A 52,728-nucleotide genomic window follows, 5' to 3' on the forward strand; every position below is an offset into this window, starting at 1 on the left:
TCTCGTCTGCAGGGACCCTATTCCCAAGCAAGACGACATGCTGAGGTGCCGGGGTCAGCACTGCAGCCTATGACCTGGGGGCACGAGTCTCCCCATCACAGCCTCTTTCCTCTCCGCCAGGTGCCGCGTACTTCTCTGGCTGCCGGCACTCAGCCGGCTGGGGTGTTTACCAGATGGTGGGACCCGAACCCTCGTTCGCGAAGCTCCGTGTCCTCAGTGGTTCTCTCCGGGTCCCACGGTTTTTACGGCCCTTTACCACCACGCGGGAGGCTGTCGTGCGGCCCCCGAGGCCCTGGGTCCCTGACGCGGGGCTCTGTCCCACCCCACGTTTCCCTGGCAATGAGGACTGACCCCCTGGCTGGCACACTAGCCCCTTCACCAGCCGCTGGTCCCACAGCAGGAGAACGCCAGCGGCCCCGGGCAGTCTCTGCTCCACGTGCAGGAACAGTCCACGTTCCCTGGACGCCTGGGGACCGGGACCTCCAGTCCTGTGGATCCTGCGTGGCCAGGACGGAAGGAAAAGATCCTCTGCTAGATTATTAGACGTCACAGTGAGTGGCCGTGCTGCCTCTACCCCGTGGTTCCCAGACACGTCACGCGTTGGTCCCTGTTGTGAGACTGTACTCCGTCCTGCCGGACGCATCTCAGCATCACTGGGCCCCCAGGAGGCCAGGCCACCTGTGTCGGGTGAGGGGCGTGGGACAAGCCCAGAGAAGTTCGTGGACACGAGGCCACTGCCACACGTCCTCGCTCTGAAATGAATCCCCTGATTAGAAGTGCCGTTTGTAGAATGCAAGTGTCAGTCCATCCGGGCTGCTGTAACAAGATGCCAGCGACTGCGTGGCTTACAGAGAACAGGAACTGATGTCTCGCAGTTCAAGGCTGGAAGTCCCACATCAAGGTGCTGGCAGGGGACAACCTGCCTCCTGGTTCACGACTTCCTGTTGTGTCTTCTTGTTGTGCCCTCAAGTGGTGGGCGGAGCCGGGGGCCCTGCGGGAGCTCTCTTATGAGGGCACTAATCCCACTCCTGGGGGCTCCGCCCTCCAGACCTAATCAGCTCTCTAATGCATCACCTTGGGGGTGAGATTTCAACATCTGGATGTGGGGGACACAGATGTTCAGTCCTCCTCACCAGGATAGCAAGTGAGGCACCCTGCAAATCTGCGATGGCAGCGCGCGGGGGAGCTGTCCAGGTGGGAAACACACAATCCTGGGGCACAACCAGCCCGGACCCCTCCCCGACGGGAAGGCCCGTGGCACGCCCCCTGCTTCCAGGAAGCTAGGCGGCCCCTGGGGATGGAGCCACGTCAGTGGCTCAGACCCTCTCTCTGCTGATGAGATGGGCACCTGGGGGTGAGGGCCGCTGGAGGGGTGTGGCAGGGGCCGGCCGAGTGTGGAGGCTGCGGCCACCGTGCATGCCGCCCTGAGCCCGCTGTGCGAGGGTGACGAGGGGACCGACACCGCAGAAGGGGCCATTCTGCTGACCTGATCTTCGAGCGTCTCCTGGGCATGGGATGCTTCTGGGGGCGTTTCCACAGAACACAGGTGTCGTCAGACTCTGCCCGTTTCACGTGGTTCCTTAGGACACCTCTCGCCGACCCTCCGCGCCGCCTGCCACCCCACTCGTGAGCCCCACCTCGTGAACCAGGGCAGTTGTGCCCCGGGCTGTCCTTGTGACCTGTCTGGTAATGGCTTCACCACTGTCCTCCAGGGCCTCCCTCCCTGGGGGGCTGCAGCGCTGTGAGGGCGGCTGCCCGCTCAGACCCCACGTCAGTTGGGCACCGCGTGAGGCCACAAACACACCCTGAGGGCGGAGGCTGAGCAGCGGCCTCAGCGTCTCGGGAGGCGCAGCCGTCTCGGGAGGTGCAGCGTCTCGGGAGGCGCAGCCGTCTCAGGCAAACACTCTCGCCTTCTGGATCTGGGGGCCTGGGCTCACGTCCACTCTCTTCAGTTAAGGATGGGCACACTGCGAGGCATGCTCAAGTTTCCATTTGTGTGGAGGGACGGTCAGCGAGGGCAGCGCGGCAGTCACCCCAGGGCCCGCGGTCTCATCTCCCGGGCCCAGCAGCTCACCAGGAGCCTCTCCCACGGAGAGCTATGAGCTGAAGGGAGCACGACCTCGCTCCAGACATCTCGGGGTCTTCCCTGTGATTCTCCTGTTAGAGCCGCCAGAGGTTCCCCACAGAACTCCACCTTCTGCGGGCCCCTCAGCAGCGCTAACCCCAAAGGAGTCATAAGCCCCAGATGGCAGGACAGCCTGGACCATGCCTGGCCCCGTGCGAGAGCTCTCTTTCCCGCTCTGAGCCCCACCCAAACCTGGAAGCCCACGTGTCACTCAGTAAATACGTCGGGGAAACATATCCAAACAGGGTACGTGCTGCCTCCAAAATCCAAAATGACTCACCACGGGACTTCCCAGGCGGTCCAGTGGTTAGGACTCTGCGCTTCCTCTTCAGGGGCATGGGTTCCATCCCTGGTCGGGGAACTAAGATCCTGAAGCCGCCAGGCGCGGCTGGCCAAGCACGGCGCTCCATTTTTCGACGTGAGCGGCACACATGATAGCGTCTCGTCTTTCACTTTGCAGGGAGGGCTGACCACCACACTCCAGATCACCAGACCCTGGAAACATCACCACCTGTACTTGCATGAGGCTCACCTCCCACCCTCTGACACACGTCTTACCAAGGCAGCTGGTGTCCTTACCGCTTCCTAATACTGGATCCAGTTAGGGTTATACAGTCAGCGCAGGGGCACAGGGCAATGTATCAACTGTGGCACGTCAGTGTGACCCAGTTCCCCGGGAGCCACGCCGGGACAGGTGCAGGGGGTGGGGGGGACGGTGCCATGAGGAGACCAGCAGGGTTCACTGATACCCCTGCCAAGTGAAAGCAGACGGCTTCTGATTTTCTAGGCTAGTCGGGATTGAGGGGAAAGCAAACCAGAACACCAGACAGGTCACTAGCCGCGTGCTGGGTGCAAAGGGTGCAGTGGTTTGCTCCATGAAGACACAACATCTGGAAAAGCTGCAGATGTCGCCACCGGATTAAAATTATCACAATATCCCGTGGTTCTTCACTCCCAACCTGCAGATGCAGAGGGGGAATAAACACACCGAATGGGATGTGTGTTAGTTTGTGGTGAGCAGGGGCTTCAAATAACCCACGTTTATTCTCTCACGGCTCTGGTGGGCAGAAGCCTAACAGGGCTTCTGTTCCTTCCGCAGCCTCTGAGGGAAAGATCCATCCCCTTGTCCTTTCCAGCTTCTCGAGGCACCTGCATCCTTTGGCTCAAGGCCCTTTTTCCATCCTCAAGGCACCGCCTAACCCCTGGTCCCTTTAACTCTGATCCCCCCTCCTCCCTTTTTTTTTAATTTTTTTGCGGTACGCGGGCCTCTCACTGTTGTGGCCTCTCCCGTTGCGGAGCACAGGCTCCGGACGCGCAGGCTCAGCGGCCATGGCTCACGGGCCCAGCCGCTCCGCGGCATGTGGGATCCTCCCGGACCGGGGCACGAACCCGCGTGCCCTGCATCGGCAGGCGGACTCCCAACCACTGCGCCGCCAGGGAAGCCCCCGTCCTCCCTTTTGTAAGGACCCTTGTGATTGCTATGGATCACCTGGGTAACCCAGAAGCATCTCCGCATTTTAAGATCCTTGCATTAATCACCACTGCAAAGTCCCTTTTACCACGTAAGGTCCCATATCCTCAGGTTCCACGGTTTCAGAGATTGGGACATGGACCCCTTTGGGGGACCATTATTCAAAGAATCACCACCCCTGTGTTTTTCAAGACTTTCACGGTGACATTCCTTTCCTTCCCCTCCGGGATATACTGTGGGTTTGTGTCACAGTTTTGGCGAGGTTGGAGTGCAGCCTCGGATGTTCTGCTCGGCCCTTTCTACCCGCGGAATAATAAAAAATGTATTTGGTCTCTGTCTCCGTTCCCGGCCCAGAGCTCCTAAAACCCTTGGAATTTTCTGAGTGATAGGAGTGTGTCTTTTATTCTTCCTAAGGAGCCATTTTTGATAATACCTGGATTTATGCTAATGAGATGATTTGGGTTGAGGCCCCTAGATGGCTTCAGGATGGGGCCGGTCACCAGAAAGGCCCAGCCAGTGGCAGAAGGTTGGAACGCTCAGCCCCACCCACTGACCTCCTGGGAAGGGGGAGGGGTGCTTCAGATTAAGCTCTATGAAAACTCTCCAACAACAAGATGCGATGGACTTCTGGGTCGGGAACACATCCAGGTGCCGGGAGGGTGGCGCACCCCAGTTCCATGGGGATGGGAACTCCTGTGCCCAAGACGCTTCTGGACCGCAGCCTTTGGACCTCTGCATCTGGCTTTTCTCCTGTATCCTTTACAATAAACTGGTAAGTGTACACAAGCATTTCCCTGAGGTTTGTGAGCCGTTCTACGAATTGTTGAACCTGAGGAGGGCATCGTGGGACCCCCAACTTACAGCCTTTGAGTCAGAAGCACAGGTGACAGCGTGGACTTGCGACTGGTACGGTAAGGGGCAGCCCTGTGGGACTGAGCCCTCAACCTGTGGGATCTGTGCTATTTCCAGGCAGTTAGTTTCAGAATTGAGTTGAACTGTAGGACACCCAGTGGGTATCCACTGAGAACTGGAAGGGTGCTTAGTGTGGGAAAACCCCACACCTGGGGTCCAGAGCGTTGTGAGAAGAAATGAGTTTCCCCTAAACTAGTTTCTTAGCTCTTATCCCATAGGTCAGGGAGCCAATATGGAAATCACTCCTGTACCACGTCTGTCTAAGTCCAATACATCCGGAGCAGGGAAGTGACCGGGACAGTCCACGGCCCGCTGGCCTCACTATGAGATGGACTTGGGTCAAACTTTTTCTATCACTTGACTTCCCTAAGCCTCCCCTCTGACATGGTGGCACTTGGAGGCCCAAGGGGCTAGTTCAGAGCCAGTATGTGGCCACTCCCAGAGGCTGTTCTCCTTCCCCAGCTCACGTGGTTCGTGGCCACGGTCCTCTGGGACAGGCCTGGAGAAAGGTTTGAGGCAGACACGTGTGACCTCACAGCAGCATTCTTCCTCAGAGGGACCCGGCCTCCCTTCCAATCACGGAGCTTGGGGTCTATGGCCCGACGCACGCGGGGGAGCTGGGGGAGGGTCCTGAATCCCCAGCCTGGTTCTGCTTCAACCAACAACGAAGCGAACCCTCAGTGCTTCTCCCAGCAGCTCAGCCGCAATGGCAAATCCCAGTTCTGCCTGTGTGCACCCACGGGAGCACCCACGGGGCCCCACCCAGTGTCGCATTCCACCCTCCCTGGCCTCAGCCCTTTGGTCTCATCCTTTCATGGACAGAATGATTCCGGAGTGCCTGCCGATGTGAATTAGGCAGCTCTGGTAACTCACCTGGTGTCCCGTTAGCTCCTCCTGGACCGCATCTGCAGTGGTCCCCTGGGGTGTGCTGGGACGGCAGTGACAGTGGTGAGGCAGGGAAGTAGGTGACTGTCCACCCCAGGGACGTTATTGAGGGATGGTCAGGAGGCCAGGCCCGTTTCTCCAGAAAGGCAGCTGCATCTTACTCACCTGTGGCAATGACCTGCGTAACTGAGGTCACTGCAGGCATGGAGTCTCAGCACCCCGTGTCCCCTTCATGGGAGCCCGCGCTTTCACCAGTCCCGAGGTCCATTTGGAAGGTCTCTTTCCTGGGGACACTCCTGTAACCAGCACTGCTTCCAGGATCAGTCAGGAAGCTGTCTTCAACCCAGACAGTTTGAATGCATAAACGTTACAAAAGGTGCTACTTATGGAGGTGTGGGCGCGCCTCGGGAAGCAAAGGGGAGGTGGAGAGAGGCACTGGAGCCTCTCAAAGTCAGGAAACCGTCACCACCTTTCGAGCCGAAAGGATAAGGGTAGCAGCTAACGTTTCCAGAGCCCACGAGGAGCTGGGCCCATGGAGGAGGGCTGCCCAGGGGCTGTTGTCATGGAGGGGCATGGCTGCTGCCGGAGACCTGGCACTCATGCTGGGCAGAAGCTCAGAGAGATTACCTAAACTACCAAAGAATTCCCCTAGGGCTGAACCCGCCAGAAGCCGGCTGGTGTGGGAGCCTGCATTGGTGCCGTCCACAGGGGCCAGCCTCCCAGGGCACAGAGCAGGGTAGAGGCTCCAGTGAGGGGTGAAAGGGAGGCCAGGAAATGAGACACCCAGGCGGTCAGCTGGCTGGGGGCTGCCACCTTGGAGAAGGGCCTGGAGCCAGGGACTGCTGCTGGGGCCCACGGGACACACAGCTGCCCTCTGGGGGCTCAGCAACAGACGGGTCCGGCTGAAGCTGACTGCTGCCCCAGGACAACCGCAAACGACCCCCCACTACTGCGGAGATGTCAAGTTGTAGGGATAATAAAGGCCGGGCAGGGGCAAGAGCAGGGATGTGTCCCCGCTGCGATGGCCCTTGCTGCCCGCCACACCTCCTCGCCCCCAAACAAGACGGACCAGAAGCCGGGAGAGGGAGGTAAAGGCCTGTTCCAGAGGCAGATCCATCGCGCTTCTCCTCAGCCCAGGTTCTAGAGCAGGTGAGCTGACCCCCCCCCCCCCCCCCCCGCCCAACTCAGGTCCAGTGAGTCACAGGTGTGGCCAGCAGTGAGGGATTAGGGAGGGAAGCGGGGTTGAAATTGGGTATGAGATGGGTATTTTAAACTAACCGGGCTGTTTTGACGCCTGGATGTTGTGGACCCTGCCTGAGCCTGAGATGTAATTATGGGAGGGAAAGGGGGGATTGGACAGAGCACAGGGATTGACAGAGACAGCTCATTACACCCTAATGACTGAGATGCCTCAAAAGAACTGATACAGGTGGATGTTTGGGATGGATGGATGGACAGGAAGATGACTGGGTGGATGCAGGATCACCAGGGATGTCGCCTGAGAGCTCTGGGAGGTTCAGAAACCTGGATCACGTCCTCCAGTGGATTACTTTGCTACCCCGTCTGCTCCCCCCTACCCTCTGCTCATGCCTGACTCAGTGACCTGTCGATGGGCTGAGAAGTCAGGAGGGGGGCAGCTTTCTCCTGGGCCAGGTTGGGGGCAGAGGTGAGGCACAGATAAGAAAGAGGTGCAGGTATACTCTGGGGCATGGTCTGGGCTCTCCTGGGGAAGCTCACCTGGGGACTCCAGGGGACTCTAGGATGCCCCCAGGGCCCTTCTGGGTGGGAGTCATGAAGGCAGGTGGCAGGATCCCGTGGCCCAATAAGCAGATAGAAAGGTAAATATTTGGGGTGCCAGGTGGGCATGTCGGTGGGAGGTGCGGGGCTGGCTGGCTGCCCCGGGACGTCTGCGCAGAGGCGGGAGAGACACAGGCGAGACCGTCGGTGTGCTGCGGGTGCAGCAAGGAGGCCAGTGTGTCTGGAGCTGAGGGGGGGGGGGGACAGGGAAGGGCACAGAGACCTCGCCGCCATTGTAGGGATTTCGATTTTTACTTTGAGTGGGAGCCTCTGGAGGGTTCAATCCGCTGGATTCTGACTGCATCAACTGCTGTGTGGACGGCACACAGGGCAAAGACGGAAGGAGCAGGGGACAGCGAGGGGGCCGCTGCGATAGAGCAGGACAGCAGTACAGGGGGGATGCTGGAGGGAGGGCTGGGCGCGGGGGTCTGCGGCGAGGCTGGAGGATCTCGGTTCTTTCGCTCAGGCCAAGGCGGGCACCGCCCCGAGGGCTCACTCAGCCAAGCCCTGCAGGGTAAACTGAGGGCTTTAAAGTTTCCAAATGAGGGCTCCTGAGCGAAAGATTTGGTCTATTTGGGAAGTTGTGAGGACTGAGAAAGTTGGGCGTCCCAAGTCATCCTCAGGCCACAGAGTGGCCAACCCTGCGCTCTGGCTCTGCGCAGAGGAGCGCCAGCCTGGAACCAGGTGTCTGCATGGAGAGGCCCCTTTCCTGCGGCGCTCAGGCGCCCTCAGCATCCCGGAGGAAGGGCTCTCAGCATCGGGGGGCGCCGTCAGCATTCCGCGGCGCTTCTAGAGGCAGCGCCGCCTGGTTCCCGCAACCAGCGCGCCACCTGGCGGCGTCGCTCCGCCATAGCGCCCCGCGCGGGCCTCCCCTCTTTCCCTGCCGCTAACGCGCTTCTCCGCGGAAACCCCTAACCCGCGGCCCTCGGAGCGCAGAACTGTGAGCAAACGCAGCCCTCTGAACACAGCTGACGCCGGTGGAATCTGGGTTCCCGCCCCGCGGGGAGGGGAGGGTCGCAGGATCCGGGGGTGGAGACCCGGGGCGCCCGGCGTCCACCCGCGCTGGGCCAGAGGGGTGGGAGAGGGCGGCGAGGGTCCGCGGGGGCGGGGGGCGCTCACGCGGGGAGAGCTGGGAGGCTGCGCCCAGTTCTCCGGGAAGGGGCGGGGCGTCGCGGGGGCGGGGCCGGGGGCCGCACTTGCCAAGACACCGGCAGCCCAGGCGTTCGGTCCCGCCCAACCCGGGCGCAGCAGCAGTCCTGGGGCTGCAGGTGACCAGAGAGGAGCGGGGTGAACGGGGGCTAAACTGTGTGTGGGGGGGTCCTAGGAGAAATGGGGGAGCACGGGGGATTTAAGCAGGCGCGACCCGGTCGGGTTTGCGCGCGGGAGGGCTGCTCTGTGCACTTAGCGGAGAATGGTTGGGAGAGTTGAGGCGGGGGCTGTCCTGGACGCCCCCACGAGTCCTGGAGGCCTCGGCGGTCGGTGGAGGGAGGGAGGAAAGGAGGGTGCCCGGGGCTGGGTAGCAGCTGGACGGAGAAGGATAGAGGGCACCGGGGGCACCTCAGCTCTGGCACTTCGATGGAACCCGAGGGGCAGAGAGAGGCCTGGGGGGTGGTGACCAGGGTTTGGGAGCGGCCAGCACGGGCCTGTGGTGAATCCTCGGGCCGGCCGCCCACCCCAGCCCGCCGGTGGGTGGAGGCAGGGCTGGAGGAGCGCCAGGGGGCACCCGGAGAGCTAGAGGTGCGGGTGGGGACCCGGCAACGGTCTCGTGTGCCGGGGGAGGGGCCGGGGTGGTGTCCTCAAGGCAGCTCCGGTGCCCACACCCAGCCTGCCTTGTGCCCCTTCCTCCTCTTCTGCCCGCCGGGAGCCCGGGCAGCCCGGGGCTGAGGCCTGGTGGTGTGGGGACACACCAGCGCCCCGGGCTCCCCCATCTGCTCGATTCTCTCCGGAGCCATCACCAGAGCCGCTCCCTCTGGGGTCTCTGGACCCGCCTGCGCCTCCGCGTGCCCCAGGCCCTGTCTCGGGTGGTCCCAGGTGCGGTGGGAATCCCTCGTGGGGGGGGGGAACTGCCCGCAGCTTCTCGCGAGGTCGGGTCCTCCGAGAGGGGGCGGGGGGAGGGGGGCGTGGCGCGGTGGCCTGGACGGCGGGGGCGGGGACGGCGCGGATCGCTGCCCCCTATCTGCGCAGGAGCGAGCGGGCTGGGGAACCAGGGAGGCCAGACGAGAGTTCAGGGACCCAGGGCCCCGGTGAGTTTGGAGAGAAAGAGGGATGGCCAGGTAGGTGAGCGGGGTCAGGTCAGGGGCGGCAGAGGGGGTGACCCGGCCTCAGTGGCCGCAGGGCTAGGGCAGCGCACCCCGGGTGCCCAACGCCGCCGCCGCCTCCATCGTTTTCCTTGGCCCCTCCCGGAGTCCCTCCCGGCCTCGGCCGCTCCCAGGATAAAGTGTTCATGTTGGTTAAAAAAAATGTTTAATCTTGTTTCCTGTGTGATTTTCAAACTTACATGAGTAGCAACGTGCTAAAAAGCATGCTGTTTCTTTCTTCATGTAACGCACTTTTATCGCGGTATCCTGTACACGCAGTACCCGCCCAAATCTTAAGTGGACAGTTAGATAGTCTTTTCTTGTGTAGACATCCCTGTAAACAACCGCGTTCTCCGTGCCCCCACTGGACACCCCTGTGCCACTCAGCGCGCTCCCAAGGGGACCACTTCTCTGGCCTTCACACCACACCAGCTTTGCCTTTTGTTGAACTTCCTCTGAGTGGACTCAGGGTACATCCTCTTCTGCATCCAACTTCTTTTTTTTTTTCACTCAATAACATGTCCATGAGATTCATCCACGATGCACGGGGAACGGTAGTTGGTTTTTTCATGGTTCAGCCGCTGATGGCCCATCTACTGACGTTTGGATTTCTCCAGTTCGGGGTTATTAGGAATAAAGCCACTCTGATGGTTCTTGCACGTTCTTTTGGTGGATACAAACATACGCTTATTGTGCTTTTTCTTTTTTTAACTTAACTCACTCATTTTTACTGCAAATCTCTCCATTTTTATTCTTTCACTCATGAAAATTTTCATGAGAAAGTTTACAATGCAAGTTTCACTAATACGACCATGGAAAGAGGTCAGAACACAAAATCCTGGGTCTCCAGAAGCTCACAGCCTAATAGGCAAAACAGACTGGAGAGAAACAAGTGTCCTGACCTCCCAGGGACTGGAAATGCAAACAGTATTCCACTTAAAAATGCAATCTGGTTCTCATAAGGTTTAGGAAATAGACTTTCGAACGGCACGCCCTCCAATATTCTAGGTATGCAGTGCGAGGTGCATACAGCTTGAGACAGCGTATGCCTGATCGTCTGAGTCATTTCGATGAGTTCCTCATATTTGAAACCAAAGTATATCTATTTTCCTTAAACTCCGTAATTTCCTTATCAACCGTCCTCCCATGTTTTGGAAAAAACTGGCAGGCCTTCCGCTTGCTTAAAACTGATTTGTCAGTTAGACGGAGACTTTCCTGTGCTTTGATCACAGTTCGATGTAGAATCTCATGTTTGCATTGAAAGACCACTTACAGTGGATGCTTCCTTCACACTTCCTAACCACAGCCATTCTGTCACTTATTCTTTCGTGAGCTTGCGATTCTCACAGCTGGAGTCCCTTATGCTTCTACCTTACCTGCCACGTTGGTGTATTTCTCTAGCCCCCAATTTTAAGAGCTCCCCATAAACGGAGGAATCTTTCCTCAAATGTCGACTCACTTTGCTGCTTGCTCTTCGTCTCTTTTCCCTTTGAGACGTGATCTTTACCTGGATATGGGTTCCAATAAGGTGCTAAAGTAATTTCCAAGCTTCCTGTGTTTTAAAAGGTAACTCTACCCTAACTCTTCTTCTTACCACATCTTTATTTTGTTGTATGGATTGGCCAAAACGTTCGTTCGGGTTTTTCCATTACATGTTACAGAGAAAACCGAACGAACGTTTTGGCCAACCCAATAGTTCTAATTTCCTGTTGACGGATCATAGGTTCGATTTGAAAATTTTCCCTTTCATAGCTTACTATTTGTTTTTAATATTTATTTATTTATTTGGCTGCACCAGGTCTTAGTCTCGTCACGCGGGATCTTCCTTGCAGCATGCGGGATCTTTAGTTGCAGCATGCGGGATATAGTTCCCTGACCAGGGATCGAACCCGGGTCCCCTGCATTGGGAGCATCCTTTTGCTGTTATTATGTTTTATTCATTTATTTTTTGTTGACGTATAATTCAGTATAATTTACAACGACAGGCGCAGATCTCTGTTGAAAAATGCCTGTAGAATATTGGCTATAACACAATGTCTGTGACGCCTCTTTTCAGTCTCTTTTCTTTTTAAGAACTTTGAACTGAGATATAATTCACAGGCCATAAAATTCACCCATTTAAAGTGTGTAATTCAGTGGTTTTCAGTATATTCAGAGTTGTGCGAGCATCACCCATCACCAAGACCTAATTCCAGAACATTTCCCCTCTGCACCTATGAAGCATTGCTCATTGGCCATTTTGTGTCTTCACTGGAAAAATGTCTATTCAGATCCTCCGCTCATGTTTTAATTAGGTTTCTTGTCATTTTATTATTGCCGAGTTGTAAGAGTTCTTTATATATTCTGGTTATTAGACTTACCAGATATAAGATTTGCAGATATCTTCTCTCATTTTTTGGGTTGTGTTTTAACTTTCTTGATAGCGTCCTTTGAAGCACAGAAGTCTTAAATTTTTTGAAAAGTTAAATTTATCTATTTTTTCTTTTGTGGCTTGTGCTTTTGGTGTCCTATTTAAGAAAACTCTGGCTAATAATCTAAGGTCATGGATATGTATCTCTATGTTTTCTTCTTAGAGATTTATAGCTCTAGCTCTTACATTTAGGTCTTTGATGCATTCTGAGTTAATTTTTGTGTACGGTGTACGGTAAGGGTCCAACCTCATTCATTTGCATGTAGATATCCAAACTTCCCAGCACCATTTGTTGAAAAGACTGTCCTTTCCCCCAGTTAAAGGGTCTGGACACCTTTGTTGAAAAGACTGTCCTTTCCCCCAGTTAAAGGGTCTGGACAACTTTGACCATATATGTGAGGGTTTGTTTCTCGGCTCTCTGTACTCTTCCATTGGTGTATATATCGGTCCTATGCCAGTACCATACTGTTTTAATTACTGTAGCTTTGTGGTAAGTTTCAAAATCAGGAAGTGTGGGTCCTCCAACTTTATTCTTTTTCAAGACTCTTTTGGCTATTTGGGGCCCCTTGCAATTCCATATAAATTTGAGAATTGGCTTTTCTACTTCTACGGGAAAAGGCTGTTGGACTATTCACAGAGATTGTGCTGAATCTGTAGATCCCTTTGGGCAGTGTTGACATCTTAACAATGTTGAGTCTTCCTGTCCATGAACACGGGATGCCTTCCCATTTATTTCGTTTTTCTTTAATTTCTTTCAGCAGTGCTTTGTAGTTTTCAGCAGACATGGCTTTCACCAAGTAGGTTAGGTTTATTCCTAAGTATTTAATTCTCTTAGATGTTATCTTAGATGGAACTGCTTTCTTAACTTCCTTTTATCTCCTGAATTATCTGTGGTCTTAGGTACTTTCCACTACCTAACATTTTAAGTATATATATTTGCTTATCTTCTGTCTCCTTTACAAGAATAAACTTCCATAAGGGCTAGAGTTTGGATTTGTTTATTGCCATGCTATCTTAACAGTGTCAGGCACATAGTTCAGTACGTAACTGTTGAGTGCATTAATAATGACAACCATTTACATATATCGGCATTCACTTCATTTACTGTAGCTTTTTTCTTGTGCCACGACAAAGAATGCTGCACTGGATAGCTGTGAACATATATCTCCTGCACTGGAGGTTTTACTTTTGTGGCAGAAATTCTCCATCAGGGGATTGATGTCCACTTGTCTTTTTAATCGTATCTGCAGTTTTCAGACTGCTTTCCAAGGTGGTGTAATGATTCTCATTTCTGCCATCAGCATACAAGGGTCCCTGATCCCTTATACTCCCAGGACCACTAGGCCCGTTTTCAGTGTCTGGCAGCCTGAGGGTGGAGCTCTGTGTCAGTGGTGCTTTAATCGGCATTTCCCTGATGGCTCGCGACTTTGAACGTCTCCTCCTGTTTCTCAACAGATTGTCAATGAATTGCTCTTCTGTGAATTGCTTATTTATATCCTCTGTCCATCTTTCTACTGGTTCCTAAAAATCTTTTTCTTGTCAATTTCCAACAGCCTTCGGTCTATTATAGGTATTCATCGTTTGTCTGTCGTCTGCTTTACAAATATGTATTCTTCCAAATTTATCATTTTTATATTGTTTGTTTATGGCTTCTTTTTCCACACAAAATTTAATATTCCTACAAAGTCAAATATACCTACCTTTCTCGTATAGCTTTAGGGTACCTGGATTGAGGTAAGATGTTCTTCTTGACCCTGGATTACATGTGTGCTGATTACATATGTGTTTTTTCCAGTCCTTTTGGCTTCTGCATTTATTACTTAATCAGTCTGGCTCTAACGGTGACACGCTATGTAAATTTCTCTTACAGATGGCTATCTATTGTGCCGGCACGTGGTTAGTAGATAACCCATCCTTTCCCACTGAATTTACCTTCCTCTTCTGTCGTGAATGAAATTCTGCTGGAAGATGGTGACTATTTCTAGCATGTCTATTCTGGTGCGTGGGTCTATTTATTTATTCCTAGATCAATACCGTATTTAATCGGATTAGTAGCTTTAGAGGTTGGCCTCACATTTGGGATGGCAGATCCTCCCTTGCTCTTTTTCAGTCTTTTCTTGCCTGTTACTGGGCATTTATTCTTACATACAACTTTTAAGATTATTTTAGCCATTGAGAGGACCTTCTTGGGCTCTGCATGTACTCCTTTCTTTTGTTCAGGTCTTGCTTTATATAGCTCTATAAGATCTTATAGCTTTCTTCATATAGAGACTGTGTCCTCCTTAGTGGACTTCTTAAGGCTGTGTGTTTGTTTGTTTTGTCACTGTAGGGAATGGAATAGATTCCTCATTTCTAGAGGCTCATTATCGGAATAGACAGAATGATGGATTATTCTACATTCTTCTCTTCCTGACTATTCACCAGATTATTTTTTTCACTCCAGTAGTTTTTACTAGAGCCTCTTAGATTGTCCGGTGTTCAGGGATATCTTCCTCAACAACAGGGGGCTTTTCGCTCTTCTTTTTCATTGCTTATGCTAATCCTCCCACCTCCATCTATATTCATAAGCGGGATGGCTATCTTTTTGTACCATCTGTCCTCAGCTGCGGGGGAGGGGTCCCGCCTTTCCTTGTGGAATGGAATAGAGTCAGCGCTCAGACTGTCTGTTCTCTGAAGGCGGGAAGGTTCTCTCAGAGGTCTGCTCTTCCTGCAGCCCCGCTCGGCCCCCGGCTGTCACCGCCCGGCCTGGGTTCCTGCAGGACCAACCAGCTGCCCCCACCAGCTCCCGGGCGGCCCTCCCCGCTCATCACAGGAGGCCTTGGTGACCGGTTCCTGCCCACCTGGAGCCAGGGGTCCTTTAGCTGATGGCTCCTCTCAGCCTGGGGTGTAACTGTGAGACCCCAACTTGTAGGTCTGGGGGCCGAGGAGGGGGAGCCCAGAGCCTGCCCCCCACCCCGGGGCGGGGCATGGAGGAGACAGGCCAGCCCCTCTGCTGGGCGTGTCACCCGTGCTGTCACCCGTCAGGGTCACAGAGACTTCCTGGCTGGCCCACCTGTAAGTGGAGGTGGTGTGCGCTGCTCTCAGGGATAAGGCAAGGCCAGGCCTCCAGGGACCAGCACAGGGTAGTGTTCAGTCCTGGAGGTGTCCCTCCCTCCCGCCTGGGGCCAGTGCTGACTTTCTGCACCCCAGGCCCCAGGGCCCCTCCTACCGAGTCTGGGCTCCCTCTTCCGACACCTGCACTCTGCACGGATGCCCTTCACTGCCCTTCCCAACCCCGAAAAGGAAATGGGGCTGAGCGCAACCCTGCCACCTCGTCCCGGCGGCCTCCGTCCTCTCCTCCCCCGCTCCCTGTGGATCAACACCTTCCCGCTTCCTCTGGCCCGTGCTCTTCCCCAGGTGTGGCGAGGGGCAGGTAGCAGACTGGGGATGGGGGTGGGTCTCATGTACTTGACACCCTGGCAGGCAGAGCTGAGCTTGGACCGGTTTCAGGGCCCTGGGCTCAGGTTCTCCGGCCCTGAGGAGTTCCGCAGGAACACAGCGGCCACCAGCTTAGCAGAGAGCTTCCCGGCCGCCTCGTGACTGCCTCGCCCTCTCCTGCCCGCGGTGACCCCAGGGCCCCTCGGGGCGGCAGGACACTACCTGTCCGCGCGCCGGCCCCCTGCCCCCTCCCCGCAGGCTAGTCTAGGGCCTGCCCCTGCAAAGCAGAGCCCCGTCTCCACGAGCACCTGCTACTAAAACGGAGAAGTGGGTTGGCTTTGAGACTACGGTCTTGGCTGGGGATCTGGTCACTCGGAAGGGACAGAGGGACCATCTCCCCAGGTCCCTCCACTGCGTGCGGAGGTGTCTCAAAGTCCGATTCTGCCACCTTCTCCCAAATTGGAAAAGAGCAGACGTTTAAAACCTTCTCGGGCTTCCCTGGTGGCGCAGTGGTTAAGAATCCGCCTGCCAATTCAGGGGACACGGGTTCGAGCCCTGGTCCGGGAAGATCCCACATGCCGCGGAGCAACTAGGCCCGTGCGCCACAACTACTGAGCCTGCGCTCTAGAGCCCGCGAGCCACAACTACTGAGCCCACATGCTGCAAATACCGAAGCCCGTGCACCTAGAGCCCGTGCTCCACAACAAGAGAAGCCCCGACAACGAGAAGCCCACGCGCCGCAACGAAGAGTAGCCCCCGCTCGCCGCAACTAGAGAAAGCCCACGCGCCGCGACGAAGACCCAACGCAGCCAAAAATAAATAAATAAATAACTTTAAATAAATAAATAAATAAATAAAACCTTCTCATCTGTCTCCACTTCCCGGCCAGGCTTCCACACCTTGCCCCTGGAACGGGGTCTCCCAGCTCCCCTCGATGCTCAGTGGCTCCTGGCCCCGCAGCCCCAGGCCGCCCCTCCTCTGCCCGCCAGCGCCTGCGCAGTGGTTCCAGGCCCCTTCCCCGGGCCGTGGCTGTGCTGCCACATTCTCCTTGGCCTGCAGGCTCGGCATCATCCACAAATCAGCAAGCTTCCCCAAGGAGGAAAGTGGCCGAGAACGACAGCTCATCTCAAGGCGATTCCCTCTGGTCAGGGTCTCCAGCCCCTCAGGTCCTGGCTCCCTCGGTTGCTCGCCGATGCCTTCAAACAGCTGTTTGCTTGTTTGTTTTTTAATGTTTATTTATTTATTTCGGCTGCGCCAGCTCTTAGTTGCAGCATGTGGGATCTTCACTGCGGCATGCGGGATCTCGTTCCCTGACCGGGGTCGAACCCGGTCCCCCTGCATTGGGAGCATGAAGTCTTAACCCCCGGACCACCAGGGAAGTACCCAGCTGTGTATTTTTAAAAATCAATTAATTAATTAATTTATTTTTGGCTGCGTTGGCTCTCCTCTGCTGCGCGGGCTTTCTCTAGTTGTGGCGAGCGGGGGCTGCTCTTCGATGCGGTGTGCGGGCTTCTCATCGCGGTGGCTTCTCTCTGTTGAGGAGCACGGGCTCTAGGTGCACGGGCTCAGTAGTTGTGGCGCACGGGCTTAGCTGCTCCGCGGCATGTGGGATCTTCCCGGACCGGGGCTCGAACCCGTGTCCGCTGAATTGGCAGGCTGATTCTTAACCACTGCGTCACCAGGGAAGTCCCCCCAGCTATGTATTTTTAAATATGGCTTTTAGAGTTGCTTTTGGTACAAGGTTTTGTCTGATGTTTGCTATCTGTCATATCTGGAAGCGCGATTAAACATTAAGTGGTCTTATAAACTATAATGAGTGCTATGGACTTGCTTGGTACGTGGTGAAAATAATCTACTTGATTTACTTGACGTAAGAAATTATCAAAATTGCGTGTGTGTGTGTGGCCGCGCCGTGTGGCATACAGGATCTTAGTTCCCCGACCAGGGATCGAACCATGCCCCGCCCCCAACATTGAGAGCACGGAGTCTTAACCACTGGACCGCCAGGGAAGTCCCTGTGTGTTTTAAATTTTATGACAGTGATAAGAGAAATCAAGTTGCATTTATTTTAGTAAGAACCATATTAAGAAACGAAACGTATCAAGATAGAGTATTTATTTGTCTTTCCTCTTCCTGCTCACGAAACTTCACCTGAGAGGGCACAAGAAACTTAAGCCCGTGTGATTCCCCGGGCGAGTGGTTTCTGCATGGGAATCTTACACCTAACTCAGCCCTAGTCCCATTCCAGAACAGTCTGAAAGCCACTCATGTACCACAAAGGGAAGCAGCGTGCTAGCCACATGCAAAGTCTCGTTCTGATACCTGGGACTTTCCTGCCTCAGGGAGGCTGAAACCACCTATCTTTACTTGGAAGAATTCTGGTTTCTGCTTATTTGATTTGGGTCCAGTTTGAGACCGTAAGATCTTGCTGCGTTTTAATACTTTCCTGTTTGAGCCATGGAACTAGGAGAAACGAGTCTGCACAGCGTTATGTGTTTGGGGCGCAACAAACAGACAGGGCCGTGGGCGCTGCCAGGGGACAGAGCAGACGCCGGGCGCCGGCCAGTGCGCACGTGGGACTCCGAGGTAGGTTGTGTGTAACGAGGTCTATAAATGCTGATGTAATGCAGTTCAAAAAAATATGCTGATTTTTATTAAAATCTTACAACTGTACAAAGAGCAACATGTACGTGATTTAAGATACACAAAGGAAGTAAATGTCGAGAGTTAAAAAAAATAATGTAAATCTGAGACGTGAAGCAAAAAATTCCATTCTGTGCATCAAAATAAAAAGGCATTTTGCTTAATAAAAAGGGGCATTTCAATATATTAAGAGGTCTTCGGTTAGGGCTATCACAGAAGATTTTTTTGTGCCACGATTCATTAAAGACCAGATTCAGTCTCACTGACTACAGAGGGACCATGGCGTTACCTCGGCAGCCCCGCAGGCTGCCACACGCATGTGCACGTGGCACCACGTTGGAGGGTTGTACGCTGAATCCACTCTTATTAGCTGTTCAACAAATCACCCGTGGATGTCACCGTTCACCTTCCAACGGGGAGACCTCACCTCCAGCCACTGTCTTCCTCCAGTGACCCTCAGTGCCTGGAGTTCTAGTGGCAGTTTTCACTGTCGCACTTCAGATGCAGGAGGAGAATCCAAGTGGCCACGAGGAAGGCCACCAGGCTGTCCAAGTGCCGCCCTCTCAAGCGTCCTGACCTGTCGGGAGCCTGATTTCTTCTGCTGCTTCCTGAGGTAACACTTGGAGATCCACGGGCAGGTCTCAGCCCTGGGAAGGATGGCTGATAAGACGGCAGCACCTGGCCAACCACCACCCCGTTGGGAGAACTTCGAGAGGGTCACCTCTGCTACCACAGTGGCAGTGGTCACCATTGTCACCAGCGGTGGGTGGCACAGGGCATTTGCAAGAATTAACATCTGACAGAAAACTGCCAAACGAGTCTGTCGCAATAGGAAGGGAGGGGAAGGGATGCCGCCCACCGTCCCTCCATGTTCACAATGCCTCCGCTCACATCTAACTCATGTCTAACGTCTAACAGTGATGCTCCAAGTTCGAGGTCAAAGGCTCTGGAGGAACTTGCAGATGTCGATGTGCTCTTTGCCTTCCGTCCTAGCATGTGCTCCTGGCCCTGAGGTGTGTGGGCTGACGGAAAGGACGATACCCAGATTCTCAAAAGCTCAGCCCCAGCGGGGTTCTCCAGGTCTCTGGCACATGCTTCATCCTGGAGGAGGGCTAATGGAGCCTATCTCCAATGTCACCATCCCTAGAGAGAAGGGACCTCATCAGTGGTTTCCAGGTGGTCATGCTTGGTGGGGGGATGGGTACCACATTTTTACCTAAAAAAATAAATATCACCAAAATGGACTTTTCTTTCATAGATATAGTGATTACTAATATTCCAAGAACAGTTTGGAGAAAGCCAATCTGAACATGTTATGCTACATAGATGGCTGGGCTGCAATTAACACAGCATTCAACCCAAAGTAGCTTAAGAGACAGTGACGGCTTGTTGTCTGTTTAACTTAAGAATGTGGTGTTTATTCTGGGTCCAGTTCAGCAGCAAAGCCGGGGATCTGGACTGGCTTTTCTGCCCAGGTCCTGGTCTTCTCCTCTTGCTCATATCATGGCTGCTGGAGCTCCAAGCATCACACCTCAGCCAGCAAAGGCAGTGAGCAGATGGCAGGGTCTTACCTCACCTCATCTCTTAAATGGGAGGAACAGCATTCCCAGAAGCACCCTTCTCCACACCCTGGCTGACAGCAGAAGTCACCTCACTTGGGCAAAAACTGGGCCTGTGCCCACACCCAGCTTTGCGTCTGGCACATCTTCCCTGAGATCAAGAGCGCTGCACTGATGGCTGAAAGCACCTGGTTCTGTTGGAAGGAACAGGGCGGGAGGCTTTGGAGTGGGTGCCCTCAGGATTGCCGTGGTGGAAAGAAGGCTGAGGCGGTGCTGCAGACGTGAGCAAAGACGTTCCTTGTTCCCTGGGGGATCCCTGAGAAAGGGTCACCCCGAGTCGGGAGGGGGTGACTCCTGCAGCCCTTCCTCACCGGCCTTGTCCGTCACGGGAGCTGCAGGGTTATGGGGGTGTGTGGGGGGGGGGGAGTATAAGAACCTGGACCCGGAGCAGAGATGGACTCTGCCCTCCAGCCTGAGGGCGCGAGAGAGGACACCCACAGCACAGGAGCCCAATGCTCACAGAACGTGGCCAGGACGTGAATGGGGGAGGGGGCAAGGGAAGCACGAATGGGGGGAGGGGAGCAAAGGGGGGAGGGGCATACCTAGGGTCGGGGGCATGCATGGAGGAGGGGGAGAGAATGGGGGCATGAAGCTGGCGGGGTGTGTGGGGCGTGGCCACTGCCCTGCCCACCCTTGGGTTCCACTTGAGGGCTGACTTCTGCGTGGGGTGCAGGCCGACACTGTGCCCTTCAAGAGGGATGCTCAGGGGCTATGGGGACACAGCCTGGCAGCCCCTCCCACCTGCCCTCAGGTTTAGGGATGCAGGGGCCAATGACTGTCCTGCCACAGCCCAGCACCCGCTGCTCCCATGCCAGGCCCCAGCAGGACCTGGGCCCCCCATCCCCTGGCCTGGAGCCTGACCCTTCAGCTGCGGGGCTCAGCTGGGCCGAATGATGAAACATGGACAAGTGCGGCCCAGGCTTTAGGACTGCCCCCCTGCCATTCGCGGATAATTAGGATAATCACCTCAGCCCTGAGGCTGAGCCCAGAGGACAGGGACAGTGGCCAGGGGTCCTCCCGCCTCCGCCGGGCCACCCGCCTCCCCGCTCTGAGCGGGACCCTGCCCCAGCTGCCTGGCCCAGACCAGCCCCACAGGACTCTCCCGGCTGTGGCAGGGCCCAGGCCTGCAGGCGATCCCTGTCGTGTCCTGGGCCGGGCAGCTCCAACAGGCCTGGGCAGCCATGCAGCAGACACACAAGTGGGAAGCCGGCCCCTCAGGAAGGCCCAGCTCCTGGCTGCAGCTGACCTTGGTGTCTGGTCAGCAAGGCCGGACAGACAATCGGGATGGAAAGAACGGGCCCTGCGCCTGACTCTGGGAAGGTGCAGGGGCTGGGCCCGTCACCCCTGTGTCAGCGCTGAGGTTTCTTTCTCCCGCTAGCAGCAAACGCACGGGAAACTAGGGACTAAATGCAAAAATCCAAAGGCAAAGGGACAGCCGGGGTTCCACGTTCTCGACCACAGAGGACACGGCCGCTAGGCTGGCAGATGCTAAGGTTATGTGAGTTCAACCAGAGAACCCCGGCGAAATCCTGGCGAGGAGGAGGCCAGAGGAACGTGGGCCAGGCCGCCGAGTCCAGTGGCTTCAAAGGGCAGCAAGGCCCTAGGGCTGGGGACCGGATGGGAGGGGGATGGGAGGCCTGCTTTTATCTTTTCTCTGCATCCCCTGGCTCCACTCCCACCCCCCAGGGGGTCTGCAGCTCTACCTCAAGCCCCAGGCACCACCTCGGCGCCCCGCCCAGCCCTGGAGCCACGTGTCCCCAGGATGTGCTGGCCGCTCCGCTCCCTCGCCTCTTTCTGCACGGGGACCCTGCCCCCTCCTGACTATTCCCTACAGAAAACAGCAAATCTTGCCATTGTTAATACAGCTTCCTCGTTTAAAAAATTCGGGCCAAGGGTGGAAATGAGGTCTCCCCATCCCCAGTTCCCGCGTGCAGGGGCCACCCCGCGACCAGACAGTGCAGAGGAGGGAGAGGGGGCTGCGGGTTCTCTGAGAACACTGAGGAGCTGGTGCTGTGCCCCCCAGGGAGCCACCGAGTGGTGCCCACGGCTGCTCGGCATCTGGCGTCCCTCAGTGGTGCCCTTGGATGGACCGAGGCCGAGCCGTTTCCAGCTCTGCTTTAGGTGCAAAGCAGCGATGAAAATCTCGACTAGGCCTGGTGCACATGCGCGAGTATTCCTGCAGGACAGATCCTGGGAAGCAGACAGGCTGGCTGGACGAGGGCTCTTGTAAGGTGATGGGCACTGTTGCCCCACCTCCAACCTCAGACTCACACCCTAGCTCCCGTCTCCCCACCACTCCCGTCCCGTCCCTCTTTGAAACCTCCAAAGTTTGAAGGTCACGTGCATTTGCATTTCTCTGCTCATGGGTGAAGTTAAGCATCTTTCAGCTAACAGCCATGTGGGTTTCCTTCTGCATGCATCTGGGCTGCTTGCCCAACTTCCAGTGAGACGCTCGGCCCCCATCCTTACTAATTCACAGGCCCGCTCTGCTGGGGAGTTGGCCCTTCCGTTGAGGTATGAGTTAGCAACAAGCTTTTCCCAGTTTGCAGCACATCCTAGGACTTAAAAGGTCATATCTATGCAAAATGTTGCAATTTGTAATTTACTTAAATTTATCAAAGAATTTTTTATGACCTCTGCTTCTATCGCGCTGGGAAAAGCTTTCCTCATGGTGAGACTATTAAACTGTCTCCAGTCTCCTCTGTTTTCTTCAAATGCTTTTGTGGGTTTGTTGTTGGCATTTATATTTCTGGTCCATGTGGAATTTATTTTGGAGTGAGATAGGAGTCCGATGTCATGTTTCCTTCCGATGGCTGCTCAGCTGTCCCAACACCCTTTATTAAAGAACGCCCTTTTCCTCGCAGATTTTAAATGCCAAATAATCGTATGCTAAATGATCACACGGACCTCTGATCTGTGTGTTCAGTCAACCACCTATAACAGAATGTTCTGGTCGGTTCTGTGACAGACTCTACCCTCTGGCAGGACTGGCGCCTTCTTTTTTAGAATTATACAGGCTACTGTTTCGGGGTTTTTTTTTGTTTGTTTGTTTTTTGTGATACGCGGGCTTCTCACTGTTGTGGCCTCTCCCGTTGCGGAGCACAGGCTCCAGACGCGCAGGCTCAGCGGCCATGGCTCACGGGCCCAGCCGCTCCGCGGCATGTGGGATCTTCCTGGACCAGGGCACGAACCCGCGTCCCCCTGCATCGGCAGGCAGACGCTCAACCACTGCGCCACCAGGGAAGCCCAGGCTCTTGTTTTTGGTTTCTTTCTTTACTTTTTAAAATTGTGGGGACTTCCCTGTACCTTTAAAAATGTTTGCAATGGTAAATTTTAGGACTTCCGTGGTGGTGCAGTGGTTAAGATCCGCCCGCCAATGCAGGGGACACGGGTTCGATCCCTGGTCCGGGAAGATCCCACATGCCGTAGAGCAACTAAGCTCGCAAGCTGCAACTACTGAAGCCCGCACGCCTAAATCCTATGCTCCGCAACAAGAGAAGCCATGCCAACGAGAAGCCCGTGTGCAGCAAACGAAAGCCCAGTGCAGCCAAAAATAAATAAATAAAAATAATCTATAAAATTGTGGTAAAACACATAAAAAACATAAAATTTACCTTTTTTCAAGAAATGTGAGCTTTCTTTTTTTAATGTTTATTTATTTATGTTTGGTTGCGTTGGATCTTTGTCGCTGCGTGCAGGCTTTCTCTAGTTGTGGCGAGCGGGGGCTACTCTTTGTCGTGGTGTGTGGGCTTCTCTCATTGTGGTGGCTTCTCTTGTTGTGGAGCACGGGCTCTAGGCACGTGGTCTTCAGTTGTGGCACGCGGGCTTCAGTGGTTGTGGCACGCGGGCTTAGTTGCTCCGCACATGTGGGATCTTCCCGGACCAGGGCTTGAAACTGTGTCCCCTGAATTGGCGGACGGATTCTCAACCACTGCGCCACCACGGAAGTCCTAAAATTTACCATTGCAAACATTTTTAAAGGTACAGTTCAGTGGCACTAAGTACATTCATGTCATCATACAACCATCATCACCATCCACTTCCTGAACTATTTTTTTTAATAAATTTATTTATTTATTTATTTATGCCTGCGTTGGCTCTTTGTTGCTGCGTGCAGGCTTTCTCTAGTTGTGGCGAGCAGGGGCTACTTTTTGTTGTCATGCGCGGGCTTCCTACTGCAGAGGCTTCTCTTGTTGTGGAGCATGGGCTCTAGGCGCGTGGGCTTCAGTAGCTGTGGCACGCAGGCTCAGTGGTTGTGGCTCATGGGCTCTAGAGCAGACTCAGTAGTTGTGGCGCACGGGCTTAGCTGCTCCGTGGCATGTGGGATCTTCCCAGACCAGGGCTCGAACCCGTGTCCCCTGCATGGGCGGGCGGATTCTTAACCACCGCGCCACCAGGGAAGCCCCCTGAACTTTTTCTCATCTTCCTAAATCTGAAACTGTCTCCATTAAACACTCACTCCCCATCCCCTAGCCCCTGGCAACCAACATCCTTTCTGTCTCTAAGAATTGCATTACTCTAGGGACCTCGTAGAAGTGGAATCATAAAGAATTTGCTGTTTTGAGACTGGCTTAATTCACTTGGCACAATGTCCTAAAGGCTCATCCATGTTCTTTCCTTTTTAAGGCTGAATAATATTCCATTGTAAGGATGGACCACATTTCGCTTATCCATTTATCCACTGAAGGACATTCGGGGTGCAGCCGCCTTTTGGCTATCGTAAAAAACGTTGCTATGAACACAGGTGTACAAATATCTATTCGAGTCCCTGCTTTCAATTCTTTTGGGCATATATTCAGAAGTGGAATGGCTGGATTGTATGGCAGTTCTATTTTTAATTTTTTGAGGAACTGCCGTACTGTTTGCCATAGAGGCTGCACCATTTTACATTCCCCGCAACGATGCATAGGGTTCAGTTCTCCACAGACATTCTCACCAACACTGATTATTATTATTTTTTTGATAGTAGTCATGCTAACAGGTGTGGAGTGGCGCCTCGCTGCGGTTTGGATCGGCATCTCTTTAGTGACTAACGATGCTGAGCATCTTTCCATGTGCTTGTTGATCACTTGGTTATCTTCTTTGGAGACATGTCTGTTCAGGTGCTTGCAGGCTAATTATTCTTGTACCTTTCTTTTCCTCATGGATTTCAGGATAGGTTCACATAGTTATTAAAAAAAAAAAAACATCCTGTAGCTACTCTTACAAGTTGCATTCAATGCAACCTTGGGGAGACTGTGGCCTCACCCCTCCTTGGGTTTCCTTTCCAGTCCTCACTGTGGATTCCTGGCTAGTCTACCTTGTTCTTTCTACCCCCTCCCTCTGGCTCCAAGTATCACCCACACCTGAGGAGGCCTCCAGCTGCCCCTAGCTCTGTCCCGAACAGCTCACCTGAGTGTCCCCAGGTCTCTCCATCGTTCCGCATCAAAATCTCAACAGCTGACCCCTGCACACCTGCTCTCCTGGCCTGTTCACCTGTTTCCCAGTGACAGTAGGGGGTCCAGGTGACCACTGGGTGCCGTCTTTGCCTCCTCTCTCTTCCTTAACTTGGAGGAAGTCAGCGTCCTGGCAGGAGAAAGGTGCAAAGAGAGAAAAGGACTTTTATAAAAGGTCCATTTACCAAGGTGCAGGCAAGGGGTAGGCGAAACCAACAGGGTGGTGAAGACCCGGGTGGGGGCTGGCCTCAGAGCCCTAAGAGGGTAGAAAGGGCCTCAGGGTAGGGACTGGGGCCTCAGGGAGAGGACCTCAGGGAGAGGACCTCAGGGAGAGGAGAGGTCTGTGCCCAGCCGGGAGGGAGCTGGGGAAATTCCCCAACCTCTGGGCTGGCTTCCAAACTCACCCGGAAGCCAGGGGAGAGTGGGGGATGGGGCCACCGATGCGGCCCAGAGCGCAGGCCACAGGGAGGGAGGAAGGTGGGTCTGGGGGACAAACCGGGAAGGCCCAGCCCACTTCTCTGCCCCCACCTCTTCCATTCCAGGACTAGGTTTGGACGCCTGACCATTCCCCACCGCCCACTCCTGTTCTTCTTCCTTCCATGCCCTTTGGCACCTGGAGCTCTCTGAAAGCCTCATCTGAGCAGGTCTCAGCCAGCAGCAAACGCTCCTTGGGCGCCACGTTGTCCTTGGGACGAAGTCCAAGCTCCTTGATCACCTGGCTAGAGGTCCCTCCCCTGGCCTGCCCCTCCCCCCCCACCCCAAACCCTAGCAGTCCGCGCTCCCAACTCAGGTTCTTCCGGTGCCTCCCGCACTGGTGGCGCCGCCCACCGTCCGGCACACTCCCTGCACCCTCATAGCTCTTCCCTCTGCAGGTGGGTTTCCACCTGCGTAGTGGGTATGGGGCTCCCCTCTGTACTCGAGGGTGCTGGACCCCCTCCGCACTCCAACCCCCAGGCCTGGCTCTGTCGGGGGCTGGTGACCATGGGGCGGTGCTCCCGGTGTAGGGCAGGGGTCCCGTGAACGCTCAGAGGCGCCAGCCGCCCAGGCCACAAAGCCCAGACTCCCCGGCACACGCCTCCTCAACCCCAGCTCCCAGGACTTCCCTGGCTTCGCCGCGCACCTCCTCCCTCGGTCAAGGCCAGTCCCCACCCGTAAAGCAGGAATGCCTGCAGGGCAAACCCCCACCTAGGCGTCTCCCACAGCGCCCCCGCCCGCAGCGTTAAGCCCTTTCCCCCTCTCGCTCTCGGGACACCGGATACCTCTATTGTAGCGCTCAGCGCGGAGCGAGCAGCGCGTGAGAACTCACTCCGGGACCCACGCCCCGCCCTCGGGCAGGGCCCGGCCCGCAGTCAGCAGAGGGTAGGACTGCGTCGACGCCCACGACCCACCTCACCCAGCCCGGCCGAAATCCCGGGGTTGGGGCGCGTGGAGCACGAGAGGGCGGGCGCGGGCCTCTGGGGCTCACCACACCTCCTTCGCCCTCCACCCCTCACTTGGGCGGGCGGGGCCAAAGGTTAGGGCCCAGGGGTGCGGTTCGAGTTTCGGGCTCCCGGAGCTCGGTTAAGCGTTAACCGCGGGCTCAGAGCCAAGACGCGGGGCTGCCGCGGCCACCGGGTTGCGCCCGGCACGCAGAGGCGGGTCCCCGAGCCGAGGCGGTACGAAGACCGTGAGGGGAGGGGTCTGGGGACAGACCTGTGGGGGCGAGTGGGGGAGGGGGCTGGGCCCGGTCGGAGGGGGTCGGGGGGGGGGGGGGGGCGCGGGGGCGGGGCCCGCTGAGCCGCCGGGGGCGGGAGCCGCGCTCACCTGGCGCTCCGGGCCCGCCCTAACCTGGATTTCCGGGGGGCGGGGCGGGGGCGGGGCCTGGCATGGGCGGGGCGGGGCGCCCGCAGACGTCAGGGACCCGCCGCGCGAGGCCGGGCCGCCGCTCTGCCCGTGGGCTCGCCGGGCTGCCGCGAGCGTGCGGGCCGCGCCGGGCATGTCCTAGGCGGCGGCCCCGCCCAGCGCTCGGCCGGCCGGGCGGGAGGGCCGGGGCCGAGCCGGGGCCGAGTCGGGACCGAGCCGCAGGTAAGACGCGCCGCTCTGCGCCCGCGGCGGCCGGGCCTCCCTGCTCCCGCACCTGTGTGCCGACGGGGCCGCGCGGGCAGCGGGCAGCGGGCAGGGGGCGGGCGAGCGGAGCCCGGTGGGCCGGACAAAGGCGCGGGGGTGGGGGCTGCCGGCGCACCTGGCCAGGTCGGTCTTCGCCCCCGCGGAGGCGGCCCAGGTCTGCGTCAGGCCGGGAGGGACCGCCGGGCGCGCGTCTACGCGGCCTGGAGAGGGGGGCGCTGCCCCGGGCGCCGGGGTCCCCGCCGAGGCACCGGCTGGGCCCTGGCCGCCCCTGGCGAGCGCTGATTCAGGAGAAGGCGTCGCTCCCTCCCCCTGCGGGCCCGGCGCTCCCGCCTGGCCTCCTCCCGGCCTGGTCTCCCCTCCCACGGTCCCTCCCTCCGTCTTCCTCCAGCTCCCTCTCTCCTCATTTCCCTTTGCCGCCGCCGCCTCTCCGCTGTCCCGGCCTCCGTTCAGTCTGCGCTTTCCAGCCGCCCGCCGCCGCTCTCTGCCCCTCCCGGCCCCTGCCCCTGGGCGACTCCACCTCCTACCCTCCCCTCCAGGCGGGTGGCCCTTCTGGGGGGACAAGTTTGGGGTGTTTAGTATTCTCCCTCCTAGCAACGATGGCCAGCCTAGCCCTGAACCGGCCGCAGGCTGCTTGGGAGCGTCCACGACTCCAGGCCTGGGCCTTTTCGAGATGGGCTGGCAGCGGCAGGGGCGGCCTGGCTCCGCCACAGCCGCATAACCCGGCTCTGGGGGTTTGGCCTCCCTTTGCCATAAGCAGAGGCTGTGGCCTCCTCTGGGTGGGGTTCCCTTGCCAACTGCCCGTCACGACCTGGTGGCAGGTGATGGCAGGGTGTGGGAGCTGGGCTGGGCTGGGGGCTGGGTGGGGACTCTCCTAGCGAGAGCTCTGTCATCTCCTCCGGCTGTGCTGCTGACGCCTCCGTAGGCTGCAGGGGCTCGGGAGTCCCCGCCCCTTCGGCTTCCAGAGCTTTGCCCCTCTGGCTGGACCCTGAGCAAGGGCAGGGGTCCCAGGATGAGGGGCTCTGGCCGGCTGGGGCAGTGTTCTGGGTGGATTTTTCGACATCTTCCCACCTGCTTACCCGAGGTGACATGAGGGCTTGCCATGGGTTACACGGTCGCTTGGGCCTTCACCGATGGGTGGGGCCTGGTGTTGAGACCTGGCTCGTAGGAGCCTCGGGCTGAGGCTCTGGATGTGGGCGTTGCAGGGACAGGGCCTGGGGATACTCCCTAGGTCCTCTGCTCCCGCCAGGTGCCGGCACCCTCTTTTCTCTCCCTCGTTATGTCTCACGTCTTAACTAGCCTCCTGCTTGACCTGCCGTCTGTCCTGCACGCTGTGAGTCAGGTCATGGACGCAGGACCCCCAGGGCTGGCCTCACGGGTGTGTGACACATGTTCTCGCATGGGCCCCGCACTCAGACCCTGCACTGGGGTTGGCATTCTGCTCTCGCTGGTTTGAAATCCTTCATAATTTTGGAACAGGCCTACTGCATCTGCATTCTGCACTTAGGGATGCAGCATGTCTGGGTCCTCCGGGGCCTCCCCCTTCGCTCCCGGACAAGCCACAGAACTCCCGGGAGCACGCAGCCCAGCGTCTTGGCCCTGCCTGTTCCCTCTGCCTGGAGCACGGCCCCCAGATGTTCACATGCCTGCTTCCGCCCGCTCCCAGTTGGGCCTTCCCTGACCGCCCTCCGTAGATGGACCCCTCGCGGCTGCGCTGCTGTCCCCACCCCTACTTCTGTCTGTGTCACTCGCACCTTCTCACAAGCGGTTTCCCTTCTTGCTGCCCACCTCCCTGGCTGGAGGGAAGCCCCGTGATGCAGGGACAGTGTGTGTCTGTCTCTCAGGGCCCAGGACACCACCTGGCTCATGGCAGTGCTCAGGACACGTTTTACCCACTGTGTGTGTGTGTGTGTGTGTGTGTGTGTGTGTGTGTGTGTGCGCACGCGCGCGCGTGTGAGCTTCCACAGGAGAGCGGCCAGGGCACTTGTAAGCGGTGCTCCGGGTGTGTGTGTAAGCTGTGTGCACATGTGTGGGGCGCATGTGTGTCTGCACGTTCTGGTACCTGTGCCCCTGTGACATGGCTCTGGGCAATTGGCATCTGTGTGAGAGCACGTGCACACTGGCTGCGTGGGGCCTCAGGCTGCCCCAGGGCCTGGTCTCGGGTGACATCGGCCCTTGTCGTCACTCAGGCTGTCCCCACTGTGCCCCTCAGGCACCTTGATACTCCCCTGTCCGTCCTGACCATATCAGCCCCCAGGATCTCAGGCACCAAAGCACCACCTCCCTCCTGGGCACTGGGGGGACTGCCTGCTGCCCTGACCACCCGGTACTGTCCTGGCCTGGGGGCGTCTGCAGGGCGGTCACAGTGGCTGCCAAGGGACGTTCAACCCCCTCTCAGTGGCAGGCGTATTGATGGCTCAGGGCTCTCGTCTCCAGCCATCTCCTCCTCGCCCCCTGCCTGGGCCCACCCCAGAGTCTCCAGCAGCGGAGGCAGAGGCTCTGGTTCAGAGTCTGTGTCCTGGGTGTGGGCCTAGCCCGTGGGGACCCTGAAGGGCCACGCTGAGTCCCACCTGGGAGCAGCTCCTGCAGGTCACGGGGACACACGTGGGTCCACACGCAGGCAGTGTGGCTAGCGCCCCATGCACCCAATCTCTGGCACCCAGAGAGAGAGAAGAGGCTATGTGTGGACCTAGAGTGTAAGGGAGGACCCGGCGACCTTAGCCTGGGAAGGGTCCACAGGGGACGGGCACACTCGGTGAGGGGCTGGCCTGGAGCCCAGCATTGCTGGAAGCAGCCACCGCGGTGGTGCCGTGAAGGTGCTCGAACCTCATCGGGGCAGGATCTGTGCCGGTCTTTGGGGTGTCCAGGGGCCCGGGCCCAGGCAGGGGAGCCCTGCTCTGATGACCCCTCACCCCCCAGGGCTGGACAGGCCTCGCCAGTGCCAAGATGAGCGCCACCTCCTGGTTCCTGGTGAGCGGCAGCGGCACTCGTCACCGGCTCCCGCGAGAGCTCATCTTCGTGGGGCGAGATGAGTGTGAGCTCGTGCTGCAGGTGAGCGCGGGCACGGGGCTGGGGCGGGGCCCCTGGGGACCCACAGCGGGGCTCGGGGGCCTCGGGCGGGTGTGTGCGCTCGTGGGTGAGGGTCCCTGCCTCTGCGTATCGGACCGCTTCTGATGGGAAGGTGCTACCGGATTCTGAAGGTGTCGGGGCCCACCTTGGGAAGGAGCCTGAAAGCAGACCCGTCCGCATCCTTGTCCGGGGGCCCCAACAGGGCCGTGAATCGGTGACCACCCGGTACTGTCCTGGCCTGGGGGCGTCAGCTCTGACCATCAGAGCTGTCCAGTGGAAGGCTAGTGCCCTGGGCTGGGGGCTGGGGGCCTTTCTCAGGCTCGAGAAGCTGGCAGGGCCCTAAGAGCCGGGACACCAGGCACTCGGCCATTTCTCTCTGGCCCTGAGTTTGAGTTGAGCCAACCTTGGCTTCCATGGGGTGCACGGGTCCGGCTCCTAGGAATGAGGAGGGGAGGGGGCGGGGGACTTGACCCTGTAGGGCCCACAGGGGTTCCCCACCCTCGTGGGGTGATGGAGTCGGGTTCCCTGCAGCCCTGACCCCTCCCCAGCGTGGCACCTGGGTCCCTGTCCCCAAGCCCTCCAAGCTCCATGCTCCCACTGTGGGACTCTCAGGAGGTGTCCTAGGTGGGCTGCACTGCCCGGTCCAGCCAAGCGGCCCACTTGGGTGCAGGGTGAGACCCCTCCCCTGTTCCATGCGCAGCCCTGGCTGCTGCCGCCCACTCACTCCCTGGGATGCGTGGGGTTTGGGCTGCAGCCGGGGGTCCCAACCATGTGCATGTCCACTTGGGCAGCAAATGCAAGGCCTGTCCATGTCCAGACACCCTGACTTCCCCCAGACGTCCTCTCATTTGCCTGACTCCAGACGCAGCAGGACCCACCCTTGCTTGTTCGGTCTTTTCAGTATCTTTGATCTAGAGCAGTCTCCCTTTTTGTCTTTGCTTCTGGCCTTTGGAAGTCGGTGGGTCTGTGCAGGGCTGGGTGAATGTTTCCTGTAAAGGGCTGGGTATACATTTGAGGCCTTGCCGGCCACACGCCTCCATCACAGCCACTCAGCTTTGCTATTGTTGGGGAGACAAACGGGCGAGCCAGTCAAACTTTGTGTCTGTTGATATGTCAATTTCATATCCTTTTCACCTGTCGTGAAAGAGTCTTTTTTTTTTTTTTGACCACGTAAGGTGTAAAGACTGTTCTCAGGCCACGTAAAGCAAGCAGAGGCCGTAGGTTGCCCCCCCTCCGCCGGCCTCCTGGGGTGGCTGATGCGGGGGTCTTGATGTGGCCGGTGGCTCCGTGATGGGGTCACGTGACATGACCTCTGTCGTCTGTCCGTTGGTGAGAGAGCCACAGGGGTCACCACATTTGGCCCTGACCCCTGGCGGGGAGTTGTGTGTTCCCTGCTGTGACTGTGCGGCTTGTCGATGGCCCTGCCCTTCCGCCGGGGTGGCTGGGAGGGCCTCGGCGCTTGATGGGAGGCTTGATGGGAGCCTGTGAGCTCTGGGGGCCCAGCGTGCTTGCTCCTCCCCCGCCTGCCAGCTCTGTGCCCTGCACCAGGCCCTCACCCTGCCTGCTTCTCTTCCCAGGGGGTGGGCAGGGTGCGCAGTGTGAGTTTGGGGTCCAGTTCCTAGTTTCTGGGCCGATCAGTGTGGAGCCCTGAGCAGGGTGGAGGGAGGGGGGGATCCTCAGCCCTCCATGCTGGGCTGGCCCTGGCCTGGGTGCACCTGCGTTTCTGCCTCAGGCTGTTCTGGGCAGCGTGGCCGTGTCTCCACCACACGGGGAAACTGAGGCTCAGGGAGGTCACGTAGCTGTAGAGTAGGTGTGGGAATGCCGCCCCCTCCCAACACCTCCCCCCTCCAGCCCACCTGCCCCTTGCTCAGGACGCCCATCCTCTTGCTGTGCTGTCCTGCCAGCCCCCTTCACCCCGTACTCTTCTGTGGAGCCCCTGCTAGGGAGTTCCTCACCTGTACACCACGGCCTCAGTCCCCACGCCACCGCCCGGTTGGCCACTGCACACGCCGTCCCCCCCAGCCCCCCACAGCTTCTCCCTAGGATGGCAGCTCCAGGCTCCCGGGCCTCTTGGCGCCTGCCTGGCGGCCCCTGCAGCTTTCCCACTTGGCCTGGGCTCTGGGTGTACGTGACCCCTCCCTGGAGGTCCTGTCCATACCCACAGCCTCGGTTTCCACCTCTGCTCACGTGATGCAAATGGTGTCTGTCACCGTGCTGTCCCCAGTCTCGTGCGTCATCAGCTCCTGGGCATCTCAGAGGCAGCCCGAGCCTGGTGCTGAACAAACCCCCTTCTCCGACCCCGCCAGGTGTTCAGGGGCAAACCCCGACCTTCCCTCTCCCTCCCTCATGCCTCAGGCATCCCCGGGTGCAGGGATAGGTACCCCTGGCCACTAGGCCTCCTGGGGGCCACAGCCTCTCCCCACCTGCCTGGCTTTCCGAGATCGTCCACGCCCGCCCCATCCCCACCCTCTCCCTGCCCCGTGCTCCCGGAGCACCCTGGCCTGCCCTCTGTGTGTCCTTGCGTCCATTCCCACATTTGTCACTCGATGGTCACCGGCCCCACGCTGGAGCCTGGGGTCTCCATTCCAGGGCTGGGCCGCCCACAAACACATAAGCAGGAGCCAGGTGACCCCCCGGGAGCCAAACCCAAAGGTGGCACCGGGTTTGGGACGGGGGGGGGGGGGGGGGGGGGCTCGGGGGCCGACTGGTTGTGCTGAGAGCTGGGGAGTGGGAGGGGCGGTGTTGGCAGGGGGGCTGGCGGAGGCGGGGACCTCTGCCCGGCGGGGAGGGTGAGGCAGTGCGGCGCGAGGAGACGCGGCTGGGGAACAGGGGCCGTCCAGGAGGCTGCACCACAACCCAGGCAGGAGCGCCCACGTGTGGATCTCGGAGGTGGGGGGCGCTGTGTCCCAGAGGCAGAGTCGCCAGCCTGGCCTCGTGCCGCCACGCTCTCCCACCGAGCCGCCCACTCGCCAGGGGTCCTGGCCCCCAGGGCGAGACTGGCACAAGCTGGGCCAGTGAGGACGTGAGCAGGGACATGGGCCCAGGTCTGCCTGCTGTGGCTCCTGCCCCTGCGTCCCTGGGCGCTGGCGCAGGGCGTGTGTGTGTGTGCGTGTGTGGATGTGCGCGGGCGAGCACCTGTGCGTCGGCGCACGTCTGTGCACACGTGTGCACACGCAAACACGTATGCGCACAGGTGCCTGTGTGCGCATGTGTGTGGATGTACATGTCTGTGTGTGTGTGAGAGAGAGCCTGTGTGTGTTTGTGGCAAGGTGTCTTCTCTGCCTTCGCCTGGCTTGCCACGTGGGAGGGGTGACAGCTGGGAGTCATCTGCACACATCCTTACCCGGAAACCACGGCCTGAGAGACCCAGCTCGGGATCCCCCTGCACACACACAGGTCGTGGGCGCTGTGGCCCCGCTGGGGTGGCGCTGGGTGTGAGCTGGCAGGAGGGTGTGCCCAGAGCCTGGGGTTTGGGCCGCTGCCAGATGCTGGGCGGAGCGTTCACTCCTGGAGGGCGTCAGACCCAAATTTTGGAAGCACATCTTTATTCCGCTTTAAAGTGACTACAGACAATCAGGTCCTTTTCCAAAACTCCGTGTTTGGAGCCTCTTAAAGCTATTTTACGCGTCTGCGCCCCATCCGCTCCACTTGCCACGTGGCCTGCTTTGTGTCCTTCTAAGTCTTGAGTCCTGCCTGGGCCAAGGGGCCACCTCCCACTCTGGCGTGGGCTTCCAGCCTCTGGGCACCTGGGCTTGGGCCGGGAGGGAGGGAGGGAGGGAGGGCGGGCTCTGGCTGCGGGACCCTTCCTGCCTGTGCCCAGGGCTCCTGGCTCTCGGCAGTCTGGGGAGGGGGTGGGGCAGCCCAGGCTCTGGGTACAAGCGTCGGGGAGCCTGGGGCTGAGCTGGGGCGGGGGGGGGGCGAGGTGGGGGGGGTCTTGCTGGGAAAGGGAAGGTGGGCACCAGGAGAGCATGGCCCAGGAGAGGGCATGGCACCTGCAGGGGCAAAGTGTCTGGCCAGCAGGCAGGCCGGGGCAGAGCGGCGAGAGGGAGGGCTGGGGAGGGCTGCGGGGATGCAGGCGGGGGGGCAGATTGAGGGGTGCCGCTGCCTGGGGCTGAGGGGGTGTGGCCAGAGCAGCGGGGTGGGGGCTTGGTCGGTGGCCTTCCCCAGGGAGGCTGAAGGGCCAGGCGGGCAGGGAGGAGGAATTGGGTTTGGCCAGGCTGGGCTTGAGTTGGAGGTCTGAAACTTGGAGAGGGTGGGAAGGTGTTCAGGCCGGAAAGGTCAGCCCAGAAGCCCCTCTAGGGGCTACACCTTGGCCAAGGTAGTGGCCAAGTCTGAGGCACAGAGCGCCCTCCTGCGGTCGGCCACCACGTCTGCCTCAGGCCGAGCAGAGCCCCCGTCCCGCCACATCCCGGTGTGCAGCTGCCGGGAGCCCAATACCCGGCCACGTGGAGGGCAGAGTCCGGCCCCAGTGGCGTCCAGGTGTTGGGCAGGGCTGAGGTGAGCAGGTGGCTGGGCACGGAGGGGGCGCAGGAGGACGGGAGCCCCCAGCCCCTCAGTGAGCCCCAGGCCTCCCAGCTGCCAGGCTGGACTCTAAGGAATGCCTGACCCACGGGGCCACCCAGAGGGGCAGCTCCCTGGCCTGAGGTGGGGCGAGCCCAAGCACGCAGGCCCCTGGGACAGCTGCTGATCCTTGTCTAGGCCGCCCGGGGCCCGGGGCCTGGGGCCTGGGGAAGCTCTGCCAGCACCTGCAGCCGGGAGACCGAGGCCCAGAGGAGGCCGTGTGGGCCCCCCCAGCGTGCCCTGCCCCCACCCCGCCTGGGCCAAGACAGTGGGAAGAGCTGGCTCGGGGACCAGCGGGAGAGTCCAGTGGAGGAGGTGATGCCCACGTCCGGAGCACAGGCTGCGGCCAGGGTGGCCCGGAGCTGTCTAGCTGTGGGTGCCGACTTTGAGGAATTCGGGACGGGGAAAGAGATGAGGCCGGGGGCGCGGGGCAGGGGGTCTCAAGGTCAGACTCACCTCGCCAGAGACCCGTTGCTTTGGGAGGCAGGTGAGTTGGCACTGGAGCCCCGCCAGGATCAGCCCTGGGGACTTCCCGGGGAGGGAGGCCCGTGCTTCCCCTGGCTCACGGGGTGGTGCTGGGGCAGACGGCTCCGGGCTGGCCCCGCAGACTCTGCGCCCCCCTTGAAGCCTCCCCTGCACCCCTGCTCCCTTCTGGAGGACCCAGGGTCCGTGGCAGCATGAGGTGTGGGCCTGCAAGCCCCTGCCGGGCCCCTGCTCCTGCAGTATCATTGTGCATTAAGCCAGCCACCTCAGGCCTCTGAGCCCAGGAGAGGCTGGAGCCCTCACAGGCCTGCCTGCTGCAGTCCCCTTGCCAAGTCCTGCCCTGGCACCTCGGCCAGAGCTCATGTCCACCCCACCCCACCCTGCTGTGCGCTCCTGTCTCTGGGTGAGGGAGGCCCAGGCCTGGGAGCTCCAGTCCTCGGGGGAGGGTATTGGGCCCCACCCCCAGGAAACTGGCCGTTTCTGGATGGTGCGGGGTGCTGGGTAGGTGGAGAGAATCAGAGAGAAAGTGGCTCTGTGGAGGCGGCCGCTGGCTGGGGGAGGGTCTGGGCACCCACCTGTGAGAACTGAGAAGGTGGTGGAGGGTGGTGATGCAGGGACTCAGGTGCTGGGTCACCCTCCCAAGGGCCGGGCCATCCTGTCCCAGGCGGTGGGGAGCCAGTGTGTGGGTCTCGTCGTTCCCGTGACGTGCTCTGGAAGTGGGGGTCCCGGGTGTCTCGTGGTTGCCCTGCCGGGCAGGTACTGTCATCTGCCCAGGGCTGGGCCCCAGCACCCCACGGTTGGCCGGTCCTGCCGCAGGCCTGGGCTCCTCAGGTGGTGGGGGAGGGATGCAGCTGCCACCCAGACACATGGGGCCTCTAGCAGTGAGGTGTGGGCAGTGGGCTGGGCGGTGGCGACGCGCTCTGTGTCAAGACTGCCCGCCCCTGGCTGGGCAGAGCGGCTCGTGCTGGCGGTGCCTGACGCAGCAGGGTGTGACCCTGTGGCCTGTCCCTGCCTCTGTCGCTGGAGTGGAGGGGCTGTGGCCCTCCAGCAGGACTGTGTGAGGGAGCTGGGTGACTGTCCTTGGGGAGGGCTCCTGGGTCGGCTGGTGGCCAGGGCAGAGCTGGAAGTGCTCGGGGCAGAGCTACCTGCATGTGTTCACGTGCGTGTGGCATCTGGGTGGCAGGGTGTGCTCAGGGTGTGAGCCCTGTGCGTGCGAGCAGAAGGCAGTGGGGTCTGAGGCACGTCACGCGTGTGTGCGCGTGTCCGTCACTCCGAGAGGTGTGCGCTGTGGGCCAGGCTGGTGGGGGGAGGGCTCCCCCAGCATCCACAGCCCTTTGATCCTGCCGCCCCCGTCCAGCCTGGCCTGCCCTTGGGAGTGAACAGCGTGTCCCAGATCTTCCGAGCATTCCCAGCCCCTCCCACGCTGACCCAGGAGCAGTGGCTGGGATGGCAGGGGGGGCACTGGCCTCCTGGTGCTGTGGAGGGCTGGTCTCAACTGGAGGGGCCCGCGAGGCAGGCTGGGGCAGGCCTGGGTGGGCCTTCTGGGGCACACACGCTTGAGGTGTGGAGGCGCGGGTGGGACCTCATGGGCTGCGCGGCCAGGGGCCTGGTGGTGGTATTGTGGTCGGGTGGGGGAGGGTTGGAGCCTCCTGCGGGGTGCCGCTACCTCCTGGGCCGCCTGGCCCGGTCGGCCACCCGAGGGTTTGTGTGTCCCCCCCAGTCCCGCAGTGTGGACAAGCAGCACGCTGTCATCAACTACGACCGAGACAGGGACGAGCACTGGGTCAAGGACCTGGGCAGCCTCAACGGGGTGAGTGCAGGGCCTTTGTGCTGGCCCCACCCCTCTTCCCAGCCCAGTTCCACCCACGCCCTGGCTCCACCCCTATTGTGGCCCTCCCCCTGCCCCTCTCCAGGACCCGCCCCCTGTGCTGGCCCCACCCCTCCATGACCCCTCCCATGGTGCTGGCGCCACCCCCTCATGGCCACACCCCTCTGCATTGGTTCCCCACTCCAGCTGGGCCCCCCATGGCTCCACCCCCTCCATGGCCCTCCCCCTGTGACGACCCCACCCCCGTTCATGACCCCTCCCTCAGTGCTGGCACTGCCCCAGCTCCATCCTCACCCTGGGTCTGCCCCCTCCTTACTGCCCCACGCCTCTGCTTTGTCCCCACCTGGCTCCCACCAGGACCTCCTGCTCTGATGGCCTCCTTGGCTGGGTAGGGCCTCTGGGAGGGCCTCTGGGAGGTGGGGCTGCCTGCTGGGTGAGGAGGGAAGTGGGCCCTCTGGTGGGCAGGGGAGGCAATGGGACCTCCTGCAGGCTGGGAGATGGGGCTCCTGTGACGGATGGGGCTGTGCTGGGGTACCCTGTCCTAAGGGGTATATGTGAGCTCTTCTGTGAGTTGGGGGCAGCAGGGACAAGGAGGTGACCAAGAGGAAGTTCCTGGCTGCAGGAGCAGAGAGGGGTTCAGGTGGAGGCAGGGCGGGAGGGACAGGGCGGGGCTCTCTCCAGGGTCCAACACCTGTCTGGGTGCCTTGTTCTTTCTGTGTTTGGTCTCCTGGCCTGGGAGGCTGTTTCAGTAAGAAAACAAACAACCAGCCTCCACCCCGTTATACCAGCTGAGGAGGGCCCTTCCCCCTCTCTCCCAGCCTGTGAAGTCTGACGCCCTGCATCCTGAGCTGGGGTCCCACAGCAGCCTCAGGCTGGCTCTGCCTCGGCCATGTGAGCACACCAGCAAGTGCTGGGTGCCACCCCCCCGGTCCCCCTCAGAGTGCCCCCAGCCGAGGGTCTCAGGCTCTGCTGGGGTCTCTGCCCCCTCAGCCCCTCCTCCCTCGGCACCCCGTCTGACCGACCTTGCCCCGGGGCCACCCTGTGGGTGTGCCTCGCCGCTCCTGGGCGCTTTGGGGGCTGGGGCCAGCACGAAGCTCTGTGTGGATGAGAGAAGGGGCCGTCTCACGGGGGTGTCCGTGGGTTCTGTGCTTGAGGGGCTGTGTCAGGGTCCCTGGGTGCTGGGTGGGGTCTGGCGCCTCGGCCCCCTCGGCCGTCTGTCCTGCGGTCCCGTTGGGGTGTGAGGCTGGTGCACCCGTGCCGGGCCCACAGCAGCACAGGAGGGCCCGGTGCTCCGCTTCTGGGGCCTCCAGAGTCGCCGGCCCGCCTGCCCCGGCTCATCTCCGCCCCCCGCCTCCTCCGCAGACGTTCGTGAACGACGTGCGCATCCCGGACCAGAAATACGTCACGCTGAAGCTCAACGATGTCATCCGATTCGGCTACGATATCCTTCCGGGGCGCCCACCCCTCCTGGCCTCCCCCTCTGTCCCCAGGGCCTCAGTCGCCCTGTTATGCTGGAAGTGGGTGGGGGCCTCAGGGGGTTAGAGACAGGAGGGTGAAGCCCGGGCTAGGCTCCGCCCTGAACTCCAGCCCCTGCCGCTGCCTGCCCTCCAGCCAAGGCCCCAGCCAGGGACACCTTCTGCCCACCCTCGGGGCTGAGCTCACACAGAGCCCGAGGAATGGGAAAACTTTCCCGGGACCCGGAGTCCTGGTGTTTCTGGGGGCCGCCCAGGCATGGCTTTCTGTGCTCGGGACGTGGGTGAGTGGGGGCCATGCCTCCGCCCTGGGCAGCCGGGGACCCGTACGTGTGGCAGGAATGCATCCTCTCCTCCGTCCGCATTCACCTGGGCACAGCCGCTGGCGGGTGTGGACCCAGCGGCTGGCTCAGGCCCTCCCCACCCCAGAAGCCTCAGGAGGCCGGGGGCTGAGGGGTGGTCTGGGACGGGAGCTGGAGCTGGATGCATGTGGCCTGGCCTCTGGGGCCCTGCTGGGCTCCTGGGCTGAAAGTGGGGTGGAGAGCATCCCCGCAGACCTAGGGCACGTGTGTGCGGTGGCCTGGAGCAGCCTCTGTCCTGTCCCCTGACCGGGGACAACATGGCCTGCGGGCTGTCCCTGCAGTGTGGACGCATGGCCAGTGCACACGCGTCGGGGGGAGTTTGCAGGCGTCTGCACCAGCGCTCCCCCCAGCCCGCCTTCCCTCTTCATCCACCACGCCTGGGTCCGAGGGCCCCGCCGCCCTCCTGCATCCTGCTCTCCTTAACGCGCTGTCACATTCCAACATGTACGTGCTGGAGCGGGTGCAGCACCGCGTCCCTGAGGAGGCGCTCAGGGTCAGTGACGGTGCTTGGCCTGGGGCCCCTGCATCCCTGTGTCCCCACAGCCCTCCGCTCCCACTGCCCATCTCCCCCAGGCCTCTGGGCCGCTGTGCGTCAGCCTGGCTTGGCCTGCCCTGCCGGATGATAGTCCTGCGCCCCGCCCCGCCCCGCCCCTGGCTGATGCGTTCACAGACGGCGGGTGTGGCTGGAGCCCCAGAGGTGGCTGCTTTGCCCAGCAGGAGGGAGGGCCCGGGCCCACCCAGCATCTTGGGTACCGGGAGGACCCTGATCTGGCTACCATGGGTGGAGGTGGCCAGGAGCAGGCCGGAGGCTAGCAGGGAGGCAGCCTTCGGGGACAGCCTCGTGGGAGGTCCTGGATGAGGGGCACCCTCGAGCACCCTTCCTTCAGCTGGGGCTCGAAGGTCCCAGTGTCGGTCACGGCAGGTGGAGCCTCTCCTTTCCCCTTGCTCAGTTGTGCAGGTGTCATGGAGCAGACTCGGGGGACCCTGCCCAGAGCCTCACCCAGGAGCCCCACGGCGGGGGGTTGGGGGGGAGGCTTAGTCCCTTTTTCCAGAGTAACCATGGGCAGCACAGGGAGCGTGGGTGGCCTGCCTAGAGTCACACAGCCAGTGAGGGGCAGGGCCGATGACCGCCGAGCTCAGCCAGGTGGGGCCCGGCACGCACACGCGCACGCGCGGACAGGCTGCGGCTCCCCACCTCCCGCTGCTCCCGAGGGCTGTCCCACCCCCTCTCTGGAGGGCCTGTGGGCGGCAGTCTCCCCTCTGACGGTTGCCGTCCACTCCCTCCTGGAAGCTTGTGGACCTGAGGATGCCCCCGGCCTTGGGTGCGGCCCCCCCCCGCTTCGAGCCTCGTGACACGGGCAGGTCTTAGGCTGTCTGCTCCGCGAGGGTCGTGAGGGGGACCTCATGCCACTGTGGGGCAGAGGAGAGGCCACGCAGCTGCCCTGGGCGGGGGCGTCCTCCCGAGGGCACCCCTCACCCCGGCCGCTGCCCACAGCACGAGAAGTATACCAGCCAGCTGCAGGTGAGCGTCAAGAGCCCGGTGCCCAAGACGGGCGAGGCTGTGCCGGAGCAGGCGCCTTACTGCGAGGCCGTGAACCCCAGGCCAGAGAGGGGGGACCGGAGACCGGGGCCAGGTAGGATGGTGTGCAGAGGGGTGCGGGAGGGGCAGGGGTGTGCACACAGGCCTTGGTCCACCTCACCCAGGAGCTGACCTTTCGCCCCTGCCCCCTGACGTACACACGTTCCCCTCCCCGCACAGCCCCCCAGCATGTGTGCCTGCACCCCTGCACCCCTGTAGCCACACTCACCGTGCACTCCTGCACCCCTGTGGAGACAGCCTCCTGCCCCACGAGGTTCAGTCAGAGTGCAGAGGCTCTCAGCCCCAGGTCACCTATCAGTGACCCGAACCATTTACAGCCCCTGGGGGAGAGGCCAGCCCTGGGTGGGGCTCGCTGCTGTCCTCCCGCCCCTCTGTCGGGCAGGCCCTAGGGGCAGAGGGCCCAGGTCGGGCTTAAGGGATTGCCTGCCCCAGGACCGCAGTGCTGAGGGCAGTGCGACCCCAGGGACGAGGCTCCCCGGAGCAGCCGCCCCATGGGGAGGTTGTCACTGCCGTTGTCACCCACCAGGGTTGCAGAAGTGGGCCTCAGGGTGGCTGGCCAAGGTTCTGGGCAGCTGCAGATCCGAGCTGGGAGGTGGTGCTGGGGCCCCCTGCAGACCCCAGCATCTTCCCCAGCTCCGGGTCTCCGCCTCCGTCTGTGTTGGGGCCACAGGGACCCAGGGTCCAACTCTTCCTCTGCAGAGGCAGCGGCCTACCGCACACCCCTGTACGGGCAGCCCTCCTGGTGGGGTGAGGACGATGGTAGCAGCCTGCCCGAGGAGCGGCGCCAGGAGGAGCCCGACACGGGTAAGTCCTGGAGGGCAGCCTGCTCTGGAGGTGCCCTCGGCGGGGCCGTGGGCAGGGAGACACGGCGCCCGTGGTCCTCGCGGAGGTGGGTGGGGCGAGGGTGCCCCCGTGAGCACGTACCTGGCCTGAGCACGTGTTCCCCCACAGAGCGGCCCAAGGAGCTGGCTCAGCGGGACAGAGACCTCGTGGGGACGACGGCCGCCTTCCGGGCCCCCGCGGAGCCGCAGGGCTACTCGTTCCGGCGGGAGCCCAGCTACTTCGAGATCCCCAGCAAGGAGGTCCCCCCGTCGCGGGCCACAGAGGTGCCGGCACACGAGGCGCCCACCAGGGATGCGGAGGCGGGCGGGGGCGGGGTGGCCCCCGTGGTGCAGAGCCACGCCTGCTTCACCATCGAGTTTGACGACTGCAGCCCCGGCAAGGTCAAGATCAAGGACCACGTCACCAAGTTCTCCCTGCGCCAGCGCCGGCCCCCTGGCAAGGAGCCCACAGCCATCGAAGTGGTCTCTGCGGAGACCAAGGTGGCCGACTGGCTGGTGCAGAGCGACCCCAGCCTGCTGCACCGGGCCGGCCCCGCCGATGACCGGCACAGCACCAAGAGCGACCTGCCGGTGCACACGCGCACCCTGAAGGGTGAGTGCACGGCCGCCTGCCCTCGCCCCGGTGGCCTCGTCTCCCGGGTCCGTTTACGTTGCCCGAGAGCCGCCTGCCCTGTCGGGGGCCGTCCGGCGTGGTCCTGTTGCTTCTCTGGGCCATGTGGGCTGGGTCCACGGTGGGGCAGTGTGTCCCCGACCACACGACGGCGGTGGTTTTGTGTCGACCCCCGGGCGTTTCCTTTCCCTCGGCCTCATGCGTCGGGCCCCCGCCTCCTCCAGGCCACAAGCACGAGGACGGCACACAGAGCGACTCGGAGGACCCCATGGCCCAGGCGGCCGGGGCAGCTGGGGTCCCCTCGGAGGCCGGCGGGGAGCAGGTGCGGCTACAGAGGCAGCTCAGGCGGGACCCCCAGGAGCTGCTGCACAGCCAGCAGGCGTTCGTCATCGAGTTCTTCGACGAGGACACGCCCCGCAAGAAGCGTTCCCAGTCCTTCACGCACACGCCGCCCGGGGACCCCAGGCCCGACAGGCGCCGCGGCCCCGGGTCGGCCGACAGGGACCGCCCGGCCGCCCCCACCCCGGCCTCGGCCCGGGGGGCGGGCGGCAGCTCGGGGCCGCAGCGGGCCGGCTCGCTCAAGCGGGAGAAGGCAGAGGAGCGGCTGGGCGGCCCCTCGCCTGCCGCCCGGGCCCCGGCTCGCCCTTTCGGCAGCGTGGGACGCCGCTCCCGCCTGGCTCAGGACTTCATGGCCCAGTGCCTGCGGGACGGCTCCCCGGCTGCCCGGTCAGGCCCCGAGAAGACGCCCCCGACGCCGTCCGCCCCCCCGCTACCCCGCGGGGCCAGCCCCGCGGCCCCCTCGCCACCGCCGCCACCCCCCGCTGACCCCCAAGTGACAAAGGCACGCAAGCAGGAGGAGGACGACAGCCTCAGTGACGCGGGGACCTACACCATCGACACGGAGGTGCAGGACCGGGAGGTGGAGGAGGCCCGCCGGATGATCGACCAGGTGGGCGTGCTGCAGCCGGAGCCCGGGAGGCCGGCCTTGGGCGCAGGCTCTGACCTGCTGCCCGGCTGTCCCTCCCGGCAGGTCTTTGGGGTACGGGAGTCCCCTGAACTCTCCAGAGCGTCCTCAGCCACCTTCCGTCCAGTTATCAGAGGGGACAGAGACGAGCCTGGTGACGGAGTGGCCCAGCGGCTGGCCTTGCTGCAGGAGTTTGCCTCCCGGCCAGTGGGCGGGGGCGGAACCCCCCCGGTGGAGCTCCAGGTGTGTGGGACCGAGCCCAGACACGTCCCTGGGGAGGGACTGGGCGGGCAGAGGACAGCATCTGGGCCGGGGCCCCGGTCACTGCGTCCTGTTTGCACTCGAAGGCTCTGGTCCTGCCTGAGCGGTGCGCTCCGGGCCCTGGCGCCCACCTGTGCAGAGGGTCACGAGTGCCTGCGTATATGTGCCCACGGGCGGGGCTTGGCTGAGTCTCGGGGGGGCGGGGACCGCTGACCTCCAAGCCACTGAGCCGGGCTGAGACGTGGGTAGTTACGCAAGCCAGGTGAGGCCACGGGGGTCCTCTGGCTGCTTCTGTTGGGGGGCAGGTGTTGGGGCGGGCTGCCTCGCCCCCTCCTGCCCCCAGCACCTCCCCGTGGGGCTCCTGTCTCTCCCTGCTGCGGACACGCTCCTGCCCTCCTCTCCGTAGGGCCTCCCAGTACCGGGCTCCCCCGGGGGTCAGAAGTGGGTGTCCCGCTGGGCCAGTCTGGCCGACAGCTACTCGGACCCGGGCCTGTCAGGTAAGTGGTTCCGGTGCCGCAGCAGGGAGGGGGTAGCCTGAGGCCACCAACTAGGCAGACGCGAGCGCACGTCACTGTGCCCGGGGGAGGGCCAGCTCCTCGTGTGGGCCCGCGGGCGGCACTCACTCGAACCAGCCCCCTTGTCTTCCAGACGACGGCCCCGGGCGCAGAGCCAGAGAGCTGGAGGGGGCCCTGCCTGTGCGCCAGCGACGGCTGCTCCCACAGCTGCCCAGCGACAGGGCGGACAGCCCCGCCGGCCCCGAGGCCACCAGGAGGAGCGGGCCGGGGCCACCGGAGCTGGGCAGCGAGCAGGCCGGCCTCCTCTTAGGACAGGAAGACCTGGAGCCCGACAGCCTCAGTGACGCCAGTGGGTCGGACGGAGGCCGGGGCCCTGAGCCAGGCGGGGGCCTGCAGGAAGAAAGACGCGGGAGCCCCCAGGAGGGACCGGAGTGGACGAGGGGCCGGCGCTCACCGAGGGCCCCTGGGGAGCCGGCCTCCACCTCTTCCTTCGCTGGGGACCAGAACGGGGAGGCGGCCTTCCCCAGGAAAGCGACTGTGGCTCCAGGGCAGGTGGAGGGCCCGGGGCGGGCAGCGCAGCCCAGCCCCCCGACACGGGACAGCGTGTACGTCAGCACCAGTGGGAGGATGGTCATCCAGCTGCGGACAGGGCAGTCCCCGGAGCCTGAGGGCCCCGCCCCAGCCCCCACCAAGGAGGCCCCGGCGTTCGTCCGGCAGGAGAGCTTCACCAAGGAGCCGGCCAGCGGCCCCACAGCTCCTGGCCAGCTGCCGTACATTAGCACCCACCCCCTCCTGCAGGACCTGGCCGCGGCCCGGGCCTCACGCATGGACCTGCACCCTCAGGACACCCACCTGATCCTGAAGGAGACAGAGACGGCGCTGGCCGCCCTGGAGGCCAGACTGCTCTCCAAGTCCGTGGAGGAGCCGGAGGGTGAGCTGGGCGGCGTCCCTGGGCTGCCAGAGGACTCCCTGTCCGGGGACTCCGACGTGGACACGGCCAGCACCGTCAGTCTCCTCAGCGGCAAGAACGGGCCCAGCCCGCAGCCCTCGGGGCTGCAGAAGGAGAAGCTGCCGTCCCCGCCGGCTGCGCAGGACGTGGGGGGTGTCGGCCTGAGCAGCGCCCGCGAGCGCCTCTCGGAGAAGCAGTGTCGCCCACCGGGCCCCGCGGACGCAGGCCGCGGGGAGCCGGCAAGGCGCCTGGCCACACGGCGCGGCCACGGGCCCCGAGGGTCCCTGGACTGGCCCGATGAGGAACGAGGCTCCAGCCTTGCCCACCTGCCCGGTGTGGACACGGTCACTTCTGACCACGAGACCTCCGGGGCCGTGGGGGCAGGGCGGCGGGGGCCTCGCCGGAAACCCACGGCCCCACCGCCATCCCCTGCTGCCCGGGAAGAACAGAGCCGCGGCTCAGCCGGCCTCCAGAAGGTGCAGCAGGCGCTGACCCGCTCCAACAGCTTGTCCGCCCCACGGCCCACGCGGGCCTCCCGGCTGAGGCGGGCCCGGCTGGGGGATGCCTCGGACACAGAGGCCGCAGATGGCGAACGGGGGCCCCCGGCCAATCCCGAGCCAGCGGGGCAGCCGGCTGCCGAGCAGGCCAAGAAGCTGTCACGCCTGGACATCCTGGCGATGCCCCGGAAGCGGGCCGGCTCCTTCACAGGGCCCAGCGACTCGGAGGCGGCCCCCACCCGCGCCGGCTTCTCCGGCCGCAGCGTCGAGCTGTACTGCGCCGGCCGCAAGCCCGCCGTGGCCGAGGCTCGGGCCACGGCCAGGAAGGCCGCCAGCGCCACCACGCCCCCCCGCCAGCCCTTCAGCAGGGCCCGCCCGGGCAGCGCCCGGTACTCCTCACCCAGTGAGTGTGGGGAGCGGGAGGGTGGCCCTGGGTCCGGTCGGCACGCGCAGTGCGTCTGCAGGTCTCTGTGCATCGGCCTTGCACCAGCTACGGGGCCCCCAGTGCTGGCCCTGGAGGAGCCCCTTTTCCCGTCGCCGGGTGTTTCTCCCCTTGACACACACACATACACGTGCACCCGGCTGTGCACGGGTGGCGGGCCTCCTGCAGCCCCCAGGCGGTCCTGGTGTGAACGCAGAAAACCCCGACCATCTCCAGCCTGGAGGGACTGCCCCTGACTCGCAAGCAGGCCTGGGTGACTGCAGACAGGGGGCTGGGCCTGCCCGTCCCTGGAGTTGCGGACCCCGTGTGTGCATAAGGGAGGGACGGCTGCCGTGGCACCGGAGCCGGCTCCTGCCGGGGTGGATGTGGGCATCCCTGCAGCCAGGCTCGCCTTGGGTGGGGACTGACCCGTCCTCTGAATGAATTGGTTTGAGGTGTCAGCGCTGCTGGTCCAGCCCCGTGCTGCTGCTTCCATACCTGCCCCAACCCCCGACCCCCGACCCCTCCCGCACCCACGGCCTTGGAGTTCGGGCCCCTCCCTGCCTGCCAGGTCTTCAGGGGGCCAAGGTGGCATCTGCCCCATGGCCAAGGGGTGAGGGCCACACCTGCTTGGTGGGAACCTGCTGCCCCACCCTTCCTTGTACTGTGCACGTTTGCGGCCGCCACAGGGGCTCAGCGCAGGGGTGGGCGAGCAGGTGCAGGGAGGGGCTGCGGCGGCTGAGCTGGGTTCTGACCACGGGCTGTGCGGCCACACGTACGGTCCAGGCCAGGGCCGTGGCTGATCCACGTGCAGTGGTTCACCCCCACCCGGCGTGTCTGCGGGCACCAATTCCCAGATCCCTCACCCTAACCCTAACCAAGGGCGCTGGTTCTGCCTGATGGGCACAGACCCCTCCCCCAGAAAGTGGCCCCTGCCACTGCCAACCAGCCACCGCCCAAGGGCCCACGGGCACGCCAGGCTACCCGTCTGTGCACGTGCTCCTGGGCTGGCAGTGACCTTGCAGTCCCCGGAGCCCAGCAGCTGCTGGCTCTTCAGCCAAAGGGCGTCTGAGTGCGGGGGTGCCAGCCGCAGCACGGCTCATCCTGCAGCACCGGGCCCTTGCCTGGAGGGGCCTCAGGGCTGCCGCAGGTGCTGACGGCCGCTCTGTTCTGTTCTTGCTTTTGGAACCAATTCACTCACCCGAGACGTGCGTCGCCGGCAGCAGGGCTCGGATTGCACATCCACATCCGAGGAGGAGTATGGCTCCCACCACGGCTCCCCCAAACACGCCCGCCCCCACGCCTCAACAGCCACGCAGACCCCACGGGCTGGCAGCTCTGGCCGGGCCCGACCCCGGGCCCCTGGCCTCCGGGACACAGACGACGAGGAAGAAGAGCCCGACCCTTATGGTTTCATTGTGCAGACAGCCGAGATCGCCGAGATTGCCAGGTGACGGCAAAGCTGCTGATCCACAGGGTGCCTCCCCTTGGGACTGGGCTGGGGGTTAGTTCCTAAAAGGGCTTGAGAAATGCTTGTCAGGGGGGTGGATAGATGGGTGGATGGAGGGATGATTGTCGGGTGGATAGATAGATGATGGACGGTTGGGTGGATGGATGATGGACGGTTGGGTGCGTGATGAATGGATAGATGGGCGGGCAGTTGCGTGGGTAGTGGGTGGCTGGCTGGATGGATGCAGATCTGCCCAGACGGGTGGGGGAACCTCTGGTACAGGAAGGTCTTCACCAAGATTTTTATTGAAGATGAGTTCCTTCGTGCAGTCATTCAGTGGAAGGATCGCCTCCAGGTCAGGCGCTGAAAAGGATGGTGCAGAGGTGGCAGGGAAAGAGAGTGGTCTTTCGCTGAGTAGTGGTCGGTGCTGTGATGGCTTGGCTCTGCAGGGCTTGTGGAGAGGGCAGGAGGTGAACGGCTGGGGCTGGTGACTGGTGAGTTTTGGTGCCAAGGATGCTGAGCTTGAGCCGGTGAGGCACCTGGAGGGAGGTGAGCGGGGGCAGTGGCTCCTAGGACAGTGGCCCACGTGGGGGATGGAGGTGTGGGCGTCACCAGCATGAAGATGGTGACCGAGGCTGTGGGCGGTGTGAGGGCGTGGAGAGCATGAAGAGAAGAGGGCTGGGGCAGGGCTCTCGGGACACCTGGAGGGTCTTTGGAGGGAAGCTGCCTGTGCAGTGATGCTTGGGAGGGGGCCGAGGGGCCGGCCAAGGAGACAGGGTGTGGGGTTCTGGAGGGGGCGCCGCACCTGGCTGAGGGGAAGGGGGCGGAGGTGGAAGGAGACAGGAAGGGGAAGTGGGGGCCCCAGGAGGCTTCCCGAGTGCGCGAGCTTGAACACACCAGCCTGCAGGGTGCGGAGGACAGAGGGAGCGGAGGGCGGGGCTGGCTGGGGGCAGGGGCACAGGTCACCAGCAGTTCAAAGGGGGTCCTTCTGTGTTTTTGATGTCGGAAGGGTGGGACCAAGTCGGGGACCCCTATCTTGATGGGGTCTGGGGCAGCCCTTGGTGGGAGGCAGAGGCCAGCCAGGGAAATTTCTCCAGCTGTGCCCAGCACCTGTCGGGAGGGGCTGTAGTTGCCGCCAAGAGTGGACGGGTACGAGGGCCGGCTGGGGGGCGCCCTGCGCAGAGCTGGGACAGCTGTGTGCGGAGACCTGGTCCTTGGTCCTTGGTCCTTGGTCCTTGGTGGGTCCTGGGGTCCTGTCCCTGGAGTGACAGCAGGCGTCGAGGGCTGAGGGAGCCAGAGGCCGGAGCCCGTCCCCCTGCCCCGAGCCTGGCCAAGGGCTGGAGTAGCGCAGAGCGCGCCGGCCGTGGGGCTGAGGTGCTCCGAGGGCGGGCGACGGAGGCTTTCGGCTCCGGCTCTGGGGCTCCTCGGGCAGTCTGCGGCAGGGAGCTGCTCCCCAGCTGGCCTGTGTCCTTTCCTGGGTGGCCCGGGAGCCTCTCAGGGAAGTGTGTGCTACCATCGGCAGGGCGGAGGGGACGGAGGTCTGGGCTGTCTCTGGGGCTGCAGGCTTGGCCTCCCTGCCCTGTGGAGAGTCCCTGGCCTCTGGGCCTGCTTGGCCCTGACCCTTGTCAGTGACTCTGCCTCCGTCTCCCTGCCTGTGGAGCGGGGCTCATGTGGCCCTGGTGGCCGGGAGCCTGTGGGTGTATCTGCCCATCCCTCCTCCCAGGGCCCCGCCCCAGCCCCCCCATCTTCAGGGGGTTGGGCACTGAGGCGCCCAGTGGGAGTCCCCCTGGCACTGCTGCTGGTGGCTGGTTGGGTGTAGTTTGGGCCAGGCTGGAGGCTGTGTACCCCTGGCCCTGCTCCTGACCCAGTGGCTGCCTCCTGGGAGGGACTCCCACCCCACCTGGGCGGGGGGGGAGGGGGGTTTCTGCCTGTGGCGGGGGTGACGTCGTGTCCCGTCTGGCTCCTGTCCCCACACTTCCCTGCACTGAGACCGGGCCCAGGAGGACCCCGCAGGACCTGTCTTCCCTCCTGCCGCTGCAGGCTGAGCCAGACGCTGGTGAAGGACGTGGCCACCCTGGCCCGCGAGATCCACGATGTGGCCGGAGACGGCGACTCGCCGGGCCGCCCGGGGCCTGCCCACAGCCCCTCTCGCGCCAGGGCGCCCGGCACCCCCGCCTCCACCATCTCCGCCCGCGAGGAGGTGAGCCTGCCCTCGGCAGCCCCTCGCACGCCCAGGTGGGGGGCCGTGGCTGTGAGCCCTCCCCGGGGCCGCGCCCCGTGCCCAGCACCGCCCCCCACCAGCCACCCTGAGAGTGCGGGCCCGGCACCTGCTCCACGAGGGCGGGGTGCCCAGGGACCCTGAGCGGACGGGCGGCGTCTGCTCTGTCCACTGCCCACCCCATGGGCCACGCCCCTGCCCCCCCCCCCCCCCCCCGCAGCTGGTGCAGCGCATCCCCGAGGCCAGCCTCAGTTTCCAGAAGGTGCCGCCCAGCTCCCTGCGCTCTCAGGACCTGGACCAGAACATGAACGACCGCTGCGAGGACGCCCTGGCCGGCAAGACGCGGCCTCGGAACCGCGAGGAGGCAGGCGCCCCTCCCCTCGGAGAGCTCGCTCTGGGCTCTGGGCCGTGTCAGGGCGTGGAGGGCTCAGGGCTTCCTGGGGCGTCCAGGCGCCGGGCTGATGCCAGGTCCTCGCAGGTGATCTTCGATAACCTGATGCTGAACCCCGTGTCGCAGCTGTCCCAGGCCATCCGCGAGAACACGGAGCACCTCGCTGAGAAGATGAAGTGAGTCGGCCCGCGTGCCGCTGGCCAGTGAGAGCCCCTGGGACGGGCCGGGGAGCCACCGCTGCCTAGCGGACACCCAGCCTGAGGCCCTGACACGGGTACAGGCGTGTGCCTGTGTGCCGGGACTGTGCCACGTGTGCACGCACACGCGCGCGCGTGCGGTTTGGCAACCAGACCCTGGGCCTGGGAGGGCCAGAGCCCCCAGGATGACCCGCCCCTCCCTCCCTGCACCCTCCTTCCTCCCAGCCTTCCCCACATTACGCGCAGAGACAGGACGCTGGGAGCGGCCTGCCCAGGTCCTGCTCCAGGCCTCAGTTTCCCCGTGTGCGCAGGAGGGGCTGGCATGGACCTCCCCGTGGCTGGTGCCACGCCTGGGTCTCTTGGTCAGTGTCCTCTGTCTGTTCCCACCCCCGCCCCTCGGGGTGCAGGATCCTCTTTCAGAGCACGGGGCGAGCCTGGGAAGACCTGGAGGCCAGGATCAACGCGGAGAACGAGGTGCCCATCCTGAAGACGTCCAACAAGGTGAGGGGCCCCTCTGCGCCCCCGGCCCGCTTGGCTGCAGGGAGACCGGGGGGAGCTGCTGGAGCCCGGGACCCCAGGGAGAGGCGAGCGCTGGGGTCCTGCTTCAGCGGCCTCTTTCCCGCCCGCCCCCAGGAAATCAGCTCCATCCTGAAGGAACTGAGGCGGGTACAGAAGCAGCTGGAAGGTAGGTGTGGCCCAGACCCGGGGGCGCTGCACTGGCGCCTCTGGCCGTGCGGGGTGCTGGGAGGACTGTCGGGGGCTTGGTGGAGCCTGGCCCACACCCACAGCTAACCGGCCGGGAGGCCCCCGGCTGGGCACGGGAGGCAGGGCAGGACCCTCCGGCCGGCCTGACCCTCCCCACCCCCCCAGTCATCAACGCCATCGTGGACCCCAGTGGGAACCTGGACCTGCTGACCGGAAACCGGGGTTCTGCGGGCTCAGCCCAGCTCGGGAGAGGCTGGCCGGCCTCCCAGAGTCCGTCCTCACCCCCGTCGGCCCTGCCGGCGAGGAGTTTTCCGCAGCAGGCAAACTGCGGGACCCCCGGCCTCCCGGACCCCTCCTTCCTCCCCGACACGGAGCAGTTCCTGATCTAGGTGTTGGGGCTGGGCAGCCTCCCCACACCCTGGGCCTGGACAGTTCACCACAAAGACCCCCACACGTGCCATAACCCCGTGGGTGCCCAGGCCCCCTCCTCAGCTCCCAGCGCCCCCCCCCGCCCCGCTGGCCTCCTGGCCCAGCTCCCGCTGTGGCCGATGCCAAGGGCCAGTGTCCGGGCGTGTGCCCGCCGCCTCTCCATCGCTGTTGTTTTGTCGTTAGCCTTCAAGGGAGGAGTAGTTTGTACCGTTGCAGCAGCCGCCCCGGCCCGGAGGGTCCCGCTCTGCCTCGCGGGCTGGGGGACACGTGCGTACCCGCCCTGTTCCTGTGTGCCGGCTGGGACCAGGTTGGGGGAGAGGACTGGGCCATGCGGTCTTTCAGTGCCAAACACAGAGCAGGGCGGTGGGGAGACGCCTCGTGACGCCCCGGGACTTGAGGCGGCCGAGTGTGGGCTGGGCGGGGCGGTGGCAGCTCCCAGCCGCCCCAGAGTCCGGTGGCCCGGGGCGGGCATGCAGCCTGTGGAAACATTTGTGGCAGGAACCCCACTGCTTCGAGCCTTTGGTGCCAACACAACTGCCGAACTCACTGAGCGCGTGGGCCGGGCGCTCGTCAGGCACGCCTGCGCTCACACAGCCCAGCCCAGGCTCAGCCCCCGACGCGGGCACGTCCAGGGAGGGAGGCGGGGCCCGGCACCCGGCTTCCGGTGGTTCTGGGCCAGATGGAGGGGAGCGATTAACCAAAGTGACCAACGTCCCCTCCCCCCGCTCCCCTCCCCGCTGTCCTGCGGACCCTGTGGGCATTAATTGGGTGCCTCCCGGGCCTCTGTGCTCCAGGTCCTGTGGGGGGGGGGGGGGTAGGGGCAGCCCCCCAGGAACAGTTTTATTTCTCAGGATTCTTTCAGCTGGGAACGTGCCAGGCGAGCAGAGCCCAGCCCCCTCCCGGGGGCTGATGTTTTCGCAGCCTCGAAGCCAAAGAGCCCACTGGCTGCGGCGGGTGGGGCTGGGGCGCCCCCACCCTGCCTGGCACCTGCGCTAATACCGATCGCGGGGCAGGACCGACTGCGGGGGCCGGGATCACAGCGGGCGCGGGTCTGGGGCCGCGGTGGGTGACGCGTGTGTCCGTGTTTACATTTAGCTGATGTGGAGCCCCACGCCCCGGCCCTGTGCCCCCTCCCCGGTGTGTACGTGTGTGAGTGGCAGTGGGGTCCGTGGCCGGCCCCGTCCGCGAGCCTGCTGTGTGCACACGGAGGGGGTGCCGGTCCTGGTACCCCGCCCCGCGCGCTCCGCACAGCTGCCCACAGCCTGTCCCCCGGAAGCGAGCAGTGGCCGTCCGTCCATCACACTCCCATCAGCACCCACCGCGGTCATCGCCGCACAGTTCTTTTATTCACAAATTCATGCTCCCCCCTCCAGCCTTCGCCTTGGGATTGGTAACTTATTTGTCTGGCTTCTTGGAGGCACCTCCGTGCATTTTGTCCTCAGGTGGTCTTATGGATGTCTTTCAGAAAATGGTTATTTTATATGATTTGTCATGGAATTTGTTCTAATAAATCATTCTTCTGTCATGTGGCAACATGCCGGCGTTTGTCGCCTTGGCCTCATTTCTCCAGTGGTGGTGTTTGGTGCGGGGAGGGGGCTCCCTGCCACCCCCGGGTGCCCAGCCCGGGGGTCTCCCTTCCTGGGCTGGAAAATCCCATTTGACCCCCAAGACCGGCACGGTGCGATGCAGACATGCTGCCACCAGGGGGAGACCTAGGCAAGAAAGCAAAGCAGGGACCTTTCCGGAGGTTTGCTCCTCAAAGAGAGAAGAGTTATTTTATTCAAGCCGTTC

The 52,728-nt window shown here is 61.9% G+C and overlaps 1 protein-coding gene and 1 long non-coding RNA gene across 8 annotated transcripts; one reads left to right on the forward strand and one right to left on the reverse strand.

The window, feature by feature from the left end:
• Positions 1-17,939: 17,939 nt before the first annotated feature.
• Positions 17,940-26,641, reverse strand: LOC116749173. Of its 4 annotated transcripts, none has more exons than XR_004348527.1 (4): positions 26,271-26,641; positions 25,625-25,696; positions 24,968-25,141; positions 17,940-19,173 (listed from the first exon to the last, which is right to left on the reverse strand). It is a non-coding gene; the product is annotated as an uncharacterized LOC116749173 (long non-coding RNA). The 4 variants fall into 4 exon arrangements; XR_004348525.1 differs by having other exon boundaries at positions 17,940-19,100; positions 26,271-26,640; XR_004348526.1 differs by lacking the exon at positions 17,940-19,173 and adding an exon at positions 23,486-23,526 and having other exon boundaries at positions 26,271-26,639.
• A 295-nt stretch (positions 26,642-26,936) lies between these two features.
• On the forward strand, positions 26,937-52,475 carry CEP170B (centrosomal protein 170B). Of its 4 annotated transcripts, XM_032623252.1 has the most exons (19): positions 26,937-27,075; positions 30,034-30,165; positions 36,947-37,036; positions 38,417-38,495; positions 39,323-39,381; positions 40,384-40,522; positions 41,188-41,292; positions 41,440-41,922; positions 42,165-42,889; positions 42,971-43,147; positions 43,572-43,662; positions 43,814-45,529; positions 46,727-46,997; positions 49,038-49,197; positions 49,436-49,579; positions 49,694-49,782; positions 50,211-50,304; positions 50,437-50,488; positions 50,674-52,475. In XM_032623252.1, the coding sequence occupies exons 2-19, from the start codon at positions 30,061-30,063 to the stop codon at positions 50,895-50,897; spliced, it is 4,803 nt and encodes a 1,600-aa protein (XP_032479143.1). In that variant the 5' UTR covers positions 26,937-27,075; positions 30,034-30,060; the 3' UTR covers positions 50,898-52,475. The 4 variants fall into 4 exon arrangements, with proteins under 4 accessions (XP_032479143.1, XP_032479141.1, XP_032479142.1 ...); XM_032623250.1 differs by lacking the exon at positions 26,937-27,075 and having other exon boundaries at positions 46,733-46,997; XM_032623251.1 differs by lacking the exon at positions 26,937-27,075 and having other exon boundaries at positions 46,754-46,997.
• Positions 52,476-52,728: the final 253 nt, after the last annotated feature.

The sequence above is a fragment of the Phocoena sinus genome, chromosome 2 (assembly GCF_008692025.1).
Source record: "Phocoena sinus isolate mPhoSin1 chromosome 2, mPhoSin1.pri, whole genome shotgun sequence".
NCBI classification, from domain to species: Eukaryota; Metazoa; Chordata; class Mammalia; order Artiodactyla; family Phocoenidae; genus Phocoena; species Phocoena sinus.

What these genes read in the sequence shown, in the direction of transcription:
- CEP170B (XM_032623252.1), top strand. Translation starts at nt 30,061, where the DNA reads ATGAGCGCCACCTCCTGGTTCCTGGTGAGCGGCAGCGGCACTCGTCAC. An exon ending in TGTCATCCGATTCGGCTACG is followed by an intron (nt 38,496 to 39,322) that starts ATATCCTTCCGG and finishes ACGCGCTGTCAC; the next exon opens with ATTCCAACATGTACGTGCTG. An exon ending in GCACACGCGCACCCTGAAGG is followed by an intron (nt 41,923 to 42,164) that starts GTGAGTGCACGG and finishes CGCCTCCTCCAG; the next exon opens with GCCACAAGCACGAGGACGGC.